We start from the raw sequence: 72,089 nt of genomic DNA, 5'->3' as shown, positions 1-72,089 counted from the left end.
AGTGTTGTGTATGTTTATTGCATTTGGTTGGAAAGATTTTCTGTAATGATCCTTGTGACAGCAGAGCTGAATGAATTTGTTCAAAAGGGTGCTTCTCTGCTTATTCAGTAGGTTATGGAGAGGCTGTGCCAGATTGTCCATAAAGGACAACAGTTTGTTTAGTGACCTCCTCTCCACCAGTCAGAAGAGTGCGGGTTGTAGCTGAGGACGGATGCTTGAATAGGCACATGGCCCATAATGAGAGACATGGCAATGCATCTTTGTGCTCATTGTGTTTGCTGGCCATACAAGTGTGTTACATCTGCTGATTATTACACAATGCACCTTTAGTAATGCTACTGTGAAATTGAATCAGGTATTTACAATTACTGCTTAGCATGGACTACATGCTGGAAGCCAGTTTGAGGACCATGGACAAGATTTGGTCCAGTACAATTTAAATACTTGCATATTTATTGGGGAAACAGCTAGAATGGGCCTTGGTCACTCTAAGTTTTGGAATAAATTGGTAAACTGGTTTGTTACCGCCACATGCACTGAGGTACAGTGAAAAACTTGTTCATGCAGACCAATTCATTAAAACCTTTGTTAAATAACGTAGGTTATGACCAAAGGAAAAAATGGCTGGAGTCGCTTAGCACTTTAGTGCAAGGGTGTTTATTAGGTAGGTCAAAAAGCAAACTTACAAAAATTAGCGGAAATAGTGAAAAGAGAACTGCCAATACTTACAAAAAGATATCTACCAGAAAACACAGTAACGCCAAAAATTTGTCCAGTGTGAACTCCTGACAGCCTTGATCTCCCTCTCCTACAGAGGGTGAAGAGCCCCGTTTGATTAGGTACCAACACATACCATCTTTAATTACCCACAAAGCTAACTTAAGACGACACATGAGTTAGTATAGCTTGGCTGCCTGGTGGTGTAGTGGCATCCACATCGTACTTTGAGGCCCAGGTTCGAATCCAGCCGGCTCCTTGTGTGCCTTCCCCCTGTGCTGGGTTAAGCACTGATCTAGCAACTCAACCTCATCAAAAAAGACAAATGCTAAGGAAAAAAAGGTTGCCTCCCAGTACACCACAAGGCACAGAGAGCAGCAACACAACACAATGTAGTTACAATCATATTACAAAATAAACAGAAGTATGACAGTAAGTACAGTATACAAACAATATATACACATTTACACATCACCATTACTAAAGACATGGAATATTCTGCCGTGTATATAAAGCAAGCCCGAGTGAATCAACTCGGTTTAGGGCCCAGTGTGAGAGTATACCGGGAAGAATTCGAAGTGCGTACACTCAGCACAATGACAGCAGAATGACAAGGCAATGTTTGTGTGTGTGTGTATAAGGAGTGCACTTACCGAGTTGCTCTCTGTCACACTCCTCATTGAGGTAGTACAAGGTAAAGCAATAACAAAGTACAGAATGAAGTGTAACAGCTATGGAGAGAGAGCAGTGTGGGTAGACAATGAGATGTATAATGAGTAGAGTGTAAGGTCAAGGGTCCACCTAATTATATTAGCGAACTGTTCCACTGTCTTTTAACTGTGATACTGGAGCTGTCCTTGAGCTGTGGTACATGTTTTCAAGCTTTTGTATCTTCTACCTGATGGGAGAGGGAAGAAGAGAGAGTGATTGGGGAGAGAGGGGTATTTGATTATGTTGGCTGTTTTACTGAGGCAGTGAGAAATACAGACAGAGTCCATGGCGTGGGGAGAGGAGGCAAGTTTTTGTGATTTGCTGAGCCATGCCCACAACATTTGACAGTTTCTTGTTGCCGTACCAAGCCAAATACGATGCTTCCTATTGTGCATCCAAAAAAAATTGGTGAGGGTCAAAGAGGACATGCCAATTTTCTTTAACCTCTTGAGGAAATAAAGGCGCTGGAGACTATTCTTATAACCATATAACCATATAATAATTACAGCATGGAAACAGGCCATCTGGGCCCTTCTAGTCCGTGCCGAACACTTACTCTCACCTAGTCCCACTGACCTGCACTCAGCCCGTAACCCTCCATTCCTTTCCTGTCCATATAGCTATCCGATTTAACTTTAAATGACAACATCGAACCTGCCTCAATCACTTCTGCTGGAAGCTCATTCCACACAGCTACCACACTCTGAGTAAAGAAGTTCCCCCTCATGTTACCCCTAAACTTTTGCCCTTTAACTCTCAACTCATATCCTCTTGTTTGAATCTCCCCCACTCTCAATGGAAAAAGCCTATCCACGTCAACTCTATCTATCCTCCTCATAATTTTAAATACCTCTATCAAGTCCCCCCTCAACCTTCTATACTCCAAAGAATAAAGACCCAACTTGTTCAACCTTTCTCTGTAACTTAGGTGTTGAAACCCAGGCAACATTCTAGTAAATCTTCTCTGTACGCTCTCTATTTTGTTGACATCTTTCCTATAATTCAGTGACCAAAACTGTACACAATACTCCAAATTTGGCCTTACCAATGCCTTGTACAATTTTAACATTACATCCCAACTCCTATACTCAGTGCTCTGATTTATAAAGGCCAGCATACCAAAAGCTTTCTTCACCACCCTATCCACATGAGATTCCACCTTCAGGGAACTATGCACCATTATTCCTAGATCCCTCTGTTCTACTGCATTCTTCAATGCCCTATCATTTACCATGTACATCCTATTTTGATTAGTCCTACCAAAATGTAGCACCTCACATTTATCAGCATTAAACTCCATTTGCCATCTTTCAGCCCACTCTTCTAACTGGCCTAAATCTCCCTGCAAGCTTTGAACATTCATGCAACATTCCTGGCAACATTGTCCCCGTGGTTGGACCATAAAGCTCTCAAGCCTCTTGATCACAGCTGCCCTGATATAAACTGGAGCATGTTCACCTTTTCTGAAGTTATCTATTGTTTTGCTGATACTGCAGGAAAGGCTGTTGCCGTGAAACCATTTAATGGGCTCTCTATCTCCTTCCTGTACTCCTATTCAGTTAGAATACGGCCCACTACAGTGATACCATGTGCAAATCTGTAGACAGAATTAGAGCAGAATTTGGCCACACAGTCATGAAAGTACAAGGATACTGGAGCAGGAGATGAGGACGTAGCCTCGTTAAGAATAAACATGACAGAGGCGTTGCTGCCTGTTCTTACAGATCACGGTCTGTTGGGGGGAAGTCAAGGATTCAGTTGTAAAGGGAGCTGCTGAGTTCCAAGTTTCAGAGTTTGGAGATGAGTTTACCTGAAATTACAGGATTGAAGGTGGAGCTGTATTCAATAAGCAACAGTCTAACATTAGGTGTCTTTACTGTCCAGATGTTCCAAAGATGATTGTATGGCCAGGGAGATGGTCTCTATTGTAGACCTGTTTTGGCAGTTGGTAAGTGCAGTGGATTGAGGTTGTCTGGGAGGCAAGAGTTAATGTGTGCAGTGATCAGCCTCTTAAAGCACTTCATACTAGTTGGAAGTCATTAAGAACATGTAACCTTGTTTTCCTTTGTACTGGGATGATAGTGATCTTCTTAATGAAGGAAGGAATCTCAGAGAATAAAGCAGGGGAGAGATTAAAAATACCTGCAAATAGTCCCACCTGCTGATGTGCACAGGATTTAAGAATACAGCCAGGAACACCATCCAGATCAGATGCTTTCCGTGTGCTCTCACAGTGGAAAACTGATCTTAGGACTGCAATGGGACTGTGGGTTCAGATACATTGAAGACTACTAGGGTGGGTGTGACATTCCAGTTCCTTTCACGGAATGCTTGAAACTCTTTGGGAATAGATGCACTGTTGCTGCCAATGTGGCTTGGCTTTGTTTTGTAGCATTTTATAGGAGTTAAGCCCTGGCACGACATGGACTCAGTTTTGAACAGGTATTGTCTCTTGACCACTCGGACAACCTTATGGAGGTTATATCTCAATTTCTTGTATAGGTCAGGGACACCTGATTTGCATGCCACAGACTTCAGACTTCAATCGGGAGTGCATCTCCTAGTTCACCCATTGTTTCCGGGTTTGGAACACTGTGTTGTCCACTTTGATACACAGTCCTCAACACACTTGTTGATATAGAGTGTGACGGTGGTGTCAAAGTCAGCAAGGCTGTCTGTTGAATCTTTAACATGTATCAATCTAGTTATTCAAAAATGTCACGTGGAATCCTATCACTTTTCTCAGACGAGCACTGTGTGACTTTCGGTACTGGGCTCTCATGGTTCATCTTCTGTTTTTGTGTGTAGGTGGAAGGAACACAGGCTGGTGATCTGATTTACCAAAGTATGGGTAGGGAGGTGCCTTTGGTACTTTATTGCAATGTTCAAGAGTTTTGAACCCCTGTGTCACAACCACGGACTCTGCTGCAAGGTCTACATGTCCCCCGCAGGCGGGCTGCACAGACATTTCAGCAATTGCACTTGTGAATATGCACGTGCCAGCTAATTACTGTTTCGTTATGGTGGTATTCAACTCCTTCCATTTCATTGCAGTCTTGTTGAGGCTTGAGTAAAGCACGGCAACGTTACGCTCCCTGAAAACCTTCGTCCTTGTCCGAGAAAGAAGACTACTGGTTCAAATGATGCTGGAAATGAGCAGTATTCTTTCATGTTTAGATATCTGGCTTTCAGCCACGGTGTTGGCATTTTACTTTCAGTTTGAGAGTTTTAGTTAACGGCCCTGTTGGCCTAGTGTTTATTGTTTTCCTTTCCCTTAAAATTCTGCAAAGTTTGCGTTAAAGTCTGTGAACTGTCGACCCGCTTCAGTGTCTCTCTCACCATACTTGGGCCCATAATGAACGTTCTGACACCCTGGTGGGCAGTAGAAACACTGACAGTAATTTGGTAATACACTTTTGAAGGTGACGTGGTTGAAGTCACTGACGACAATGAAGAGAACCACAAGCTATCCCATTTCGAAACTATTGACCACAGAGTAAAGTCATTGAGCAGTGACCTGGAGGTTACAGACAGTTGCCGAAATGAAATGAGTCTCTTTCAAAAAAAAGTGCTTCAATTATATTCATTGGCGTCCAGCACAACCAGGAACAGAAGGAGAGGGCAAGGCGAGGGCTCTCCCGTAGGGTAGGCCAAAGAACATGGGGAAATGAATCTGGATAAGGGAGGGGGCTTGCCCTCAAGAATCTTCTGGAAAGTATACATCCTTTACCTGTCCAAGAATGATGTCTCAGGAGGACCTCCAAAGATTCTCACCATTTGAATATTATCCAGCACAGTGTTAAGTTTTGTAGCATCAAAACATTATACTAATTCAAAGAGTGGCACAGGAATCCGAAGTGCGGGTCTAACTTCTGGTTTTCTTTAAGCAAGGTGCTTAAATATTATTGAAATATTAAATGCACAATACACAGCAAACATCGTGTTACATCACAGCAAGAGGAAGAAGAAGAGGAAAAAGACAGAAAAAGGAGAGGGTTTGTTGAGGTACGAATAATCTCCTAGCTGAGGCCAAACCACGAGTTAGGATTTGTATTGATGAGCTAGTCAGTGCCCAAATCCAGCTAAATCTTGCAACAAGCAGCCAGTTAACATCATGTCAGGGAAGTGTCTGTCAATGACCTTCTGGATCACGTGGAAATTTAGTTTCTTCTCCTTGACATTTACTGGCATTGAATGCATGTGCACACACTCACACATTCATATGCACTTGCACACCTACACGCACCCTCTAAACCTTTAATATTCTTGTGCTGTCCTTGTATATTTATCATCCTTGATTTCTCTGCCTTCAGTTTTAATTTACCCTTCCTTTCATTTAATTCTTGTTTTCCCACCTTCTGTCTCCCTGGATAGATCCCCATCCCCAGAAGAATTTAGTTTGAATTCTCCCCAAATGCACGGGCAAAATCCCTCCCCTCAGACCTTAGCAGTGATCCAGCTCCCAGTGTTCCAGGAACCTTCTGAGTTTAGAGACTCTGCGATTAATGTTCTTTATTATTTTACTTTTAAAAAGTTTGCAATATTTGTTCTTTTTTCACACACTGGGCATTGACAATCTTTATCATGTGGGGTTTTTTAATGGGGTTATTTGTTTTGTGGCTGTCTGCAAGAAGATAAATCTCAAGAGTGTATACAGTATAAATACTTTGATGATAAATGTACTTTGAACTTTGAACTCTGCATACTTTGTATGTTTTATGTTAATGCATTGGTGCCTGGATCTCATAAAATTACTCATGGTAAATGTGAATAAGAGGAAAGTCCTCATGGAAGGCATTATTTCAGTATTCAACACATTGCACAAGAAGTACACACAAGGTTAAGCTGATGAGTGCCCTAGAACAGTGTGATTTTTGCCATAAGCAATTAACTTTTAGACTATTTCTAAAAGGAAATCTTCAGTGATAATTGCTTCAAATTGTGAAAAGCATTTAAGTGAATAGATTATTTGTTTCAATAAAGGATCTAAAATTTAAAATATTAGGTGAAGTGAGCATAATGGACAAAAGAGCTACATCTAAGATTAGAACGTTTTCTAGCTCGCTGTATTTGGTTCTTCATTAATTATTCATTCCATATTCCTGATATGATGCATTGTTTTCCCAGAATGAGAGGATATGATCTCTGACCACATCACTGTCATTAACATTAATGTAACCGTTTTACTGATCTCCAGGCCAAAGTTATCCAGAATGCATCTAGTGTCATATTGTCATAATTATATATATTTCACCTCTCACCCTACATTTATAATCTCTAGTTCTAGTCTCACCAAACCTCAGTGGAAAATCCCCGCTTGCATTTACCCAATCCATACCCTTCCTAATTTTGTATAGCTCTGACAAATCATCCCCCCCACCGCCACCTATCCCATTCTCCTACACTCCAGGGAATACAGCACTAACCTATTTCACCTTTCTCTATAACTCAGGTCCCCAAATCCTGGCATTATCCTTGTAAATTTTCTCCCTACTCTCTCAATCTTTCCTTTAGGTAGGTGACCAGAACTGCACACAATTCACTGATGTTTTATACAATTTCAACAAAACATCCCAATTCCTGTTCTCAGTCCACTAATTTATGAAGGCCAATGCATCAAAAGCTCTCCTTACGACCCCATCTACCTGTGACGCCACTTCCAAGGAATTATAGATCTGTGTACCCTGATTCCTCTTTTCTACCGCACTCCTCGTTGTCCCAATTTTTGCTGCGTTTATTCTGCAGACTGAAGATTAATGAGAAACATTAAGCATTATTGCACAGGTGGCAATTATGTATCTGTGCAGGGAACAAGTTCTTGGCAGTACTGCTAGTTTTGGAATACACCTTCAGCATGGCAACCAAGGTGTTGTAAGAATGCTTATCTCTTTGGTGAACAGTGCATTCTGCATCCTGCCATCATTTCAATACTTTTGCCGTCATTAAATGGGGGAGTTTGTCCAGCATCTTCCAATCAGTACTTTAGTTGTCATTTACAGAGGGAATGTGACAGGACAACAAAACTCGGACCTAATGCCTTAATTGTGAAATATTTTAGCTCACTAAATTTCAGTATGCTAATTCTGATATAATCCAAATGTTGGAATGGGACTTCAGCTTGCATTTGCAGAACCATTAGCCTGGCATCTAGGCTACCAGCTAAACTACAATTCTCCATTTCCCAAATACTACTAACTCTATCATGGACAGCTGTACGAATTTGTAAATGAGCCAACTGAAACAGAGATATCTGCAATCAGTTCCTTGGCTCTGCTAATTGAGTGAGAGGTTGTTGTATGACTCCACTCAGCCAAATTTTCAATCTCCCTCCTGTATGCTGATTCATCACCACCTTTGATACGGCCCACAGCAGTAGTGCGTATGGTGTTGGAGCTGTGCTTGGCCACACAGTCGTAGGTGTAAAGCGAGTAGAGCGGGGGGCTGCATACCCATCCCTGTCATGCACCTGTACTGATGGAGATTGTGGAGGAGACGTTTTTGCTAATCCAAACTGACTGAGGTCTACAAGTGAGGAAATCCAGGATCTAATTGCATAAGCAGGTATTGAGGTTCAGGTCTTGTAGTTTACTGATGGGTTTTGAGGGGATGATGGTATTAAATGCTGAGCCTTAATCGATAAAGAGCATCTTGATGCACACACCTTTGCTGTCCAGATGTTCCAGGGTTGCGTGAAGAGCCAATGGGATGGCATCTGCTGTGGAACTGCTGCTCCAGTAGGAAAATTGGAGTGGATCCAAGTCACCTCTCAGGCAGGAGTTAATTTGTTTCATCACCAGCCTCTCAAAACACTTCTTCACTGTGGATGTAAGTGCAACTAAGCGATAGTCATTGAGAAAGGTGGCCAGACTCCATAGATGCTGTTACAGCTGACAATGCCTAATTAAACCAGTCCCTTCTTCCTACACAACATGCACTTCCTTCCAGTCTCTGCACATTCGTGGACTGACCTAAGAGCCTCAGCTCTATCATATTTCTCACACCACTGCCTCTGGCTGCACACTCCAGCTATCCACCGTTCTCTGTGTAATGAACTTGTCTTGCCCATCCACTTTGAATTAACCCCTTCCCACCTTACTCCCCTCTAGTATTAGACATTTCAACCCTAGGAAAAAGATGCCAGTGGCTCTCATAATCTTATAAACCTCTATCAGATCTCCCCTCAGCCTCTGAAGCTCCAGAGAGTACAACCCAACCCTGACAAACCTCTCCTTAAAGCACATGCCCACTAATCCAGGCAGCATCCTGGCAACCCAACCAAAGTGCTGGAGGAACTAAGCAGGTCAGGCATCATCAAAAGAGAAAATGAACAACTAACCCTTTATCAAGCATCAGTCCTGAAATGTTCTCCATAGATGCTGCCTGTCCTGCTGAGTTCCTCCTGCATTTTGTGTATCTTGTTCTGGATTTCCAGCACCTTCACCTTCTCGCTATAATGCAACTATTATGATTATGATCATGATCATGAAGACAAGTAGTCCTCTTTTATTGTCATTTAGTAATGCATGCATTAAGAAATGATACATTATTTCCTCCGGTGTGATATCACAAAACACAGGACAAACCAAGACTGGAAAAACTGACAAAACCACTTAATTATAACATATAGTTACAAACAGTGCAACAATACCATAGCTTGAAGAAGAAGTCCATGAGCACAGTAAAGTTCAAAGTTTCTCAAATGTCCCACATCTCACGCAGACGGGAGAAGGAAGAAAAACTCTCCCTGCCATGCCGACCACAATCCAACTCTGAGTCATCCGAAAACTTCGAGCTCTGATCAGCTCTCCGACACCGAGTACTGAGCGCCATCTCTGTCCAAATGATTCGACCTCCTTCTTGGTTGCCAACAGCAGGCACGGCCGGGGATTTTGAGGCCTACCCTCCGAAAGATTCCCGACAGCAGCGAACGGGCATTTCAGAAATTTCTCCAGATGCTCCTCTGTGCTTTCACATCCATTCTCCATCAGATCAGAATTGTCCATGGCCCTTATTTAACAGATACGACATCATTTTTCACCGGAGAGCTGCGCACACACAGGCGCGCTGCCATCTTCTCCTCCCGCCTTACAACAGAAATAAGATCCTCAGCAGAACTAAACTTTATTCTGTTCTCATATTACTCATTATACTAAAAAAAAGTTAACTCAAATTGAGTTAAGAGGTCTTCCTCTAATTAACAGTTTTCTTTGACCAGTCAGGGTTGTTAGCCCTGAGCTGAACCCCTGAACCTGGAGGACCGGTGGACCACTCTTAGTCTGGCCTCTACCCTTTGACCTGTTTGGCATGGGTGACCCTACCAACAGCCAAAGCATAAAGCCCTGACTCCAGCCAGCATAGCTCTCCAAGTCATTGAGGTACGCAACCATCCAAGGTTGTAGTCCTCTTGGAAGAACGTATCTGCTACAGGAGGAGCTTCCACGGCCCATGAAGGACAAGTTTCCTTCCTCCTGTGTTCAGTCAACTAAAAGCCATAGTATTTGCTGCAATGACACAGCCACTTGATTTACCTTTTACAAAAAGAAAATGTACAACCAATAGCCAATCTATTAAAATACTCCGATTCCTTTTCTAATAATCTTTCTCATGCGACTATCCCACATGGGAAGATCGCTTTAATTTGATGCTGTGTTATAGCACCACATAATCAGAATGTACTTTCTGCAGATCCACTTTTACAGTAGGTCTGTTCCATGAATATAATCAGTGATTTCCACCATTCACCAGCCTATTGCTTCATATTTGTAATAAACATGAATTAATTAATACTAAAACCTTGAGACACTGCTTTCTATGAAAGAGGGTCTCAAACTCTCACTGGAAATCACAAAATGATGGAATATATGATAGTGTGCATCAGCACCAAGGTAGTCAAGGGACAACTTGCCGGTATTTATGGTATAGGAGTTAGGTTGGATCCAAAGTTGTGAAAATGCCTGCTATAATTCAATCACCTACGAGAAATCCTCTTCAACTCTCAAAAACTCATTAAAATACCTCCTATCAGCATTTCCACTAGGAATAGTTATTGGAAAATAACATTTTTATGATCAGGTAAAAAGAAGACCCATGGGACATTGAAATCACATAAAACAAATTAATCTTATGGAACACATTAACTTCACACAATATGCATTTTCACAGAAATAGCCTGGAGCATTCAACTACATATTCTATGCAATTGAGTTTAAAGCCTTAAAACTGTTCACTGCAGACCAGGGCAAAATAAAACCTAAAACATTGATTGTAGCCATATAGAATTAAAATATGATCCTTTCATAAACATGCTGCAGTGAACAGCATACTATGAATGTCTAGTTACCTTAAAGTAAAATGTCTTGATCTTGGGCAAGTGGCAAGAACTTAAAATGTATTATAGCTGAATGGAGTTTATTGTATAAATTTTCTTTTGAGATTAATGGATAAGATTTTGCTATCAAAGGAATGGCATTTGCATTATTGATATTAATGGGGAAGGCAATTATAGAAGAAAGAGCAATTGTATGATCAATATTCAACAATTTTTGCTTGAGTTACACCTCACTGGGAATGTGCTGTTTGCCAGGAGCCTATGACAGATTATAGCTGACATGATTCAACCTGCCGCAGAAAGTTACACACTTTAGTTATATGAAAGTTATAAACTGAGAAATTTAATTGCCCATGGAGCCATGCTAAAATAACACAACACAGGGGATCTACACCGGTTGACCTAGATACCATTAGTGTGTGACTTCCAAGTGCATAGACCATGTAAAGACTCAAGTATCTAAGCAACCCCATTGGCAATTCTTTCCTCGTGATATGCATTAAGTAGGAATAATTTCAGGAGCCTTGTGCACTAGGTCAGACTTACCTCAGCTAATCCCTGTGTGTTAAAAGTCAAAGTGAAAAGCCAGTCAAGTTTATTGTCATCTGCACAAGTACATGTGTGCACAGGTGCAATGAAAATCTTGCTTGCAGTACCATCACAGGCATACGGCATCATATCAATAGCACATAAATGTAAAAACCTAAATTAAACAATGTTTTACAAGAAAACAAAGTGAGTGCAAAGTGGTCAAAGAGTTCATAGTGTTGTTAGTCTGTAGTGATTATGATTTTGCCTGTTAGTTCAAGAACCAATTGGTTGAAAGGAAGTAGCTGTACTTGAACCTGGTGGTTTTGGATTTCTGTATCTCCTGCCTAATGCTAATTCTGAAAAAATAGATGGTGGGGATTGCTGATGATAGATGTTGCCCTCTGGAGGTAGTGTCTCCTGTGGATAGTACCTATGGCGGGGAGGAATGTGCCCGTTCTGTATGGGCAAGAGCCCACAAGATGAGCAGCGGAATGAACCTACACTAGACATTATTGTGCAGTTTTGGAAACTCTAATGAGGGCACCATAGGATTGGGAGCAGACACACTGTTTCACTGACACTTCCACATTCTGGAGAAAACCCATGAGGTCACACATGCAATGGACATTGCAAAATCGGAGCACAGTTCAGCTACCTCTACCTCGAATCATCCAGAGCTCAGAAAGACGGCAGTCTTCATCTCTGCAGACAGGTCAGTTGGGGCTGCAAGTTGCAGCTCTTCCTGTAAAGGGTGATAGATCTCTGTCATATCTTAGTCTCTGGGTGCATTGCTGTTCTGACACCAGGAAGACAATGGGAGGATGGGTCACCCTAGCAATGGTCCTTCAGCATCCTCAAGGGAGGGTTAATTAACATTGCTTTGGGTTGCGCTGGAACCCAGCCAGGCAGCCTCCAGAGCATCCACTGATTTCAACCAAAAGGACCATGTCTGATCTGTAAAATTCTCAAATAACCAGAGGTACAGCAGTTGCAGATCCAATGAGTCCAACAAGTTCTGATCCAACTGTCTCCCTAACAAGTCTGGACGTAACTGAGAATCCTTATGCTGTACATAGGAGAGGTTGAGCACCACTTTCTCCTGCCCAGGCCTGCTTTTCTATGCATTCTTGCAGCCTGGTACACAGAAATTACTGAGTCAAATTCTCGGCAAATTTTGTATTACACAAGGTTAAACTGGTATGGTTCCAGCATGTACCCCTTATGCTCATGGAATTGAAAAGCTCATTGAGTTGTAAGATACTGATCATATTTAGCAATTTATTTTATGTTGCACCTCAAAAATGTGAAGCTTCTGAATTCTAGTAAAAAATATATGTATTATGTAGACCATCATTATTAGGAATTCTGGGATTTCCGTTCACCTGTATGGAAACCCTTAATTTGTAGTCAGTTTAGTCCTATCACCATTGCAATTGCAAAATCCGACTCAAAGTCTGAGAGTCTGTAATATAGTACTGAGAAGTTTCTCTTCATAATTCCTAGAGGTTAGAAAGAATAAAAAATGGTCTTTATGAAACATGTGAAGTTTTTGGAAGACTTATGCTGTCGTGACTGTGATCAAAGTCACTGGAGAGACACTGAAGCTGGAGCATTTGTAAGACTTTATTCTGCTCAACAAGCAGGAATCATACTGGAGACACTCTTGGATCGAGATTCTCTGACCCAACATCACATCATGTTTTATATATCAAGGAACAAAGGTAACAACAGGACATTTTCTATAGTTACAATGTATTCATTATGCTTCTTTTGAGTTACATATTATTTTCAAATGACTAGATTTTCACACCAACTCACCCAAAATGAGTGTTAATCAATGCAGTCTCTGAGTTGCTTTCATGCATATCCAGACATCTCAGATGAATGGGTGTTTCCTGGTTTGCAATTGACCCCAATCTGCAGCTCCAGAAAGACCATTGTTCTGAGCTGCATTTTAAATTCAATCTACAATCCATCTTCGGATCTGAAGACTAGTTGCTGTTGAAATTAATATTTGCTATATTTCATATTTCCAGAATACACCCTAACAGAAGTTAAGAAGCTAGAGAAACAAGAACTAACAATTATGATCTCAATTAACCTCAATAGAAGTAGGTGATTCCTACAGCATGGGTATTCCTTCTAACATCTGTTGGTATTATGCAAAAATTAAAGTGAATGTCTCCATCCATTACCTGAGATTATTAAAGTTCATATACCTTCAGTATTAATCAATAAGCTCCAAAACCTGGGCCTCTATGCCTCCCTCTGCAACTGGATCCTTGACTTCCTCTTTGGGAGACCACAGTCAGAATGGATCAAAAATAACATTTCCACCTCACTGATAACCAACACCGACACAGCTCAAGGATGTCTGCTTAACCCACTGATCTATTGTCTCTACACCCATAACTATGTGGCTAGGTACAGTTCAAATGCCATCTATAAATTTGCTGATGACACAATTATTGTTGGCAGAATTGCAGATGGTGATGTGGAGGCGTACTGGAGTCAGATAGATCAGCTGGTTGAGAGGTGTCACAACAACAACCTTCCACTCAACGTCAGTAATTGTTTGTGAACTTCAGGAAGGGGAAGTTGAGGAATATACACTAGTCTTCATCGAGGGATCAGCAGTGGAAAGTATGTTATTATGTGTGTGCATAATAAAGAAATTCAGTTTTGATGGTGAGCTGGTCACACACTCTCAGTGTTGAAAACAGCTGAATAATAAAATGTTCTAGTGTTTACTCCCGCCAAGGTTGTCCTTATTTAGAACAAACATAACATGGTGTCAGAAAGTTGTTGTGAGAACTAAACTCGGACGGTAAATGAATTCCACGTACAACTGATAAAGAGGTGCTGGCAATGGAAAGAAGCTGCTGTTCAGAGAACATGTTGTGTGACCGAATTCACTGAGAAATTCAGATGAGAGGCGAGAGTTCCTGTCAAGGTTAAGCTAAGTCCTTCCACACCTATGCAGTTTGCTGGCATTTAACGGATAACTAGAAAGGCTTCAAACATCAATTCAATATATATTTAGTGGGAAGTGTTGAAAAATTGAAAGTGTCTGTTTTTCTACATGACAAAGATGCTTTGGACATCTATAACAGCTTTCAAATTGATGAGACACTTTTTATATTGGACACTCATGACAAAATTTGAAGAATATTTTGTTGCAAGTAAAAACATCACATTTGAGAGATACAAGTATTTTTCCCCTGTGACCAGAAAAAAAGGTGTTATCTTTGACCAATACTTAGCTGATCTTTATACACTGAGTAAGTCTTATGAGTTTGGAGATTTGAGGAACTCACTGGTGAGAGTCAGAATTGTTTTCATATCCCAGATAATGGGCACAGAGAAAGATTGCTGCATGTTAAAAATTGACAGTGGAAAGGTCTGTGGATATGTGTAGGGCAGCAGAGACCACACGAGCACAAGCTAAGGAGCTGCACAGGACAGACACAACAGTGCATACTGTGAAAACAGAGGAGTAGTGCTCAAGGTCTTTCCCAAAGCAACAGTTAAGTAAAAAGGAAAGCTCAAACAGCAAATGCAACAAATGTGAAGATAGGCACATCCCAAAGACATGGCCTGCTTATGGAAAGTCCTGCAGTAATTGTGTGAAGAAGAATCATATTGCAAAGTTCTGCGAAGCTGGAGCTATCAAGAGAAAGGTGCACACAGTTGGTGAGGAAATAGAGGAAGACTTTGTGGATTCGCTACTGACTATTGGTGCTGGTAAGACAGAATGGATTGTCTCAGTGACTGTGAATGAGACAGTAATTCCATTCAAGCTGGAGCTCAGATGAATCTGCGATCCATGGATGATTACAAGACTTTCAAAGTAAAGAGCAAAATTTACCCAGTGAAGCAAAAAGTGACAGGCTATACTGGAGAGAATGTTCCAGTAAAAGGGGCTGCACGAGTGGTAGCACTTAAAGGCATATCTACTATTTGTAGAAAAGTGAGTACAGCCTAGGTCTGAGTGCATGTGAAAACTCAACCTGGTGAAAAGAGTTTTCATAGTGGCTTCACCAACCAAAGATGACCACGCAACGCTTATGGAAGAGTCCACAGATGTCTTTGAGGGTCTTGGATACTTACCTAATGTAACTCAAGAAACCCGTAACAGCATCCTTGAGAGCTCCGGAAAGGTCATGCAAGAAATGCACAAGAACTCCACCTTCCACAGACATCTATACCAGCTACACCAGCATGACAGTCAGAATGCCAGTGCTAAACAGAGTGATCACAATGACGAAGGCGCTACTCTTTCATTCATGCCATGCAGCTTTGGGTCAAAATCTCCCTCTGGATTTCCAGTTAAAGACTGGCAATCCAAAATATCTCCATGATCTTCTCTGAAGTACAAAAGGAAAAAGTAAAAAGGAATATACAGAGATCACACAGTCCCCAAGGTCGGAACAGTAGCAACAATTCATTACAAACCAACAGGAGAAGTTGCTATCTATGATATGCAGTCAACAGAGGAATTGAGACAAAATCAGTTGGAATTTGTGCGAAGATTCACTGATCACATGGATGCAGTCTTGGGGTTCCATTACGGGGTACGTGGAGTGAACTATGGTCACGTATCAAGAACAAGAAAAGAGATGAACAGATAAGGTCTTGGCAAAAGGATGTGAATCAGAGTTGACACAGAGTGCAAGCAATACAACTATGGAAACATATAACAGACCAAAAAGTATCATTAAACCACCTCGGAGACTGATTGAAAGTTGTCGAGTGAAAAGGGGACTGGCTACAGAATATAAATATCTTTATTGGAAAAGAATCTTCTTTCTTGCAGGTTTGTGGGGACATAGTATTGTGTTTGTTTTTCTTTAAAGGGGAAAAATGGGCAATCTGGGTGGTTCACCCAGAACTGGAAGTTTTGATGGTGAGCTGGTCACACACTCTCAGTGTTGAAAACAATCGAGTAATAAAATGTTCTAGCATTTACCTATGCCAAGATTGTCTTTACTAAGAGAAAGTGTGAGCAGTTTCAAGGGTGTCAACATCACTGAAGATCAATCCTGGGCCCAGCATATTGATGCAATTGCAAAGAATTTACAAAGACATTGGCTATATTTCATTAGGAGTCTGAGGAGATTTGGTATGTCACCAAAGACTCTCACAAATTACTACAGATGTACTGTGGAGAGCATTTTAACTGGTTGCATTACCTTCTGGTATAGAGGGCCCTATGTGGAGGATTGGAAAAAGCTGCAGAAAGTGCCAAGCTCAGCCAGCTCCACTGTGGTCACTAATCTCTCCATCACTGAAGGCATCTTCGAAAGATGATGCCTCAAAAAGGTGGTATTATCATTAATGACCCCCATTACTCAGGACAAGCCCTCGTCTGATTGCTACCTTCTAGGAGGAGGTACAGGAGCCAGAAGTGACACATTTAATGTTTTTGGTACAGCTTCTTCCCCTCCACTGTCATATTTCTGAATGGACAAAATATATATATATTTCTAATTGTGATCTATAGTTATTTTATTACGCATTGCAATGTACTGCGGCCGCAAAACAATAAATTTTGCAACATATGCCAATGATAACAAACCTGATTCTGATTCTGAATTCTCACTGACAATAAACGAGGAAAGTAAAAGCACAAATTTTAATTAACTTTTTTAGTATTTTTGCAGGGCACTAAATGAAATTTGGAATATATCCATGAAATTAAAGTAGGTTGAAATATCATTAATAAACCATAAAATATTGTTACTTTAAAATCTATTTTATTTTGAAGTGTTTATCTGAGAGATATACAATCCATCTCACTCAAGTTATTTTTAATAACAGTGGCTTTGCTATAATGAGTTTTGTTAATGCATCATTAAAAATTCCAAAGCTTTCTGCAGCAGAGCAATACATTCAAAGCAATTTACATCTTAATTCCATTGTCAAAGGCTGAAAACAATGTGATATATAGACAGACAGTAATAGCAACTCTGGGATTTTCATACACCTGTAAGGAAACCCTCAATTTGTTTTCTGTTTAGTTCTATTACCATTGCAACTACAAAATCTTGCATCAAAGCCTATGGGTCTGTCAATCAGAGTTGAGAAGATTTTCCATGCAGACAGCTTTGAAACTGTAGTTCTCTGAGCTAAATGATCAAACATTAAATGTTAAGGTCACCAAGAGAACCAAAGGGATGAAAGTTCAAAGTAAATTTATTATCAAAGTGCATATATGTCACCATATACTACCCTGGGATTCATTTTCTTTCAGCATACTCAATATAATAGAATAATAACTATGATAGAAACAATGAATGAGCAGTCCAACTTGGGTGTTCAACCAATGTGCAAGAGACAACAAACTGTGCGAATACAAAAAGAAAGATAGAATAATAAATTAGCAATAAATATCAAGAACATGAGATAAAGAGTCCCTGCGAATGACTCCATAGTTTGTGGGAATATCACAATGATGGAGCAAATGAAGCTAAATGAAGTTATCCCCTTCGTTTCAAGAGCCTCAAGGTTGAGGGCAAAAACTGTTCCTGACCCTGGTGGTGAGGGTCCTGGGGCTGCTGGTATCAGCAGTGAGAAGAGAGCATGTCCTGGGTGGTGGGGCTCCCTGATGATGGATGCTGCTTTCCTGCAACAACACTTCATGTAGATGTGCTCAGTGGTGGGGAGGGCTTTATCCATGATGGACTGGGCCATATTTCCTACTTTTTGTAGGATTTTCCATTCAAGGGCATTGGTGTTTCCATACCAGGCTGTGATGCAGCCAGTCAATATACTTTCCACTACACAATTATAGATGTTTGCAAAAGTTTTAGATGTCGTGCCAAATCTACGCAAAATCCTAAGGCAGTAGAGGCGCTGCTGTGTTTTTGTTGTATTTGTACTTACGTGCTAGGCTCAGGCCAGTTCCTCCAAAATAATAACACAGAGGAACTTAAAGTTGCTGGCCCTCTCCACTGACCCTCTGATGAGGACTACCTCATGGGCCTCTGGTTTCTTCTCCTGAAGTCAACAATTAGCTCCTTGTTTTTGCTGACATGGAGTAAGAAGTTGTTGTTGTGGCACCACTTAGCCAGATTTTCAATCTCCCCCCATATGCTGATTTGTCACAACCTTTGATTTAGCCGATGGCAGTGGTGACATCAGCAAATTTGAATGTGGCATTGGAGCTCAGCCACAGAGTCATGGGTGAATGGACTTTGAACCCATGAACACTACCTCACTGCATTACCAATTTAATTACACTTTGGGTAATTCAGTTTTTTCCCTATTATTATGTATTGCATTGTACTGCTTTCACAAATTCAACAAAATTCACAAAATATGCTGGTGATATTAAACCTGTTTTTGATCAGCGTAAAGTGAGTAGAGCTCCTGTGCTGGTGGAGATCGTGGAGAAGATGTTGTTGCCAATCCAAACTGAAATGATATGGAAGCTCAGCTTATTATCTGCTTAAAAACTTTGGTCCTTAAGTTTATATTTTCCTAAGAATCTTATTTCAAACTCAGATACTTTATCAGCACTGTGATCATTGGTAATAATTGTTAATCAGGAAATTTGACACAGAAATTTTATGATTGCCAAGTGGAATTTCATTCTCACTGCCACTGATATTGAAGATATTTTTAAAAATTATTATTTTACAGTTATCAGTGGAGACTCGTTCTTCTGGGGCACTGGTATGATTGAAGCAGGTAGTTAGTATATTCGGGAGAAGAATAAAGGAGTACGATAGAAAACCGGGAAAAAAACTGGCACAAAATTTTCATAGCAGTGAAGATACAAAATTACAGTGTCATAAAAATTACTAAGGCCCAACAATTAATATTAAATGAAGTAGACAGAACTCTTTTTTAACTTTTGGGTCATGAAATACAGCCCACTTCAAAATGTCAGGTGTCATTAGAAGAATAAATTAAACTGGAATCAATTACTTCTGAAATGGATCAAACAAAGAGGATGTGTAGTTTTTAATTTTTATTTGAATCAGCATTTTATAACTTGGTAGAGTATTTGACCAGTGGATATGAAGTTAAATGTAACGAGAACTTATCTCAAGCAGAATTTTCAGTACTCTTCATTTTATTGAGGTTTTCACTGATAAGATTTGCCCTGGAAGAAACCAAGAGTACAAGGTTGTGAAAAGCATAAACACTGAGAAATATCAGAAAGTATGAAGGGTATAAAGACCAGGCAGCATTAATTCAACACCTGCCACCCATTATGTTAATTTAAACTTTGAGAATCTAACCCAAACATACAATCTCAAAGACATATTCAGTAATGTTTTCCTCACTGACACTCCCTGACAAAGTTTGAATCAAACAAAATGTTTTACAGAAAACAGCACACACAAAATGCTGGAGGAACTCAGCAGGTCAGGCAGTATCTATGGAAAAGAGTAAGCAGTCAACGTTTCAGGCTGAAACTCTTCGGCAGGACAGGCTGAAATGTCGACTGTACTTTTTTCCATGGATGTTGCCTGGCCTGCTGAGTACCTCCAGCATTTTGTGTGTGTTGCATGGATTTCCAGTATCTGCAGATTTTCTCTTGTTTGTGATTGTTTTACAGGAAGTAAACTTTGATTGGTAATTATGTACTTTCTGTCCATAATTACCAGTCAAAACTTTACTGGTTGGCCAGCACCTGGGGAGAAACAAGAATAGTCTCGATCCGCTAAAGGTTCCAATTCTTTTTAAATTGTGTTCAAACACTTTACATAATTGTCAATCTTTTATGACCACCAGGTTATTAAATTCACTGTCATATAACTTCCTTGTCTGAATAGCCGAAAAAACAAATGTCTTTTACAGCATACGTTATTTGTTGTTTTATTGTAATCTACAGTCTTGTTTGCTCTAGAAGCTCAACTTAGAAACTGTCTTTAATACTTTGGCACTTGTGCACTATGGATAATAGCAGTTATGTGATTTATTTTCTTACAAGTTTCCTAATGAAGGTCAATATTAGTTCCTCAATGTGTTCCTTCTTCTGAAACTCAATTCCAGTCTGAACACTACCAATGATACACTTGAACTTTTCAAGGGCAGAAACCTGGCTGAGGGATCAACAAGAACCTCAAAATGACATGGTTAAAGTTCCAAAAACAGTTTTTATATACAGTTTTTAAGCACAAGATTTTTTGGTTCATTTTTCATGAAACGCAGTCTCTAGGTAATTTAAATTAGGGTAGGTATTTTCAAAATAATATAAACCTTGTTGTCAGATCTAGGAGCTTTGGCTTCGTTGAAGTGATTTCTTAGATACCAATGTATTCAATCTACATAATGAATGGAAAGTAGACTATAAGTGCACTTAATCAAATTAGACATCTGTGGAGAAGCTCAGGTATAAAAACATTGTTGCAAGATTTAGATCAATCAAACAAATAGAGAGACAATGAGATAATGCAATTAACCTTGACAAGACTATCTCCACTGATCCTTATTGTTTTTTCCCACATAAAACTTCAATTGAGTTGTCAGATAAAATCTTTCTTGAAAAAAAATGCTGATTGTTCCTGATGCTTTGTGCTGTCTCTTAATTTGTATTTAACCAGTAATTTGCTAACCAGTTACGTTAGCTTGACCAGCATGTTTTACAAACTAATCAAGTGGTAATCTGTATCTTCAAATATTAGATTTTTAAAGAACGCCTTTCTAATTGGACAGTGTGATTTAATAATTAAAAACATGAATATAATCTAGGTTCATATAGACACTTCAGCAGAATACACCTCTTTGGAATTTAGAGCAATATTTAGATTGATGAAGCGAAATTTGCTACTTTAGGTTCAGTTTAGCTTTTCCAAAACATGGGAATTGGAATGACATGGAAGGGTTACAAGACTGATGCCAAAAGGTGCAGGAAATGTGTTGAAAGAAAGCAGGCAGTAACCCAACTTCTATAGTCTTCATCAGATAACACTGGCAAGAAAAATAAGGAAACCTTCCACTACGCAGGTAGAAAAGGCCAACACATTTAAGGATGAATACCCAGGCAAGTTCAGCCAGTGTGGGTTGAGAGACCTGCTTAATGTACATGAAAAAAAATAGGTTTGAACAGATCTTTGACTCGAGCAATAATTTTGCATTCATAAGCAATTCCTAATTTTTAACATTTTTCAGGCCGATTTCACCCTAACAGCCTCTTGGGATTCAATTTCAATCCAAAGGCAATTAGTAGTAGAATGAGTGCCGTGGGTGATATGTGACCTTTGAAGCATAGAATCCACGACTTCTGCTGGTTCCACGATGACAAACTGGCCCAGTGCCGAGCACAAAGAGTGTATTGCTGTCAGAGAGAAATATCATCATGGCCTAATGCAGAGTGTCCACATGAAATTCTATGGAATACAGAATGTGCTTTCAAACCTGGGTGCAAAATGTCAATTAATTTTCTTGCATAATGGAAAGACTAACTATATCCCATTCTGTTTCTGATCTCAGTCCACAGCCTCCTCAACTGCCAAGAAGAGGTCACACTCATGTTGGAGGAGCAACACCTCATATTCCGTCTGGGTAGCCTCCAAATTGATAGCATGAACATTGATTCCTCTAACTTCCAGTAATTTCTTCCCCTTGCACCTTCTCTGTTTCCATTCCCTATTCTGACTCCCCTCTTACCCCTTCTCTTCTCCTCACCTGCCCAAAACCGCCTCCTACTTCCCTTTCTCCCATAGTCCATTGTTCCCTCCTATCAGATTCCTTCTTCTTCAGCCCTATACCTGTTTCACCTATCACCTCCCAGCTTCTTACTTCAGCCCATTCCCCCCACCCTCCCACCTGTTTCCACTTATTACCTGCTGGTTTGTACTCCTTCCCCTCTTCCCATGTTTTCATTCTGGCTTTTTTACAATCCTGATGAAGGGTCTCAGACCAAAACGTTGACTGTTCATACCCCACCATAGATGCTGCCTGACTTGCTGAGTTTCCCTAGTACTTTGTCTCTGTTCCTCAAAATTAGCAACATCGCAAAATCTCCTGTGTTTATAACCATATAACTGACCTTTCTATCGGCTTTTTATGAAATTTTGTTTTGTCGCATACACCTTCATTCAGTTAGTGGACACTGAAGGTGCATATTTAAAAATAAACATCATTTTGACATTTTTCAATAATCATCATATTCATGGTAAATCATCTTTGAATTCATACTAACATTAGGTGACCCATTAAGCATAATAAGTAGTTGAAAAGAATTATTAGAAGTATAAGAAATTCTCTGAATAGAAAGGAAACTGGTCCTTTGTAAATTCTTTCTAATACGTTAAATGTTTCACAGGAAGTTAAGGTCTTTGAACATGGAGGTCACTTTAATCATGTTCCCAAACAGATTTTCAAGATTTAAGATCTTATAATCGAGATGTTATGTGACAAAGTTAAAATACTCTGCTGCCCATAATGGAATTTCTAGTCAATATTTCTTGACTATTTTTGTAAAGCATCTAATCCTCCTCCCTAATGGGAATTTCAATAAATAGATAATTTGATATAATAATTTTAAAACTGAATATAATCCTCTGGAAATTTTCAATAATTCATACAATTTAATTTCTTCGCTCCAGAATATGTTGTATGAGGGAAGCAGGAAGATGCAGCTGTTATTGCCTTTGCCTCACACTTCTAGTGACTCTGGTTCAGTTATGACTTTGAAAGCTACTCTGCACATTCTTTCATGACTGTGTGGATTTTCTCTGGGTACTGCAGTTTTCTTCCTCATGCCAAGGATTCTGGTAGTTTAATTGGCTGGTGTAAATCATACCTCAGTCTAAGTAAAAAGATTGAGGATGAGTGAATGGCTGTGTCAGAGAAGATGAGGAGCTACCTGGACTCGATGGGATGAATCGTCTCCCTCTATGGAGTTGTAGGTATATGGTATGAATGCTTAAAGATGACAGTTTTCCCTCCGACTCTTGCAAAGTGTAGATTCTTACTTTTTTCATATTTTAAAATAATGACAGAATAAATTCCCATAAATTAACTTTTGAGAGGTAAAAAGGCGCAACCAATCCCAAAAAAAGTGGGGCAGCTGACTCTGACCTGAATGCTACAGGGTAATGGACCAATTCTCTCAATATTCACTTGCTCTATATGATTCTGAAATAGATTGAGTAATTATAAAACTTAGCTCTACAAAACAGAATTACAGCTACAAAATCAGAGCCGAAGGGCTTCAGATTATTCTGTAAAACATAAATTCTAATCACCTACGACAAAGGCATTTATTACATACAGTGACATAAGAACATCAGAAATAGGAGCCGGAGTTGGTCTGGCCCATCAAGTCTGCCCTGCCATTCAGTAAGATCATGGCTGATCTAGCCATGGACTCATCTCAACCCACCTGCCTCTGCCTCTACCTTTAATCCTCTGCTTTGCAAAAATAGATCTGACTGTGTCTTAACTATATCTCCACTGCTTCCCTGGGTAGACTAATCCACAGATTTGTTGTTCTCAGGGGAAAAGCACTCTCTCCTCATCTCTGTCCTAATTCTATTCCCCCAAATCTTGAAGCCTGGTTCTAGTTTCACTTACCAATTGAAACAACTTTCCTGCCTCTATCTTATCTATCCGTTGCATAATTTTATGCGTTGCTGGGAGATCTCCTCTCATTCTTCTGAATTCCGGTGTGTATGGTTTCAAGTGACACAATCTCTCCTCTTAAGTTAACCCTCTCATCACTGAAATCAACCTCATGAATTTATTCTGCACCACCTCCAAAGCCAGTTTCTTCCCACAGGTAAGGAGAACAGTACTCCAGATGTGGCTTCACCAGTACCCTGAATAGTTGCAGCATAACCTCCCTGCTGTAAAATTAAATCTCTCTGGCAATGAAAGCCACGCTCCTGTTGCTTTCTTGATAACCTGTTGCACCTGCAATTCATACACAAGCACTCCCCAAACCCTCTCCAGAGCAACATGCTGCAATCTTTCACCGTTTAAGTAGTAATCTGATCTTCCATTTTTCCTTCCAACGCGGATGATCTCGCACTGACCAATGTTGCATTCCATCTACCAGACCCTTCCCCACTAACTTGATCTACATTAAGACATGATAGCATAGCAGATAGCGTGACGCTATTACAGGTCAGCGTGTTGGACTTCAGAGATCAATCCCAGCATCACCTGTAAGGAATCTCTGTCTGTTTCCCCTGTAGAATGCATGGGTTTTCTCCAGGTCCCACGATCCAAAGACATATCAGATAGGTCACTTAGTCATTATAAGTGACTGCTTTGAATTGGTGGACTGGTTAGTATTCAAGGACTCGGCAGCTAACCTTGATGAGTATGCCTCAGCTGTCATGGACTTTATTTGGAAATGCACGGAGGACTGTGTGTCTCGCAAGATGATCCGGGTATTCCTAACCAGAAACCTTGGATGAATTATGAGGTCAAGTCCCTTTTAAAGGCTAGAGCAGCGGCTTTTAGGTCCGGGGATACCAGTCACTACACAGAATCCAGGCGTGAACTCCGGAAAGCCATTAAGGGCGACAAGAGGCAATATCAAGCCAAGTTGGAAGCCCAGGCTAACCAGAGGGATGCCAGTAGACTATGGCAGGGTCTAAATAAGATCACTGGGCGCAAAGAAAAGGCTGGGAATATCAATAACTGTGGCGCTTCTCTTCCTGACGAACTTAACGTATTCTACGCAAGATTCGAACAGAAGAGGAGCGTCCCACTCCCTCCGGATGAACCGGACCTGGTGGCATCGAGATTCATCGTCACCGAGGAGGACGTTAGAAGGGCCTTCCTGAAGATAAATCCAAGGAAGGCGACGGGCCCAGATGGCGTCCCGGGACGGGTTCTCCGGGCCTGTGCAAGTGAGCTAGCTGGAGTGTTTGCTGATATCTTCAGCTGCCCCTTGCTTCAGTCTAAGATCCCCTCGTGTTTTAAGAAGGCAACGATAATCCTAGTGCCGAAGAAGAGCAAGGTGGCATGCCTGCATGACTATCGACCAGTGGCTCTGACATCAATTGCTATGAAGTGCTTCGAGAGATTGGTTATGGCACACATCAACCACAGCCTACCGGTCAACCTCGACGCTTTGCAATTCGTCTACCGGAGCAACAGGTCAACGGCAAATGCCATCTCTCTCACCCTACATTCCTCCTCAGAACACCTGGAAAATAAAGACGCATATGTAAGGCTCCTATTCATTGACTACAGCTCTGCCTTTAATACCATCATTCCAAATAAACTGATTCCTAAGCTCCGGAACCTGGGCCTTGGCACTCAGATCTGCAGCTGGATCTTCAACTTCCTCACAGACAGGCCCCAGGCTGTGAAAATAGGGGACAAGCTCTCCTCTACAATCACTGTGAGCACCGGTGCCCCACAAGGCTGTGTACTCAGCCCCCTGCTGTACTCACTGTACACACATGATTGTGTAGCCAAGTTTCCATCAAACTCAATATATAAGTTTGCTGATGACACAACAATTGTCGGCTGTATCTCGGGTAATGATGAGTTTGAGTACAGAGAGGAAATTAAGAACCTGGTGGCATGGTGCGAAGACAATAACCTATCCCTCAACGTCAGCAAGACGAAGGAATTGGTTGTTGACTTCAGAAGGAGTAGCGGACCGCATGACTCCATTTACATCGGTGGTGCGCAAGTGAAACAGGTCAAAAGCTTTAAGTTCCTCGGGGTCAATATCACAAATGACCTGACTTGGTCTAACCTAGCAGAGTTCACTGCCAAGAAGGCCCACTAGCGCCTTTACTTCCTGAGAAAACTAAAGAAATTTGCCCTGTCCCCTAAAACCCTCAGTAATTTTTATAGCCGCACCGTAGAAAGCATTCTTCTAGGGTGCATCACAACCTGGTATGGAAGTTGTCCTGTCCAAGACCGAAAGAAGCTGCAGAAGATTGTGAACACAGCGCAGCACATCACACAAACCAATCTTCCGTCCTTGGACTCACTTTACACCGCACGCCGTCGGAGCAGTGCTGCCAGGATAATCAAGGACACGACCCACCCAGCCAACACACTTTTCGTCCCTCTTCCCTCCGGGAGAAGGCTCAGGAGCTTGAAGACTCGTACGGCCAGATTTGGGAACAGCTTCTTTCCAACTGTGATAAAACTGCTGAACGGATCCTGACCCAGATCTGGGCCGTACCCTACAAATATCCCGACCTGCCTCTCGGTTTTTTTGCACTACCTTACTTTCCATTTTTCTATTTTCTATTTATGATTTATAATTTAAATTTTTAATATTTACTAATTTTTACTATTTTTAATATTTAATGTTTGTAATCCAGGGAGAGGAAAGCGCAGAATCAAATATCACTGTGATGATCTTACAATCTAGTATCAATTGTTTGGTGACAATGAAGTATAAAGTAAAGTAAAGTAAATTGTCCCGTGTTTGGTTAGGGTTAATTTGGGATTGTCGGGGATTGCTTGGCGGGGTGACTTGAAGTCCTGGAAGGGCTTATTCTGTGCTGTATCTCTTAAAAATATATTATGTATAATATATATACACATAATACATATTTTAATATATGTATATATATACCTCCACATCTTCTGCACAGTTTGCTTTTCCACTCAGATTAGTGTCATTAGCCAATGGGGGAATGTCATTGCTTTGCTGTTCCTTGTGCGTGGGAGGGGGTAGTGGGGAGGTCTTTGGGGTCCTAACATATTTATTGTCATTCTTTGGGGCACTCTTCTGTTTTTGTGGATGTCTGCGAAGAACAAGAATTCCAGGATGTATATTGTATACATTTCTCTGATAGTAAATGAAACTATTGAAGTTTGGTTAATTCTTTGCCTGACATTTTTGGCAGCCATTAAATCATCCTTTCGTATGAAGTGATCAGCAAAACAAAAGAGTTGCCTCACAGATGGGGTGACTCAAAGCTCATTGATATTGTTATTGTGTTGACAAGTGGCAAGAATTGTTATCCTAGTTTTAGATTTCCTGGTTTCCTTGGTGAGGAAATCATTGCTTTGCCAGCTTCTCACTCTCCCTTCAAAAATATTCAAAGTATTAATTCCTTATACTCTGAAAAAGTTTTTTTAAAAAGCTACAACTTAGATAGCTAATGAACATCTTTAAAAATGCTTTTAAAATCCTTTAACAAAGTATATCATTAGGAATGGTCAGACTGTCAAATTTTGAGAACAACATCCACACTTTCACTGGAAGAAAGTGTAGGAACCCTTCGAATGATGCCACTCATTGTTACAATTAGATCTAAATGTAGATGTTATCGCATGTAAGTTCCTGCACATTATTGTTTGTTAGTCTCTGTTTATTTAGTTTCATAAAAAATTATTGTATTTCTTTATTTCCCTGTAATTGGCTGCAAGAAAATCAATCTCAATGTAACCAACAGTAATGCATACTGTACATCCTTTGATAATAAATTTACTTTGAGCTTTGAAATGACTGTATGAGTAGCAGAGTGGTTTTTTTAATGTTCAGTACATTCTTGTACAGTGTGAATGATACTTACATTGATCTGGTACTCCACATTGTATGTTGGAATGTGTTTTAAAAGATTTACAACTTATTACTACCATATTTCTCCTTCCCATTCTTGGCAAATTTTATTTGTGAGATGCTTCAAGTGGTGAAGTCTATATTATGCGGAGTTCTTGTTATTTAAAACCAAATCCAGGCCTAACAAAGCACTACAGGTAGGCAACAATATTCTGGAGCATTGCAGGTAGTACAACAAAGGCAAGGTCGGCCCTTATCTGTGACAAGCAAGGCCCTTGATTATACTGTATGTAACCCAGCTCGTTTGCCTTTGGCTTCACTCTATGTCACAGCATCAGGATTTTCTTTTCCTTCATCCTACCATCAGGACAAACACAGAGGCTGCTGCACAAAGGATGTCTTTGGATCTAGAGGTGTGACCCATGGACCAATCCAGGACCTGGTCAACCCTGGCTGGGCGACCTGGACAAGAGTGTTTGATGCTGAAAGACCCGAAACATCCTATGACCTCACTCATCCTGGGATGTATCTCAGCATCATAACCCAGTTCTTTTCCCTTTGGTTTCACTCTATTTCACAACATCAGAATTCCTTCTCCTTCATTCTCCTATCAGGGCCACTTCAGCAGTTGCTGAGCGAGCCTCAAGATAGCTATGGATCAGGAGGTGTGACCCGTGGACCATTGCTGCTGGGACACAAACCGGGGCCTGATCAACCCTGGCTGGGCTGCCTGGGTTGAAAGATCCAGAAACCTGATGAGCACAGATTACATCATTGGTGATGCATCACAGCGCATCCTATTTCAGTATCATAACGCAGTTCTTTTGCCTTTGGTTTCACTCTGTCTCACAGCATCAGGGTTACTTTCCAATCATTCTCCTTTCACTCATCTCAGCAGCTGCTGTTGTTTTGTAACTCCAAGACATTAAATTAATTCAATTGAGTCACAAGAGTCCAGGAATACGGATGTGATTCAAGTTTACTTTAAGCGAGGTGCGCACATGTTAGGTGGTAGCTGGATGATGTAGGCAATTCATGTATTTTTACACATAACCCATAATTAATCATTCAAACAGACAAGAATGCTTAATCAAGCTATGTATATATAGACAGGATCTGTCAGGTGTTATTGAAATACTAAATACGCAACAGCTGCCAAACAGTTAAACCTTTCTAACTTCGGCAAACCTGACTGCTCGCTTCCCAGTTACTCTTTATTTTGTCCTAAGACCCATAATAAAAGCTTTTTTACTTCCCTTCTCATTTTAATAAATTGTAGGCACTCAAAGCAGAACTGGTTTAGGTCCCAGCAGTTCCTACATCTTTCCATAATAGTTTCAGTGTTAATATGTTCTTGGCTTCTGCTATTATAGGATGAAAATAAAAGATAAGTTCTCAATTCAAAAACAGCTATGAAATCTACACACAACGTGATGAAATCTGCAGATGCTGGAAATTCAAGCAACACACACAAAATGCTGGTGGAACACAGCAGGTCAGGCGGCATCTATAGGAAGAGGTACAGTCGACGTTTTGGTCCGAGACCCTAAACATCGACTGTACCTCTTCCTATAGATGCTGCCTGACCTGCTGCATTCCACCAGCATTTTGTATGACATACACAAAACGGATTAGCTATTGCAAAGCACAGAATCTCATTTTATTTAAACAGGCTGGTTCTGTTTTGACCAGAATATTTGGCCTATATTCTTCTTAAAGAGAGATTTTAAAGATTATCCTCATTTATCACATGGACATTGAAAAATACAGTGAAATGTGTCCTGTGCATCAACTTGACTGGCCAGCGGATATGACCAAGGCATCTGATGATACCAAACGAGCTGTTTCTAGCACACCCTTAACCATTACCACTGAAACCTCAGACTAAGCTGTGGGTACTGAGCATGAACAGTTGTTTGGAAGCATATGACAGTTGCTTGCCTTCTTCAGCCAGTGGCTCTGTTCTCCACCCCTCCCCCAACAACCGTAAGGAAGTACAACATGTTTGACCATGAGCTTCTCGATCTCTATCTGGCTGTCTGCCATTTTCATTTTCTTCTCGAGGGTTGCCATTTCACAGTGCTCGTTGACCATAAATCCTTCGTGCGTGTGATGGTCAAATTATCAGACCCTTGGTCTGCATTTCAGCAATGCCACCTGGCCCACATATCCGAGTTCACAACCGATACACAGCATATCAAGGGGAAAAATAATGCCGTGTCTGATTGCCTCTCCTGGCCAGCCTTTGAGGCCATGCACTTAGGGGCTGGCTATGCCAGCATGACAGCTGACCAAGTTACAGACACAGAGATCCAGGCTTACCAAACAGCAGTCACAGGCTGACATCAAGTTCAGGGAAGCTGGTGTTTCACTCTTGTACGATGCCTCAACCAGTCGCCCCACCCCACCGTGCCTGCAAACTGGAGACGGATTGAGAGTCTCTTGCATCCGGGCAGAAGGCCTCACAGAAACTGTTTACGCTGAAGTTTGTTTGGCAGGGCCTCAGTAAGGACATTTTTGAATGGACTGCGGCCTGGGTGGAGATCCAGCGGGCAAAAATTAACCATCATGTTCAGGCGCCATTGGCACGTTCTGAGGTCCCTGAGCAACGGTTTGACCACGTCAGAGTGGATCTTGTCAGTCCTCTTCCCCTCTCCTGCGGTTTCATGCACCTTACCATGGTGGACCGCACCACCAGGTGGCCAGAGGTTGTCCCTCTAGCATCAACAACGGCCACAGACATGGCTCGAACATCCATCAGCACCTGGATTGCTCGGTTTGGCACCCTATCTGGTATTTCCTCTGACTGTGGTTCCCAGTTTATATTAGACCTCTGGGCTGTGATAGGCTGGAACCTCGGCATTAAGCTACATCACACCACGGCGTATCATCCGCAGCCCAAAGGCCTACGCAAGCAGTTTCACCACTCCTTAAAGGCTGCTCTGAGGGCTTCCCTGACTGATGAGTGTTGGCATGATCATCTCCCATGGGTCCTGCTGGGGCTCAGAACATCTACAAAAGAGGACCTGCATTCGCCTCTGGCTGGGTTCGTATATAGGCCAGGTGAATTCATTCCTGATGCCACGACCACCTGGTTGGCTTCTCAACCCTCCTCAGTAAGTTCAATTCCTTTTCATCTATTCAGGAAACATATTCCCGATGTTGGGGGAGTCCAGAACCAGAGATCACAGTTTAAGAATAAGGGGTAGACAATTTAGAACGGAGTTGATAAAAAACTTTTTCACACAGAGAGTTGTGGATCTGTGGAATGCTCTGCCTCAGAAGGCAGTGGAGGCCAATTCTCTGGATTCTTTCAAGAAAGAGTTAGATAGAGTTCTTAAAGATAGAGGAGTCAAGGGATATGGGGAGAAGGCAGGAACAGGGTACTGATTGTGGATGATCAGCCATGATCACAGTGAATGGCGGTGCTGGCTCGAAGGGCTGAATGGCCTACTCCTGCACCTATCGTCTAGTGTCTATTGTCTATTCCTATCTCCCATCATGACATATAGTATTCTTGGTTACCTGTTGACCTATATTCTGTCTCATTTGTTTTCATCCGCCACGATGCACACTAATATTCCTTTAGGCCTCCTTACAATGGCCTGTTCCATATTTTGGAATGGGGAGAAAAGACTTTCATTATATATAAGAGGGGTAAAACAGGACGTATTTTGGTACATCACCTTAAACCAACCCACTGAGATTTGGAGTATTCCGCTGCCATGCCCCGGCATCTCAAGGTGACCATGAGTGTGTCAACGCACCTCTGAACGAGCCAGAGGCACCGGCAGTTCCTGCACCCAAGGAACACAGGACCCGAGTGGGGCGGCTCACCTGAGCTCCAGGCAGGCTCACAATACTGGTTATAGTGAATTCTGGGGTGGGGGGGGCCTGTCTAGGGTAACATAAATGGCTGAAATGTACATAATTCACCACCACCAACAATGAGTTGGTGTTTCACTTTAAGAGGCTTGACTGGTATGATGATGTGATTACGTAAAGATTTTTTAGTGTGTTTAGCTTCTGGAGTTCAATAAAATGTGTTATGGGTTTCATCCAACATAAAATGCCTCACTTGGTTTTATCTGCGGAAGCCTACAAGGCACATGATGTCCCCTAAGGTTTCCTGGGAGGATTGGGTTGGGCTGCAAACTCCTGGTGAGACCAGGTCTATACAATTAGAAACTGAGGATTGGATACGAAGAGGATTTGCGATGGTTGTAGATGGGAAGCGTCATAGGAAGTCATTCCTGCCTGTGGCCATCAAACTTTACAACTCCTCCCTTGGAGGGTCATACACCCTGAGCCAATAGGCTGGTCCTGGACCTATTTCATTATTTACTGGCATAATTTACACATTACTATTTAACTATTTATAGTTCTATTACTATTTATTATTTATGGTGCAACTGTAACGAAAACCAATTTCCCCCGGGATCAATAAAGTATGACTATACTATAAATTCCCAAAGAGCGTATAGAGCCTACAGCCAGAGAGTGAGGAAAAATGGGGCAGAAACTGTGAGGAGAAGAGAGAAGGAGCCAAGGAGGAAAGCAGGTGAATGAGGGATCTTGAGTTGACAGGATGGAAGGACTATAGGAGGGGAAATCTGACAGAAGCAGATGGAGGAAAAGAGAGTGGGGTTACTGAGTGAGGGTAGGGCTGAAGGAAGCGGATGAGGTAAAAAGTATTGCAAGTGAAGTGTGCCACACTATGTGGGCATGATTGTGCCTCAACAGTCAGAGGATGTTTGTTTGTGTTCAGAACATATGTATGTGACCAAACACACATGCTCATTCCTTGTAGTAAAGTTGGGTCTCCATTTGTCTTGGATGTCTTTGCCACTGACACCTCTGTGTGGTAGTTACTGGGCAAAGGCTTAAAGCACTCATGGACAGAACCAGAACAGAAGCACATCACCCTTAATTCCAAGAGTAATTTGAAAAGATGCTACACTTCTTAATATTCCAAAATTACACTGAGTTAAGAATTGATGCAAAGTTTTCTTCTGCAAATGTATTGCAACTTGAAAAGGAAATGTAAACCAAGCACGAGAAGTTAAATTTAAAACTCAAAACTGTAATAAAAGGAATGAGATTAATATTCCTGCTTAGCAGAAGCATTCTTCTAATTGCTTGTTTCATTCTTTAACTAGACATGAAGAAGTACAAATTGATTTTTGATACAGATTCCATTCTTTTTCCAAATACGGGTTTTTCAACTTTGTAGAAAGTGTTCTGAGAACGTATTTTATTGAATTTTGGGGTTTTCTTTCCATTAATCTAAAGTAATTTTCATAGCTACAATAAATATAGCTGTCATGGTAAGTCAATTAAATAATATTAAACTGTCAACATTGTTTGTTATAATGAGCTTTTGCTTGTCAATTATACGAATTATTCAGTTGTTAGGCTTTAAACTGTGACTGGATATCACATTGCAGTAGCAAAGTGGTTGAAGTGTATTAAGTTAAACAAGTATAGGATGCATGAAAATTATACCATATTATTATGTGATCACCTGTTCAGGACAAGTGATAGAGTGGTTGTAACTAAGTGCATTTCTTAAATTAATAAGATAACCCTCTTGGTCTTTCTTGTACCGTCTTTCTCCTTCTCAAATGAGAAAGCAACTGTACGGATAAAAGAGCCAAAGGCCCAAATGTAATTTACTTTCTTTTGATCATTGAAATCAGTCTGTTTTCTCCTACCAGCTTCATATTCACAACAAATATGTCATTAAATTCAAATAGACAATCCTAAACACAGTATGATTAATCACTTAACTCTGTGCTGGGAGTCTGAATGAAACTCAAAACAAATAATAAAAGATATTTCATCTCTAATACTAATCTCTGAGCTCCCGCAGGGCATCTTACATCAACACCACAACAGCAACATCTGTGGCCATTCTGATCGGTGGGATATCTTCAAATTTTATCTGTAGTTTTACAGATATAAGGGAACTTATTCTTGCAATTGCTGGCTCCATTTATTATTTTAAAAAATGGTGTGTAGAAGTAATAGACTCTAGGTTTCCTTTTAAATCTTGTTCTTTAGGTGGAGATGAACTTGTCCAAAAACATCCATACCTGACAAAAAATAGCTTTAGAAGAAATAACAGTTTCAGAAAATCAGATTTCACAGTAACTAACATCTCAGACCAAACTTCCAGATGGAATCCACAAGTAACTTTTAATACAGTCTGCTCGTTTTCAGGAAATACATTTTTAATGAATGTGGTATTGCAGTAATAGATATTTTCATACTGTTTTGCCAATGTAACTTCGATTATGGTTACAATCTTACCACAGACCGTTTTCAAAACTTTATCCATTCCCGCTGGACACACAAGGCCCGGCTCGGAAACAAATGTGATAAGGATGTGATCAGGCTGGCTCATTTTCAGAGAGCTGAAAAAAATCCGTGCTCATCCAGAACAGGATATCTGACAAGTAGGCAATCTAGAAAGAGTGGTGCAGATAAGTGAGGCATGGTTAGATTAACGCAGCGTCAACTTACAGTGTACTTGAGACAAATAGGATGGATGTATTTATGAAGTAATGCAGTAAGGGAAAATGGCATGTAAGGAGAGGCTAATAAGATGAGATTCAATCCAGTATGAGGAGGCCCCTATAGAATTCAAACACTAGTGCAGAGCAGCTGAACCAGATGGCCCTCATCCTGTGCTGCAAATCTTATGTGATATTTATCTTTCTCTTATTTGGAATTAATCAAATTCAAGTGAACTTTGGAATTTGTTTTGTTTGACATTGTTGCTTTACAGCAAATTTGCCTTGTATAACAACAATTACACCACTGAATACACAATAATTTAACTTGTAAAATAATCATTGTAGCTCAAATAAAAGATAGTTTAAAGATATGTCTTTGATTAGATTAGATTATGAGGGCACACAGTCCTCTTTTATTGTCATTTAGTAATGCATGCATTAAGAAATGATGCAATATTCCTCCTGTGTGATATCACAAAACACAAGACAGACCAAGACTGAAAAACTAACAAAAACCACATAATTATAACATATAGTTACAACAGTGCAACAATACCATAACTTGATGAAGAACAGGCCATGGCAAAGTAAAAAAGTTCAAAGTCATCTCACGCAGACGGGAGAAGGAAGAAAACTCTCCCTGCTATGCCCGACCACAGTCCGACTCTGAGTCGTCCGAAAACTTTGAGCTCCGATCAGCCCTCTGACACCGAGTACCAAGCACCATCTCTGCCAAACGCTTCGACCCCAGCCTCAGTCGCCAGCAGCAGGCAAAGCCGAGGATTTTGGGGCCTTCCCTCCGGAGATTCTCGATCGCACAGTAGCAGCGGCAGCGAACCGGGCATTTCAGAAATTTCTCCAGATGTTCCTCTGCTTCTCACGTCTGTCTCCAGCAAATCAGAATTGTGCACGGCATCTTACTTACAAACATGATATCATTTCACCGGAGAGGCTACGCGCACTGCGTCGCGCCGCCATCTTCTCCTCCCGAGTAAAACTTTGTAGGGTTGAATATTTTGTAATTTGCGGTTTTCATGAAATTAACTAAAGGAGCAATGTAATATTACTTAAAAAAAAAAATAATAAATAATATTGAAAGCATCAGTTGGAGAGTCCTTGAATGAGACCATAGGATGTGGAATCAGTTCATTGTTGGGATGAGTGAAGTTCTCCACTCTGGCTGAGGGGTAACAGCTGTTCCTGAGCTTGGTGGAGCGGGTCCTAAGGTTCCCTGCAACAACTGATTTGTTTTCCAAAGCTCCAGTTTCCACCCTCATCCCAATTACTGTATGTTTATCTGGTAAGTTATTTGGCTGTTGTGTATGTGTAGGTGGCTGGCAGAGTTAATAGAGATGCAAGAGGAAAAATAAGATTGGGGCTGAAGGGACGGTTTCCTTACTATATAACTGCTGCAACTTTATTGATGATGAAAAACTATTACAAAATTCACCATGAAATTTGCTTTAAAAGTTCACTTTGATCGAGGAGTATTTAGTTGTATATATTGACTTACTGTCGATTACACCACTGGCATTTAGGGCAGCAATGAAGGGCCTCCATCTCTTGTGGTATTCAGGGCTTCCTACATCATGTCAGAAGCTTCCTCTCAGTGTTCACTCCTGCCAGTCACACAAGTCCCGAATGGACTTGGATATAGAAGGATCGTTCTTCGCTGTTTCCATAACAATTTTGTTTTACCGGTCAGAGTTGTTAGCCCTGAGCTGAGCCCCCGAACCAGTGGGCCATTCTTAGTCTGGCCTCTACCCTTTGACCTGTTTGGCATGGGTGGCCCTCCCAACAGCCAAAGCATAAAGCCCTGACTCCAGCCAACATAGCTCTCCGGGTCACTGAGGGACGCAAGCCTCCAAACCCAAGGACAAAGTTGTGGTCCTCTTGGACGATTTAGCTATTTATGTTAAGTGGTAAAAAGTATTAGTATTAGTCTGTGGTGGCCAGTGCTATCATGTTTGCTGTTGTGTGCTGGGGCAGCAGGCTGAGGGTAGCAGGCACCAACAGAATCAACAAACTCATTCGTAAGGCCAGTGATGTTGTGGGGATGGAACTGGACTCTCTGACGGTGGTGTCTGAAAAGAGGATGCTGTCTAAGTTGCATGCCATCTTGGACAATGTCTCCCATCCACTACATAATGTACTGGTTGGGCACAGGAGTACATTCAGCCAGAGACTCGTTCCACCAAGATGCAGCACAGAGCGTCCTAGGACGTCATTCCTGCCTGTGGCCATCAAACTTTACAACTCCTCCCTTGGAGGGTCAGACACCCTGAGCCAATAGGCTGGTCCTGGATTTATTTCATAATTTACTGGCATAATTTACATATTACTATTAAACTATTTATGGTTCTATTACTATTTATTATTTATGGTGCAACTGCAACGAAAACCAATTTCCCCCGGGATCAATAAAGTATGACTATGACTATGACTATGACTAGTAACGCTGGCAAAAATGCAAATACTAATGCTATGGATATGCAAGGTTTTCCTGCAGCTTTCTACTGTTTGCATGGGCCATCGGACTTCGGATGCAGCATTACACTGAGTGAGCTGCCCTGTAATAAGGCTTTGGTTAAATCTGGGTTTGCTAGGCTGCACAGCTCGAAGGGCCAAAAGGGCATATTCCACGCTGTATCTCAATAAATAACATTTTATTTTATGATAGCACACAGATCCCCACAAACATGAAGTGAACATCAGCAGCAAATGAAAACAAGATCAGCATGAATATGTAGCTTCACTCATTTATGCAGAACAGGTAACAGCACTGACTTCATGCAAACGACAGGAGATGAATCAAATAAATAAAACGTAGTACTATCGAGAGCACAAATTTCTGGGAAACAGTAAACAGCAATATTCATTGGTCAGTTCAAGATTCATGCGCAACTAATTTTTCCCATCAGAATTCGTGACTCCTGGGCAGAATTAGGGCAGTGAAGTGTGCAGTTTTGAAACTACAATCCTCCAAAGAAGGTGATTGGAGATTCACTGGTTTGTCAAGTAAGCTGTAGGAAGGAAAAATGCAACAAAAATTAAACTTGGAAGTCTGAACATAAAACAACATAATAGTGAGATACTGTATATATTGTTGGATCCCTCGTGAATTTCTGATTAGAGTTCTTCCAGGAGTCAGAAATAACGAGCAAACTGAATAAAGATCTGAGAAACGATGCCAAGAGAGGAATTAATGTGAAGGGGTTTAAGACAAAGGAATAAAAGTAGTAAAAGATAGCACTTCTGAAAAATATATCACTTTTATAGGTAAGGTAAAGAAAATTCCTTAGATAGGAATGCATTAGTTAATAGGCTACATACTTGACACAATTGCATCATGCAGGTAATGTGCTAATACGTAGCCAATGAAAAATGAGAAAGGTGATAAACTGTTAGTGAAACTCCTCTTTTACCGGTGACTCTAGAGATGTGGCTTGTTAGCCCCTCGCGGTGATAAAACCACCTTTTTCAGACTCCGTACGTCTAGGGTTAATGGGACTTGGGTCCCACCAAAACCGGGAAGTTGGGACGTCTCACCCACCTGAACCCTGATCTGTAGTAATACTGTGGAAATACTGCCCATATGCAATTAGCCGTCGGCAAGAAATAACAGATTGTACACCGCATACAAATATAAAGGTGTATTTACAAATGTCAGCTTTATCGAACAGTTAATAGGAAAAGAAAAAGAAAAATAGTAAAAAGGGCCCATTACAGTTAACCCAGTCCGAACGTGCACATAAGTTGAAGCTCATCTTGAAGCTGTCTTTAACCCACGTGCTGGACCCACAGTCTGTGTGAAAGCACACACCACTTTCCAATTGCCGCTTGAAATCCATCTTGAACAAACAGGGTTCCGCTCGGGAGTACTGGTCCTTCCTCCTCGATAATTCATCTGCACAAAGCATCTTCAGCCATCTTCCCTCCTGTCTTCTCCCAGCTCCTGCCAAGAAGACCTCGACCCACACTAGTGTCTGCCACCAAAACCTCTCCGCCCAGCGCTCTCTAGAACCTTCTCCCAATTCCACCATTCCGAATGGCTGACACAACGTTCCTAAGTTGAACAACATAGCCCCTTATCTTTAGCTCAAACCCAAGCAGGCTGAAACCAGAACAAACTGCTCTTATGGAACTGCTAAAATGAAATGCCTACAGCATTGCAGTAAAAATCTTGCCCAGGGCATTACACTAGCTTAACTGCTATACCACTTTCTGCCGGTGAGTGTTAAAAATTCACGAGTTTGTTAAAAAGTATGAACATAAAAAGTATTATTAAAAAACAGTGTTTTCCAACAATATCTTATCAGGTGGCCATATCTGTAAATCAACTCTCAAATGAAATAAAACCCCCAAAAAACTGCTGGAAAATCTTGAGTAGCTCAGGGAGTGAGCTAGCTGGTGACAGGAATTTGGTGGTTGGGATTTTGAGGGCAGGGTAAACAACAGAGGTAATATTCTAAACTGAATACAAATGCATGGAGCAGTAACTGGTTGTGATTCCACCTTCCACTGCTCAAAAGAAAGCTAGTTGATCATTTAAGTACATTAATCATTTATAAGCAGCCGCCTTAACAGTGGTTTCTGGATTCTTGAGCTCTCGAACTATCATCAGCGAAATGCTGGAAAGAGCAGACAGGCGATATACGGGAGCTCAAGAGGTGAATATGTAATCCCACAATAAATAATTCAGCTTCACAGCTGCTCTCTCGATGTCCTCTGTGGAAGCGCTTCTTCAAAGGAGCTGCGCTCACTCTTTCAGAAAGTTTTGAGGAAGTTCTGGGCAGCTAATGCTTACCTCTTGTTTAGTATCTCCATTTTTGGACTGACCAACCTCATTATTGCTGTTAGAATATTGACCCAGGAAGTAGAAACTGGGTAAATATGAAAGCCCAAATCTCACTGCAAATCACTGGTGTCATCACCAGTAACAGTTCTGCCATCTTTTGGAACTGCTGCTCAGACATTGCTGGTGACCATAGCTCTCAATCTGTGCCTCAGAAGATGATAAAGTTACCTCCCTTGCTCCTGAAGGTCCTGCAGGTAATTCATGACCCAAAGAATAGATCGCAACTTCTTCATGATGAAAGATCCTAGCCCGAAACGCTGATTGCTTATTCCTTTCTATAGTTGCTGCCTGACCTGCTGAGTTCCTCCGGCATTTTGTGCGTGTTACTCTGGATTTCCAGCATCTTCAGAATCTCTTGTGTGTATGACATGCAAACTTTAATGATATCTGCCTTTCCTGTCTCTCTGCTGTCTACAGTACCCCCTTTGACTGTAGGGATAGATGAATTGAGACACAAGTAATTCATATTTTACGGTGAACACGAGGTAAAATGAATAAAATATGTCAGTAACAACAATTTCCTGTCATGATACAATCTGAAATCCTACTGCCATGACTTAATATCAAAAAGAATGATCTCCTTTGAAATGTTGGTTTTTTCTTTCTAAGTCTTTGGAGACGTCACAATTAATAATATGTACAAATTAAATATAATAGGTCCAATTACAATAATACCATATAATTCTTTTCACCAGACTTCAAAAGTTGAGAAGCTGAGCTATTTTCAGTCTGCATTCTGTGCTACATTAAGTTTCATTTGCTCTTGTAGGAACTGTTTCATGTTTTCCACCAAACACATCAGCTGTCTCATGGTTTGCCACTTGTCACGTTCAAGTTTTCAACCACAAACATCTCTGCAAAAAAATTAAAATAAAACTATTTGATATGATTTGTAAGAAACTTCTTATATCGGCAAGACATGATTTTACAAAAGCTGGTTGTTCACAAAATGGAGAGCTGACTGCATTAGTTTACAAGGCCAGTTAACTGAAATCAGCTTTTTGTCAGTAGAATAGAAGTTAATCTCCTGTAAATGGTTAGTCGATAAAATGCTGTCTTAAAACTTGGCAATCCAACGTTAATATACATCTCTCCCTTTATTGTAGACAGAAAACTAATTCTTCCCTACAGAATTCTTGCTGACTTAATTCTAACTATTTATGTGTGTTTCATATTGATTTATTCAAAAATAGTGTGAGACAAAGTGGTGATTATCAATTAGCCTGTTACCCTAAGATCTCTACTGTGTCTTCTAATGGATATTCACGCTTTCTGTGTATCTGTAGCTGGAATTTTTCCCACACAGTAGGAGAGGGAATGCTTATATATCATATTTCAAGCCATAATTTAGATTATCAGGGAAATGAAAGGGCAAAAAAGCTGAAGAAAATTTTTAAAAATGTTTTAAATAAAATGTCTCAATATTTTAGTATTTTTTTAGAAAATATACCTTTTCATAGCTTAATAAGAAATATCCTACACCAGCTTCCATTGTGTTTTAACCTCATTCATAAGACTATAAGGCAAATTTCACAAATTCAACATCCTTTGGCCAAAGAAATTTCTCCGCATCTCTGTTTTGAAAGGGCGCCCTTCTATCCTGAGGCTGTGCTAAGCAAGTAAAATAAAGGACCCTTGCTGTACACTTTACAAAGATCATGAAGTGTTTATAGGATGGTTGCTGGATTATTTCTTGTGGATGCTAGTACCTTGGTGGTGAATTTAATGCCACAGGCAGCTGTGGAGGCCAGGTTGCTGGGTGTATTTAAGGCAGAGATTGATAGGTTCTTGATTGGACACGGCATCAAAGGTTATGGAGAGAAAGCCGGGAACTGGGGTTGGGGAGGAGACTGTAAAAAAGGATCAGCCACGAATGAATGGCGAAACAGACTTGAAGGGCCAGATGGCCTAATTCTGCTCCTATGTCTTATGGTCTTATGGTCTAATGCCCAATCTAAAGGCCATTCCGTACTGGAGTTTGAAAGTCTGCATGATGAAACTGGAAATGGAGTACTTCTATTATTTGAAACTTTGACAAGGGGTTCCCAGGCATGGATATTCGGGTGGGGTTTTCTCAGGGAACTGGGCATGACTTTGCGAATGAAGGTGCCAAGCAGAACAAGTGAAATTGCCTGAAAAGCAAAGGGTGGGGTGTTAGTGGTGGAAGGTAGGATGGGGGACAAACAGAGTTTCAATTACCAGAGAGAAAAATCGTGCACCTGCTGCAACCATGTCAGACACTACCTCAGACACGGACAGCATCGTCTGTCGGTGCCTGCTTCAAATTCAGCCAGTTCCAAATTCTCACTGAGATCTTAGTGACTATGGTGCCTATTTTTTTTTTTATTTTATCAGACTTCTCCTAGAACACTGCTGAAGACCAAAGCAATGACTTAGGGCTGCAGAGCAGTGGTGCATTTCAGGAGAGTGCAGTGGATGTGAAGACTGTCTCACCACACTGGCTTCTACCAAAGGCAAGCAGGTGGAGGAAGCCAGATTGTTTGCTTTGATTGCAGGCATTTTGAAGTCTCACATAAATCTTTTTTTTTTTAACAGAAATCATCAGTTTTCAAGAACTCAAAGGGATTCTGCTCTCTCAGTGAATAGAAACTATGAGCTGCAAATCCAGCAGATGAAATGCTACTAGCCTGGAAGTAATCACAAGGTAGTCCTCTGCACTTTGAACTTGGCAGCCAGTAAGATGGTGGCTGCTGAAACACTGATAATCTTGATGCTCACTCTCTTGTCTACCTATGGAACCCTCAAAGAATCATAGCCTAGATTGGTTGGAGGAAATTCCCAATGCTTCATGCACTTATCATCTACCTTTCCTTAAGAGGTGCATTGTGCCTTTAAGTAGCACTTCAAAGTTCAAAGTTCGAGGTACATATTATCAAAACATTATACAGTATACAGCCTGAGATTTGTCTTCTTACAGGCAGCCACAGGACAACGAAACACCATAGAACCTGTTTAAAGGAAACCCACACACAACAAGACCATCAAACACGCGCAAAAAGAACATATCACGCAAACAAAAAGTGATAAACAACACACAGAACATTGAACATCAAACCGCAGAATCCCCAAAAGTGTGTCCACAGCGATAGGCCGCCAAGGTCCAGAAGCTGATGGCCACCGAGTCTCTCGGTTCTGCGGCTGCAGGCCACAGCCGCAGATCCAGTTCTGCGCCGAAGCGCCTCGGTCAAATCACTCAAATTGTAAAGCGCGCTCAGCGCCGAGGACTTTAAACATCAAACCACCAGCCGAAAGCGAGCCCACACCCACGAGCCATAGAGGTGATCGAGCCTTGCAGCGTGGGATCCAAGACTCCTGCAGTTTTCACCGGCAGCAGCCGGGAGACCAGTCAAACACAGGCAGGCGGCACTGAACACCCGCTCGTTTTCACCTACCACTCAAAAAGTAATCAGGTCCACTGCTTTTGCACAAGGTACATAACGTACAACGTACATAACAACTATCATTTCCCATAATTGCTCAGTAGATCTGTTCAAAACAGAGGGAAAAAGTGTTAATGCCTCCGTTTGCCCTGTGGCTGTAGTCAATTTGGTTAGCAGCTACAGAATACCAATGTGAACTGTACAACTAAACATTTGCCAGAAATCTAGCTATTATATAACCTTGTTTATTTTGGATGTTAATTGAACAGCTGCTGAGTTGTTCAATAGTGTGCTGTAGTAGTTACTCATCTGGCAGTACTCCATTGTGATGGCCTGGTCATTTCAGAAACTTGGAGCAAGAGGCACAAAGATTCAAAGTACACTTATTATCAAAGTACATATGCAGTGTACAACTCTGAGATTTGTCTTCTCCAGACAGCCACGAAACAAAAACCACGGACCCCATTCAAAGAAAAACATCAACCCCAACCCCCAGGACCCACAGAAAAACGAACAAATCTTACAAGCAGCAACAAGAAAGAATGAGCAAAAATACAGAATATAAAAACACGAAATCCAAAGAGTCCATTCGAACTACCGTCCGATCCACAAACCTCAGACCCAGAATTTCAGTACCATCCTCCGACGGCATCGAGGGAGAGAGAGACCATTCGAACGCAGAGACCTTCCCTCAGGGGCAACGAGCGAGAGGGAGAGAGAGACCATCACACACAGGCACCTTTCTCTGGCAGCAGCAAGCAAGAGGCCGGTAGACATTCCTGAACACTCGGTCATCTTCTGCACTCGGCTTGATAGTTCAATCTTCCTCGATGTTTTAATGGGCGGGATCGGTGAAAAATGGAGTCGATCATGAGCTTGCACCCCGCCTCTAAGCTTCTTGGCCTCAAGGCCGCTTGCCTCCTAGAACTTTCTCAGAGACAGCAAAGCGCCTCATCACTCAATTGGTCCGAAAACTGTATATCACAGACTCCACCAGTACCAGAGCCACATTTAAAAGAAAAAGAGGGCGTAAAAGAAATGGGAAAAAACAGTTTCATGGACCTTCTGGAAGGTGTCATCCAAGGTAGCATGGTTTGCTGGTGCCATCTTGACCAAGTATGCCAATCGTCAAAGAGCCAGTCTTCTGCGACACCACATCTAACCTGTTCTTCTCTGATGAACATTGAATTGGTGGCTCAGATTCGCCAAGACTGTCAATGCTGAGAGTTGTTGCATTCTGTGGAAAGATGTTTTGCAGAGATCAAGGTTATAATGACTTACTGTTTCCTCGATAAAGATCAATCCAATTGAAAAAAGCTGGTAGTCCAAGAACAGGTTATTCATCAGTACAGGTGCCCACAGAATATCTCCGGTACTTTTCTCATCAATCCTTCGGAGAGGTCATAACACTTGGCATGGGAGTATTAATTTCATTTACTTTTATTTCAGTGATTGCAGGGTCTCAACCCGAAACATCAATCATTCCTTTGACTCCATAGATGCTGTTCAACCCATTGAGTTCCTCCAGCAATTTGTGCACTGCCTTGGATTCCAGCATCTGCAGTCTCATTTGTCTCCCTCTTCCCATAATTTCTTTATGACATAGGAGGAAACCATAGTGTATTCAATATTTCTGTAATACTTGCATAATATTTTAAATATATTGTTTGATTAAGCGATCTTTGTTTACAGAATTCATTATGGGTTATATGTAAAAAGTACGTGAATGGCATCCGTCATTATGTCACCGTGTCATATGTGAGCGTCTCACTGAAAAAAAGAACTATGTAGACAAGACATATCCCAGCCCCTGTGTTTCTCTTTCATTTAGTTTCTGGAGTTACAAAACATAATGGAGACCATTCAGCCCATTGATTCTATGCCAGCTCTCAGGACACTCTTATTAATATATTCCCTCCACTTATTTCTCTCTGACCTATTCTTTATCACATGTGCTCATCAGTACCCCCCACCCTCACCCGATTCGCCATGACCAAGGCCAACTTACAGCAAACCATCCACTCCCCTGCTACCTCTCTGTTATCCATGGTCGCCAGTACTCTGATAGGGCTTTGATACAATAAGTGTGACATACGAGCAGAAGCATTCCTCTGCTGCCCAGCAAAGCATCACAAACTGTGATCAAATGAGGTCAATCCTGTTGGGAGGCATGCAGATCCAGCTTTTGCACTTTTTTCCGGCTGTTCAAACATCTTTCTCTGGCCAGTTTCACAATTATTGACTGGAGCTAATTTGGTGCTCCTACTAAAAGCAGCGCTGTTTTAAGCAAATCAAAAATAAGTGAAATCTAACTTCTGGGATTCTCGCAGAAATGGATTTGCTTCAATCAAATATGCAGTTTCATGAAGAGCATATTTAAGAGAGGAAGTCATCAGTAATTTCCTTTCTTGCTTCTGTAACAGAACCATTTACTGCCAGGATAGTCCTCAAGCCTAAATAGTTCTCCTTATTTGTGATTAACAATTGCCAAATTTTTGCTGTGACTTTTAATTTCTATTAGAAACACTTGTAATATTCTTGCACTGTGCTGTAGAAACCTGAGTCTCTTGGGGAAAGGGAACCTGTGTTCCTTGGGCATGCGTGGGAAAACTCAGAATGTTTTATGGATGGAATGACTGAGGGAAAACTTAATCAGAAGTACGAATCCACATCGTTTCCTCCACTGTTTAATCAAGGTTAGAAATTCCACATAAGGCTACCCCTTAACATAGCCAACATGCTGTAGTTTACAGGAATGAAGGGGGATCTCATTGAAACCTATCAAATATTGAAAGGTCCAGATAGAGTGGACATGCCGATAATGTTTGTTATAGTCGGGGAGTCCAGGGCCAAAGGGCACAGACCCAGAGTAGGATGAGTTCTCTTTAGAACGGAGATGAGGAGGAATTTTTTTGCCCAGAAGGTGGTGAATCTGTGGAATTCATTGTCACAGATGGCTATGGAGGCCAAGTCATTGTTGTTGTGTTTTTAATATTTCAGTATTTGAGTAATATTGTAAATATATTGTTTGATTAAGCATTCATTGTGCTTCACATAATGCATTGCGGGTTATCCGTAAACGTACGTAATGGCATACATCATCGCGCCACCTTGTGAAACATGCGTGACTCGCTTAAAATAAAAAATGTCCACGAGTCACCTCCTGGGCTTCCATCTGTTTATTGCAAATTGTCTTTTATATTTTGGAGTTACAAAGCATAACAATTATATATGTTTAAAGTGGAGGTTGATAGGTTCTTGATTAGTAGCGGTGTCAAAGGTTACAGGGAGAGGACAGGAGGATGGAGTTAGGAGGGAAAATAAATCAGCCATGATGGAATGGCGGAACAGACTCAATGGGCTGAATGGCCTAATTCTGCTCCTATGCCTTATGTTTATGTCTTATGTTTGTTCTCAGCACATCCTTGGGTGTGTAAACACAAACGATGCATTTCAATTCACTATAAGTTTTGATGTATGTATGATAAATAAATGAAACTGAATCACTGAATATTTAGACCAACCTGTGTGTAACAATACAGTCTCCTTCCCTAAATGGTCTATCTGGTTTGCAATCAGAAGTTTGGTAACCCAAATATCTGGAATCCTCTATTTCTGGTCCTTTGTTCATCTCCTAATTTCCTTTGGTAGCTGCTTGGGTCCTCAAGTTCTGGAAGTTACTGCCTCAAATCCTTTCACCTCGTCCTGTGGATCCTCCTTAAAACCCATCTTTTGACAAAGCCTTTAGCCACTGGTGGACTTGAATTTGGAAATCCCACGTGCAGGCATTGGGCCTTCAACTACACCGGCAGACTCTGGCCGACGGGCCTTGATCCTTGGCATCGACTGAGGACCTGTCAAACGCCAGTCCTCGCTGATGATGGGGCTCCGAACACCAGGGTTCAAACTCTGCTCTCACTGATTCATGAACCCAAGGGGTTATCGGAGCCATTCCTCCTGCCCGCAGGGAACTCTGACCCTGCAACCCACCAACAACGTGCTGGCCCTGAGGGCAGGGGGACCCCCGGCCTTCATCCATGCTGCTCATGCAGTCTGACATCTGGCTAGACATCGTCCATCCAGGCCTGGCTCACAGATGTCCCCCACCCACGTCACTAGCCTTCGAGAATGGAGCAGAGACTTCACCCTGTCCTCTAATTCCCCCACGTTCCTGTTTCTTAACCCTAGCCTGACCTCTAACTCCCCTCCACTACATATTAAAATTTATTTGGTACTTTTGAAAGAAAAGATGTTAACACCAAAAACGTAAGCAAAATCAAGATCATTCTACTTTGAATTAATACGGATTACGTAGCAGACATGAAGGAAAAGAATATTCTCTAAGGTTAATTGCGGCTTTTGTGGCTTCTTAAATGCAAAGCAGCCTTGCATGTTGTGTCTCTTTAAAATATTCATGGAAAGACTTACTACAGGCTTAACTTTGTTGAATTGTATCTTAGAAAGGATGTGCTGAAACTGGAGAAAGTTCAAAGGAGGTTCATGAAAATGATTCCAGGATTGAATGGCTTGTCATGTCAACAGTGTTTGAGGGCTCCAGGCCTGCATTCTCTAGAATTCAGAAGAATGAGTGGTGACCTCATTGAAACCTATCGAATGGTGAAAGGCCTTGATAGAGTGGATGTGAAGAGCATGATTCCTATGGTGGGAGAGACTAAGACCAGAGGACACAGCCTCAGAATGCAGGGGCGTCCTTTTAGAACAGAGATGAGGAGGAATTTCTTTAGACAGAGAGCAGTGAATCTGTGGAATTTGTTGCCACAGGCAGCTATGGACGCCAAGTCTTTATGTATATTTAAGACAGAGGTTGACAGATTCATGATTAATCAGGGCATGAAGGGATATTGGAAAAAGGCAGGAGATTGGGGCTGAGAGGAAAATTGAATCAGCCATAATGAAATGGCAGAGGAGACTCGATGGGCCAAATAGCCTAATTCTGCTCCTATATTTTATGTTCTTATGGTACGCATTTTCACTGTCTTTTTATTTGGCAAGGATTCTTGCTGCCCTGATATTACAAGGAAAACTTTATAATTATACCAGCAGAGACTAAACTGCTGAGAGCACTTATCAGGAAATGTGTGTGGCCCGCACTGTATTCAATGATTAATTTTATCAAATAGAAAATCAGTGTATCAGCGAGTTCCCAATTTGTAATCCTAGCAGGGGAAGTTCTGCTAGAAGCATGATTTTGTAAAATTACCCTTATCCATAGTTGGTTTTTATCACTTAGTCAGACATTATTTTGAAAAACTTAAATGTTGAAGAAAAATAAACGGGTGGTTGAAATACTTTCATTTGTTATAGCTAAGACCATAAGACATAGGAGCAGAATTAGGCCATTTGGCGCATCGAGTCTCCTCCGCCATTTCATCATGGCTGATCCAATTTTCCTCTCAGCCCCAATCTCCTGCCTTTTCCCTCTATCCCTTCATGTCCTGACTAATCATGAATCGAACAACCTCTGACTTAAATATACATAAAGACTTGGCTTCCACAGTTACCTGTGGCTACGAATTCCACAGATTTACCAATCTCTTGCTAAAGAAATTCCTCCTCATCTCCAGTCTGAAAGGCCGCCCCTCTGTTCTGAGGCTGTGTCCTTTGGTTTAGATTTCCACATAGGATACATCCCCCTCATATCCACACGATCAAGGCCTTTAATCATTCAATAGGTTTCAATGAGGTCATCCCTCATTCTTCTGAATTCTAATGAATGCAGACCCAGAGTTATCAAATACTCTTGATATGACAAAACATTCATCCTGGAATCATTTTCGTGAACCTTCTTTGAACCTTCTCCAGCTTCAGCACATCCTTTCTAAGATAAGGGGCCCAAAACTGCTCACAATACTCTAAGTGAAGCCTCACTTGTGTTGTATAAAGTCTCAACATTACAGCCTTGATTTCATATTCTAGTCTTATTGAAATGAATGCCAACTTTGCATTTAACTTCCTCACCACAGCTCAACCTGCAAACTAACCTTCAGGGAATCCTGCACAAGGACTCCCAAGACTCTTTGCACCTCAGTTTTTTTGTATTTTCTCTTCATTTAGAAAATAGTCAACCCTTTCATTTCTTCTACCAAAGTGTATGACGTACACTTTCTGACACTCTATTCCATCTGCCATTTCTGTGCCCATTCTCCTAATCTAAGTTTTTCTATAGCCTCGTTACTTCCTCAAAACTACCTGCCCATCCACCTATCTTCATATCAAGTGCAAACTTTTCAACAAAGCCATCAATTCCATCATCCATATCGCTGACTTACAGCGTGAAAAGAATTGGTCCCAAACAGACCCCTGTGGAACACCACTAGTTACCAGCAGCCAGCCAGAAAAGGCTCCCTTCATTCCCACTCTTTGCCCCCTTCCTATGAGTCACTGTGTTATCCATGCAGAATCTTTTCTGTAAAATCATGGGGCTCATAACTTGTTAAGCAGCCTCATGTGTGGCAGCTTGTCAGAGGCTTTCTGAAAATCCAACTACACATCACTGATTCTCCTCTGTTTGTCCTGCTTGTTACTTCCTCAAAGAATTCCAACAGATTTTTCAGGCAAGAATTTCCCTTGAGGAAATCATGCTGTCAGTGGTCTATTTTATCATGTGCCTCCAAGTACCCTGAGAACTCATCCTTAATAATCAAATCTAATATCTTCCCAACCACTGAGGTCAGATCAACTGGCCTATAGTTTCCTTTCTTCTGCCTCTTTCCCTTCTTGAAGAGAGAAGTGACATTTGCAATTTTCTAGTCCTCCGGAACCATTTCAGAATCTAGATTCTTGAAAGATGGTTACTAATGCCTTCACAATGTCTTCAGCCACCTCTTTCAGAACTCTGGGGCGTACACCATCTGGTGCAGATGATTTATCCACCCTCAGACCTTTCAGTTTCCCAAGAACCTTCTCTCTAGTTATGGTAACTTCACACACTTCATTCCCCACGACACCTGGAACTTCCAACATACTGCTAGTTTCTTCCACAGTGAAGACTGATGCAAAATACCTATTCAGTTCATCTGCCATTTTGTTGTCCCCCATTACTACCCCTCCAGCATCATTTTCTAGTGGTCCAATATCCACTCTCACCTCTCTTTACACTTTATGTATCAGAAGAAACTTTTGGTATCCTCCTTATTATTATTGGCTAGCTTACTTTCGTATTCCACCTTTACCTTCTTAATCACCTTTTTAGTTACCTTCTGTTGGTTTTTAAAAGCTTCCCAATCCTCTAACTTCCCACTTAGTTTTGCTTTAATATATGCCCTCCTTGTGGCTTTTATATTGACTTTGACCTCTTGTTAGCCATGGTTGTTGTCATCTTGCCTTTAGAATACCTCTTCCTCTTTGGGATGTATATATCCTGTGCCTTCCAAATTGCTTCCAGAAATTCCAGACATCGCTGCTTTGCCATCATCCCTGCCAGTGTTCTTTTGCAATCAATTCTGGCCAACTCCTCTCTCATTCCTCTGTACTTCCCTTTATTCCACTGTAATACAGATACATCTGATTTAGCTTCTCCTTCTCAAATTTCAGGGTGAATTTGACCATATTATAATCACTTTTCCCTAAGGGTCTTTTACCTTAAGCTCGCTAATCAATTCTGGTTCATTGCACAACACCCAATCTAGAACAGCTGATCCTCTTGTGGGCTCAGCCACGAGCTGCTCTAAAAAGCCATCTCAATGGCACTCTAGAAATTCCCCCTCCTGTAATCCAGCACTGACCTGATTTTCCCAACCTACCTGTATATTGAAGCCCCTAATGACTATTGTAACATTGCCCTCTTGGCATACATTTTCTATCTCCTATTGTAATTTGTAGACCACATCTTTACTACTATTTGGATGTCTGTATACAACTCCTATCAGGATCTTTTTACCTTTGCAGTTCCTTAGCCCTATCCACAACAATTCAACACCTTCTGACTCTATGTCATCTTTTTCTAATAATTTGACTTCATTTTTTTACCAACAGCACAACCCCTCTGCCTTCCTGCCTATCCTTTCAATACAATGTGTATCCTAGGACATTAAGCTCCCAGCTATAATCTTTCAGCCATGATTCAGTGAGGCCTACAACATTATACCTGTCAATCTGCAAATGTGCTGCAAGTTCATCCACCTTATTCTATATACAGCCACATTCAAACACAACACCTTCAGTCCTGTATCCAACCTTTTCAATTTTGTCTGCCTTTTACTTTGCAACTCACCCTGTTGACCGCAATTTTGCCTTAACACCAGCCTCTCCTCACTATGCATCACCTCTGTTTGTAAACCAGCTACCTCATCTTTAGCACTATTATCTACCTTTCCTACGATACTTCTTGCATTGAAATATATGCAGCTCAGAATGCTAGCTGTACCATACTCAACCTTTTGATTCCTAACTTTGTCTGAAGTCTTACTAACATCTACCTCTGCAACCTGCAGTGGATGTAGTGTATATGGATTTCAGTAAGGTATTTGATAAGGTTCCCCATGAGAGGCTCATTCAGAAAATAAGGAGGCATGGGATCCAAGGAGACCTTGCTTTGTGGATCCAGAATTGCCCTGCCCACAGAAGGCAAAGGGTGCTTGTAGATAGTTCATATTCGGCATGGAAATCAGTGACCAGTGGTGTTCCACAGGGATCTGTTCTGGGACCCCTCCTCTTTGTGATTTTTATAAATGACCTGGATGTAAAAGTAGAAGGGTAGGTTAGTAAGTTTGCTGATGACACAAAGGTTGGGGGTGTTGTGGATAGTTTGGATGGTTGTCAGAGGTTACAGCAAGACATCGATAGGATGCAGAACTGGGCTGAGAAGTGGCAGATGGAGTTCAACCCAGATAAGTGTGAAGTGGTTCATTTGTTAGGTCAAACATGAAGACAGAATATAATATTAATATTAATATTATGGTAAGACTAAACTTCCAATGTCCAAATTGGTCTCTGGTCAAAGCTCTATCACTGCATTACTTCAATACTGCATCTTGATGCACCACAGCTTTATTAAAAATCAATGGTGATACCCTGTATTAAAGACTACAGTTTTTCATGTGGGTTTATGAGTAATAAATTCAGCAACATGAAATTTGGTCTTTTTTTTACTGGTGGGGGTGGAGGAGTCATTGCTTTGCTGTTGATTGTGCGTGGGTGGGGGGAGCTGGGAGGGGGCTTTGGGGTTCTAACATTTTAACTGTCATTCATTCTTCACTATTTTCATGGATGTCTGTGAAGAAAAAGAATTTCAGGATGTATATTGTATACATTTCTCTGACATTAAATGCACCTATTGAACCCATTTGGTCTGAATTCACTGCACAACCGGATTAGCAAATTGGTAACGTAGAATGCTTTTGTAACTGTCCTGAAGCTACATTAAAATTAAAAAGACAGGACAATTCCACAACATTATTGGAAGTATAGAACAGGAATAAAATCAGAATCAGAATGTTTAGTATCACTGGCATATGTCATGAAATTTGTTAACTTTGGCAGCAGCAGTAAAAATGCAATACATGATGATATGGAAAAAAGCTGTGACGTACAGTAAGTATATATGTATGTTAAATAGTTAAATTAAAATATGTAGTGCAAAAATATAAATTTTTAAAAAAGCAGTGAGGTAGTGTTCATGGGCTCTATGTCCATTTAGGAATCGGATGGCAGAGGGGAAGGAGCTCTTCCTGAATCACTGAATGTGTGCCTTCGGGCTTCACCGGTAACAATGAGAAGAGGGCACGTCCTAGGTGGTGGAGGTCCTTAATGATAGATGCCATCTTTCTGAGGCACTGCTCCTTGAAGATGTCTTCGATACTGTGGAGGCTAGTACCCACGATGGAGGAGACTAATTTAACAACTCTCTGCAGCTTACATCGATCATGTGCTGTAGCCCCACCTCCCTCGTACTAGATGGTGATGCAGCCAGTTAGAATGCCCTCCGTGGGGCATCTGTAGAGGTTTTCATGTATATAACACTGAAGTTCAAAGTAAATTTGTTATCAAAGTATGTATGTGTTGCCATATACTACCTTGATATTCATCTTCTTGCTGTAGTCATTATACACCAGAAATGACTAGTTCAAGGACCTTTCCTCTATTTTGTTAATTAAGCATCCTGACCACCATCTTCTGGTAACATGCATGAAAATAAGTGAAGTGAAGATTTCTGCCCTGGAATTATTTCAGAATTAGTAATTTAAAAAAATAACAAGTTACGCTATAATAAATTAAAGTCACCGATTATGCTTTACAATATCACAAAGCATTCAGAGGACCTTTCCAATTTTGCTTTATACATCAAAATAATTATAGTGTACTTTTTACTCACTAGTGTCTGCAAAGATCCATAAAATTATATATTGGGATTTTTCATTAATAATTAATCATTAACCTTCTCCTGGTATACACTCTGTCTTTATGCAACGCCGTTGAGTAGTATTCTTAATAATTACTGTATTGCTAATAATCAAAGGTAATACCATATAAGCTGCTTCCTCGAATTGGTGGTGTTTTGATTATGCATCGGAGAAAGTTCATGCAATGACTCGTTTACCATTTCGACAGGAATATTAACAAGACAAAATTATATTTGTTATACGTGATAAATATATACAAAGAAAATTCTGGGAAGGAATGTTTATTGATATCCTTATATTATTGGGTACATATCAATATTAAATATTTAAATCTTTTTGACAAAACAAATTATAAAAACTGCCAATTTGAGGTACAGAAGTTAAATCTCTGATGTTTTGCAAACGTCATAACATCAAGGTGCAAAATGCAGCTATGGATATAATTTAAATTTGTTAATGAAGGTGACAGCGACCGTGGAGAATATCAGCAAGTAGCCAATTTGACAGGGTTTGGCTTTGCTAACCTCCTTCTCCATAGCTATAGCCACACGTCAACACAATTAGAAGATAACCTTCTGTGTATGCTCGGTACCCAGATCACAACAGTAACCTTTTAGCCAACATTTTCAAATTAATCTTCAAACCAGCAACATTTAAATGATTGTGTTCATACTTCTGAAGCCACCATGAAAAAAGAATTATTTCTGTATGGAAGCAATGGTAAATTCATTCATAACACACTGTGTTTCAATCGTAAAGATATACAGCAAAGAAAACTAAATTATACTATCAATGACCTCTCAGTTGTGCAATATTGTTATAACAGAAAATACTCAATTTATACCCTTTTTCAAAATATTGTACTTGTTTTCCACTGTATCCATATTCTCATTGTGTGTGATATCCAAAGGGGCTTCCTGCTTTTTCAGCTTCAGTTCTTCAATTTCAATCTTCAGTTCATTTAATTGTTCATGGAGATGTTTACTCTTCTCCGTGTACTCAGTTCTCTAAGTGTTTGATGAGAAGAAATCTGTAATAACGCATCTTTCTAGAGCAGTTGCTCCACACTGCAAACAGCTGCAAACAATGTAATTGAACATATAACAGGTATATAATTGACAATGAAATCAAAACAGAAGCAAACAACACACACACACACACATTATCAACAGTACACACTGTGTGTACCATAAAATGCTGAAAATACTTGACAGGCCAAGATACCCCTGGAAGGAAAACCAAGCTAACTTTTCAACTTTCATTGGGCCATTTTGCCATCTCGAATGATCAGCCCGGGCTCCATTGGAGTACTCCTGCAGAGCTGTCAACTCCAAAGACCAAGGTCACATCTGGTGAAAAGCCACAGGGGAACATTGATCAACCAAGGATTGAAACTTGAAGATTGATCAGACGCCTAATGGGGTCAAAGCCCTGGGTCTGCAAGTCTGAAGACCACTGGGAAAGTGGGAAGCCCGCTGTCAGCAAGTCCACTGGAGGTTGGAGGGGCCAGAGGTCCAGAGGCCTGTCCTGGGTTTGGAGGTGTGTTTATGTGTGTGTTGTGTGTGCATGTGTGTGTTGTGTGTTGGCCAACACTTGCGGGCTGCCCCCAGCATGTCATGAGGTTGTGTTGGTTGTTCAATCAAACTCTGCATAATTGGAAATCATACCCCAGTGATCTAAGCTGACACCCACAGTTTCACTGAGGGAATGGTCCAAAGGTGAGGAGTATTCTTTTGGATGGTATGCTGTCTGCTCCATCAGGAAAATGTATAAAAGATCCTATATGATGCTTCTGTTATATCGCTGAAAGAACGGATTATCTCATCATTACTGCATTATTATTTGTGGGGCTTTGATTTACTCAAATTATCTGTCTCATTTCCTATTTAGTATAATGACCAAACTTCAAAGGAACTTAACTGAAGTTCCAAAGTGCTTGAGTAAGGAACAGTTGGCTGGAGGAACTTAGGGGGTCACGCAGCATTTGTGTGAGAAAAGGAATGACTGGTGTTTAACATTAACAGCTTCCAAAGAGCCATAGTATCATGAGGTTTTTACACTTCTGTGGCTTGCTATTGAGCTTTGGGCTCCTGGGTTTCTTGAGCATCTGTATTCACTAATTGTTACAGCCGCTAAGCTCAGGTGCTTTATGCGTTGCTCTTGTCGGTTTTGATTGTGACCAGCTCGTGTTTCCCACATTCTGTGATTATTTAAAGGGGACTCTCGAGGTGTTGTGTAAGTGGAGTCCTTCTGTGTGTTCGTGGAGAATGATTTGTCTCAGGGAGTCGCGGACGGTCGTGCTGCCAATGCTCTGCTGGTATTGCTATGCCTAGCTGCTTGTTTCCTTCTCAACGTGGGGAGTCCACTCTTCCTCCACTCTTGGGCTGAGTGGTCACCAAACCTCACCGTGTCAGAGTCTGCGGCCATTCACTCCTGGGCTGAGTCGGTGCCGGCGACCACTGCGACAGAGAGAATCTGCTGTACCTGCGCGCTTGGGTCCAGCGCTGCAAGCCCGTACCCTGGCATAAAGATTTATAAGAAAATGCAACAAAAAAAAGCAAGAGCTTTCAATATTCTTTAAACCTACCTCCACCCCCCTCCGCTGACTTCCTATTTTTCTAGCTCACTAAATGGTGTCATATTACAAGGCCAACACAATGTTAAGAGAATGCTCATACTATTCCAATGCCAACCTATCTTATGCATTGTTGTCAGTTAACTTAAACTGCGGTTCTCCAAGCATAAAGGCCAACACCTAATTAGCATTCGGGTCTCATTAGTAATATTAGCATATATCCCCAAAGTGTCTTCTGACCTCAAGTACATATATAAAAAAGAGGCCGAACTGAGCACTTTCCAAATCCAGAATTGATAACTTCACAATTCCTAACAATGCAATTCTCTTACTGCAAAGGACTTTTCATTTATTAATGTATGATGATACTTATCACCACAGGTTCCAAGTCACACATACTCGTGCCATTGGTAGAATTGGTATCTAGTTATCTATCCTTGCTTCCAAGTTGCTTCTAAACAAGATGAACAATTGCACTAAAGCACAGAACATAGAAACATCGTAGAAAACCTACAGCACAATACAGGCCCTTCGGCCCACAATGCTGTGCCGAACATGTACTTACCTTAGAAATTACCTTGGGTTACCCATAGCCCTCTATTTTTCTAAGCTCCATGTACCTATCCAGGAGCCTCTTAAAAGACCCTATTGAATCCGATTATTATGGGATCCTGGACATTTCAGTGCTCATCCATTAATTCACTCTCCTGACAATCTGTCTGCTTCCTAACCAGATTAATTTATGCCTTCAATTCCATAAGCTTTAATGTGGGTAAAACTCTCATGACAGACTTTCTCAAATGACTTCTGGAAGGCTGTTTAAATAATATCACTATGCATTCGACTGCTCACTACTTGGGTTAACTCTTCAAAAATATCAATCAGGTTCATCAAGCTTGAATGACCCTTTACAAATTCTGACGGGTTCTCTCTGATAAGCCGCAAATGTAATGCCTTTAATGGCTGTAACCAAATGATTTCCAAAAACAGATGGCTGCAAAATCGTCAATGTTTCTGACTGCTCTTACCAAGCTTTCTTAAATAGCACTGTGACATGCAACATTTTCTAATCAGCAGGCTTGACTAGTGAATCAAGAGAACTTTTTCAAATTATAGACAGTCCATGTGCAATATTTTCATGTATCTTTTTAAAACCTTATTCCAAAATGCAAACTATTTGGTCCTAGGAATTCGCCTCTCTTCAGAACTAGAATCACTTAATTGCCAGTAGATTGCCAGAATTGATTGTGGCTCGGTGCCAAGCATAAAACACGGGACAATACCATAACAGACACACAATACCAACTAATAATTCACAAAAAAAAAGTGCAGACAGCCATGAGCTATCGACAATTAGCAGAATACTCAAGTGCACAAATGTCTATAATCAAACTTAAATTAATGTGAACATATGAACAGACTAAATAATTATCAGCAGAACAAGGAGAGCGGGAAAGACCATCGAATAGATGTCGCGCAGGGGCAGTTAGGGAACTTTGTTGAGAAGCTGGATAGCTACAGGAATGAAGCTTCAGAGATGATGTGCAGCACTCACAACACACTGGAGGAACTCAGCAGGTCGGGCAGCATCCGTGGAAACGATCAGTCGACATTTCGGGCCGGAACCCTTCATCAGGACTGAAGAGGGAAGGGGCAGAGGCCCTATCAGGAAGGTGGGGGGAGGGTGGGAATGAGAAGGCTGGTAGGTTCCAGGTGAAAAACCAGTAAGGGGAAAGATAAAGGGGTGGGGGAGGGGAAGCATGGAGGTGATAGGCAGGAAAGGCGAAGAAGGAATAGGGGAAAACACAATGGGTAGTAGAAGGAGGCGGAACCAAGAGGGAGATGGTAGGCAGCTGGGGAAGGGGGCAGAGTGAGATAGGGATAGGGGAAGGGAGGGGGAGGGAATGACCGGAAGTTGGAGAATTCTATGTTCATACCAAGGGGCTGGAGACTACCTAGACGGATATGAGGTGTTGCTCCTCCAACCTGAGTTTAGCCTCATCATGGTAGTAGAGGAGGCCATGTATGGACATATCCGAATGGGAATGGGAAGCAGAGTTGAAGTGGGAGTTAGAGATGATGTGTAGTCCTGGTGGTGATGGACTTGTAGCACCTCCCTGATGGGAATTTGGTGGGTGGGTGACTGCTAGGATGGGTGGAGTCAGCAGAAATTTATCCAACTCTTTTGTTCCCTCGAGCCATGAACAGGTCTCTTAATGTCAGTAGCTGACAGCAGATGAAGCCAATGATCTTCTCCATTGAGTGGACCACTCATTGCAACCTGGACCAGTGCATTACTTTCCACATAAATGTTATTTTGTTTAATTTTGGTGAGCCCATCCCAAATTCAATTTTAAAATCACTGGAATGGAGCCCATGTTCATTCCAGCCATGATCCACTTCTAAAGTAATTGCAAAACTATTGGTGATTTTTCATCTCTTGTAACTCTCTTTTCATACTTTTTTTTTTAGCTCTGACCAAATTTTGTTGCCTTTTGTTATTTTCTGCAGTTTAGTTTTTTTTTTATCAAAGTCCATAAAGTTTTGTACCGTATTTTCTTCTCACCTTGAGCTTCTTCCTTACATTTTGGGTCATCCATAGGTAAGGTTGCGGTCAAGTGGTCCTCTTGCTCCTTTGACATTTAAATATACTCTGTAGCATAAATCCTTTTGTTTAAAAAATCCACACTAGTCTTATTTTACCCATAAACAGATTTCACAGTTTGCTGCAGACTGTCTATCTCATAGCATGAAAGCCAGTGTCAGCAATATCTAGAGTTACTGTGGTTTCTTCTCTGCAAAAGCTCTATTGAACTTGACTATATTATGAAGCAATAAATCCTCTTGGGCTGCTGGGGTGTTATCTAAATTTTCCCTCATTATTCAGTAGAGTTTCTGAAATGGTCTGTCCCCTTTGTGCTCTTGTTGAGCTCAGTAATCAGTCGTTTTATTGTACACTGGACAGCAGTTCCAGTTCACATTGTAATATTGCTTTTTAGTCAAGCATCCATTTCTAGAACCTAATTTATATCTATTTTTCACATTAGAATTGTGATATATTCAATAAAATAATGTTCAGACAAAACTAACAGAATAGTTATATACAAATAAAATAGCCACACAGAATCCTGTATAGGAGCCAGCAGCTTCACAGATGTGAAAGAAAATGGTTTTGTATGATCATGTACAGATATGAAGGGCAGATGAAGCTGATGAGAAATTAAATCCAGGTCTAATTGCTTATCTTAGTTAGGGAATAAGACTTGTTCATTTTGTAAACTCAGAATGCTAGAGTAAATCAGCCAATCAGATGTCAAACCAATCAAAAACTAATAACATTCAAGGTTTAGCAATCCTGTGCCATAGAAATTTTCTGCTCGTTTCTCTTTTACTGCATTTATGATTCAATCAGATTATAATATTAGCCAGTCAATTTTTTTGATTATATGTCCACGGCTCACTAATCAATATTACAGATTGATTAACATTCAGAACAGTGACTTGCAGAAGAAACAAATGCTCTGGATCAAGGAGAATTTGTGCATTCACTAGACACAGACTTCCAGAAGGCATTTGATAATTTGCTGCAACAAAGGTTATTCCAGAAAATAAAAGACTGTGCTGTGGGAGGCAATATACAGGTTTCTTTTGATTTGCTGTCCAAAAAGAAGTGGCGTAGGTAAACATGGATCTTTTGCTGGCTGGCAATATACATGTGGTGTGCCACATGGATTGGTTCTGGGGCCTGACATTTCGCAATTCAGACAAAGATGCTAAAGGTATAATTACCAAATTCGCTGACACAGAAAATTAAATTGTGGAGGGCAAAGGGAGAAAGATGCTAAGAAAGTTAGCAAAGATCTGGTAAATGGAGTATAAAATGGGAAAATGTGAAAAGGTCTATTTTGGCAAGAATTATAAAGAAGCATTACCTAAATGGCGAGAGATGGAAGGATCTGTATATTCTAATGCTTTATCTGCAAAAGGTTAGATTACAAGTACAGCAACTAATTAAGAAAGTTAACAATATTGAACACAAATGTCTACCTCACTTACGCTCCAGCTAGATGAAGCATCAGCGAGACCAATCTGAAATACTGTGTACAGTAATAGTCTACTTATTTAACAATGGATGTGAATGCACTCGAAGCAGTTCAGAAATGGTTTCGTAAACTAATACCTGGAATGAACGAGGAAAAGCTAAACCAGTAGGATTTGCATCCACTGAAGTGTGGGAGTGGGAACTTAATTGAAACATATACAGTACAGTAAATAACTGAATAGTCCTGGTAGAGTGGATATGAAGAGAGTGCTTCTGCATGTATGACACTCTCCAACCAAGAATTACTGTTTTAAAATAAGGGATTCCCCCCTCCAAACTTGGCTGGTCACTTGTCCACTCTACCCATGTAATCCATCACCACCTGACTGTGGTACCAAGGACTGCTACCTCTGACGCCCACCTAATGCCCCCCGACCCACAAGTAACCTGCCTTTTCTCCTACCTGACAAACCTGAAAACAACACCTAAAAAGAACCCTTGTATCTCAGTTTAAGGGCTATATCCACTCCTTGGCCAAGTGTCCAGCTTATACTACCATTTTGGACTTATATGGGAACAAACCCAGATAAAGTACTCAGTTAGGTTGACCTACCACCACAGAGCCCAAACCAGCCTGGAGCAGAATACAGATCTGTCCCAACTCTGACAAACTCTCTCAGCTCTGGTCAAGTGTCTGGGCTCCAAATGATATGATTCTGCAAACATTTGCTGACTACACTAAAAAGCACTACTTCATTAAAATAGACCCCTGAAATGGGATCTCAAACATTTCAAGTCCTCCTTCAATTAAAATTCTTTCTGGTCTGTGGAATCCAACAGAAAGCGTTTCATTTCAGTTAAAAGCTGTTCATAAAAAGATACCCTTGAGGAAAATGGTGAAAACTATTATGGCAATGTTTTAGGAAGCAGGTATTACTGGACAAGAGTGTTGTGATGATTATTGAATTAAAACCTGCCCGATTAATGAAACAGGGTCATCAAATGGGTCCCTCTATACCACAAATGTTGCATATGGGGAACACGATATGCGGCACTGTGCAATAATCTTATGCACACGTATAGATCAAGGGTGCCTAAAACTGAAGTAATTTTATGTATTGCACTGTACAGCTACATATATGAGTGATGATAAACCTGATTCTGATAGGGGTCTCCATTGTGGACTGGGAGTATGAAGGGGGCAGTGAGAGTGGAATTATGGTTGGGAAAAGTGGAAGGGAGAGGGGAGGGAGTGGGAATCAGCAGAGAGACATTCTGTGATGATCAATAAACCAATTGATTGAAATCAAATGACCTTGCCTGGTGTCTCAGGACTGGTACCTGTGCCAACCTCCCCCACCCCTCCCTCCCGCCGCCACTCCACCCTCGCCATTCCCAACATCCTTTGCTCCCGCCAGATTTACAAACTCGCTCTCTGCTCCATGTTGACAAATACAGTATTGTGCAAAAGTCTTAGGCACAAGACTTTTGCACAGTACTGTATATTATACCTGACAAGTGCTGACTACATTTTCATTTTAAGCCAGCTTCCTTTGCTCCAACCACCTACCTAACATCCTATATTCCAAATGATGAAGTGAAGTCCGCTTTAATCACTAACATTTTACATCCGTGGAAAAGAATTTCACGAGTAATTGGCAGAAATGCCGTCATGTACTGTTAATCTTCAAATAATGCCTCCTCTCTTGGTAGAATAACCTTCAATTAATAACCTTAGATAGCAATTATCCTAAAGGGATCACAAGACAAACACTTGCTGCTCCCATATTAATGGCACAGCCTTCGTTAAGGTGAAGTGCTGAGATACTGTATTCCGCTTTTGGCATTCAGTGTCGTGACAGGAAATATCCTTCATCCCTCTCCCAACAATTTGTAACAACCTCCTTCGCTGAAAAGCCCCTTTTATTGCAGCAAAACGCCTTGCTCATTTTTCATGCCAGCTCTCCTTCAGGAAATTGCCAAAAACTGTCAAATCAATTTTGTGCTGTGACCCAGGTATTAGAAGTGAAAGAAAGGTTTGCTAGGTACTGAGGTCTGCCAGCTTCACTATTTCAACCACAAGCAGGGGCTGAAATTTAATTTTCATTCATATCATCAAATGCTAATTCAACTTTGTCCATAAACTAATTACCTCTTGCCAGGACAGGTGTTTCATCAGATTTTGGATTTCTGATTTCTTCGGAGACAATTTGAGTTTCAATACATTTTATTAAATAAAAGGTGCGGCAGGTCACCTCTAGATCTGATGACTGAGTTACAATGAATGGAAGGATGAAATATAATGTGTTCTTGGCATGTAAATTAGATTAGCTAGTTTAAAAACGTAAGAAATAGGAGCAGGAGTTGGCCATTTGGCCCATCGAGCCTGCTCTACCATTCAATAAGATCATTGTATATCTGGCCGTGGATTCATCTTCACCCACCTGTCTTCTCACCATAAACCTTAATTACTCTGCTATGCAAAAATCTATCTAACTGTGTCTTAAATATATTTAATGAAGTAGTCTCTGCAAATTCTCCGGGCAGAGAATTCCACAGATTCACTGTTCTCTAGGAAAAGCAGTTTCTCCTCATTCCCAAATCTTGAGGTTATGTCCCCGAGTTCCAGTCTCACTTACCAGTGAACACAAGTTTCCAGCCTCTATCTTATCTATCCCTTTCACAATTTTATATGTGTCTATAAGATCTCCTCTCATTCTTCTGAATTCCAGCAAATATAGTCCCGGGGTGGAGATAATGTCTCTACCAAAGTAGGTGTAAGAGGCTCCTTCCTCCACTAGCCTGCAGATTACCCTTGGGAGAGGTGTTGCACCTGCTTAGCCCCCGATCAGGGTCACATGGATCCACAAGAGCAGGTGGAGGATGGCTGTATGAGCAGCTGGTGCATATCGCAAGTCCTCGTTATGCGACAACAGATGATCTCTGCAGAGTATTGATAATGGCTGGGATCACCTGTCTTATAAAGACACGGACCAGAAGAAGGCAATGGCAAACCACTTGTGTAGAAAAATTTGCCAAGAACAATAAAGGTCAAAGACCACGAGCATCTACGTCATACGACACGACACATAATGATGATGATAATAGTCCCAGATGATTTAATCTCTTCTCATCGGCTAACCCCGCTCATCTTCAGAATTAATTGTGTGTACTTCCTCTGCACTGCCTCCAAAGTCAGTATCCTTTCCTCAAATAAGCAGACTAGAACTACATGCGGTACTCCAGGTGTGGCCTCAACAGTATCTTGTACAGTTGCAGCATAATCTCCTTGCTCTTAAATTCAATCCCTCTAGCAAGGGCGGCCAGCATTCCATTTGCCTTCTTGATAACATATTGCACCTACGAAACAACCTTTCGCGATTCATGCACAAGCACTCCCAAACCCCTCCACACAGCAGCTTGCTACAATCTCTCAACTTTTAATAACATTACAGTGGCCAAGGCAATAAACCAAGAAATATCTGAGGCAAATAAGAAGGGAATAGTTGCTGGCATGGGGAACTTTCCCTTGCTCATGATCTGGGTGAATCCAGTTGGTTGAGACAGTCTTGAGGAGGACTTCATAGAATGCGTCTGTGGTTATTGTTATTTAATTAGGAAGATGAGATAGGGTCAAAACTTACCAGGATATTACAGTAGTTCCATGTCAAATTGTTGGCAATTGCACACCGCTGCAATCAGATTGTTATTCGGTCAGAAACTCGGAAATCCTGAATTTGCTGGCCAGATAACAGCCTGTGATTTCTGGGCTGCCGTCCGAGTTCAAATGCTCGTGTAGTCCACTGTGGAGTTTGGACTAACTTCAGCTTCCCAATTATTTGATTACATACACAGATGTAGGGGAAAACCACTTGCAGAACCTAGACCAATTTTAAATCTGAGATCTGAATGTAAATCTATTCACTGGATTGGAAAGGAGTGCTATGAGTGAGAAAAGATTTGCACAATTTTGATTCTTTTGTAAATTGGTTGTTTGTCAGTCTTTGCTTATGTATCATTTTTTAATAAGTTCTACTCTGTTTATTTTTCTATAAATGGCTGCAAGAAAATGAATTTCCTGGAGGTATATGGTGTGTATACTTTGATAATAAATTTACTTTGACTTTGAAGAAGGTACAAGAAAAGTCACATTTTGTTTTAATTAGATTTTTCCTTTATATATGTTCATGCTTTATTAAATGTTATTTTTTAATATTATACATTCACAACCTGATAATTGGCAAAATCAGTCAGAGTTTTCATGGCTGGGAATTATTTATTGTGACAGCATTGGGTTTGCTGACTCGAAGTTCCAAATTCAAATGAAGACTTTCAAGTTGTCTGTTGCAGGAACGAAAGTTGGAGAAATGGATTCTGGTTATTCCATGCTTACTCTATTCCTTATAAGCCTGGTCTGCTTTCAACATTGTACGCCTTTTCTTTGAAGGTCGTGAGTTCGAGCCCCAGCCGAGGCAACGTGTTGTGTCCTTGAGCAAGGTACTTAATCACAGATTGCTCTGCGACGACACCGGTGCCAAGCTGGATGGTGCTAATGCCCTTCCCTTGGACAACATTGGTGTCGTGGAGAGGGGAGGCTTGCAGCATGGGCAACTGCTGGTCTTCCATACAACCTTGCCCAGGCCTGCACCCTGGAGAGTGAAGACTTTCCAGGCGCAGATCCATGATCTCTCCCACTTGAGTGTCTTCACAAGCATGTTATATCTCCTCAGATATCACAAACAGTCCAAAAGCATTTTTGGGAAACATAGATCTCAGCTAGCTACCATTAATGCTGTAGAGCTAACTTCAGAGTACATAAAACTCTTCCACCTATAAACCCATCAGTTATTGTTATGCTGCATGATATTATCCATCTGGTTCTACATGCTTCCTTGAACTAAGAAACTTACGAGCCAGTTTTTCTGTTTGACACAACCCATTGTCTAATTCTCCACTCTTGAGCAATAATAGAACAGATTCAGTGACTCTTTACGAACAGAGCATCTTCAAAATACAGAGCCTATTTGCAAAACTGTTCTATACAGGGTCTTTTCTTTAACTTCAAACTGCTTTCCATCTACATTTCAAGAACTGAAGAATGACTTCCATTTACAACTAAGAGTCAAACAAAGCAATATAGTTGAAAGTTTACTCCTGACTGTTTGTGACCTTTCAAAGGGCAGCTGCTATTTAGAAAGCAAGTTTAGCAAACGTGACATAAAAGCAAATATCTCTCACATTAGCTCCCATTGTCCATCCTACACCCACCCGCCTCCTGTACCCACGCCATCATCACGCACAAGAAGACACAACTCCTAAGAAGATTGAGGCAACCAAGGCTCCCAACACCTCCCCCCTGATCAAATCTTAGCTGCATTTCACAGGGGCACCATTGAGAGCATCCTGACAAGTTGCATCTCCATCTGGTATGGGAGCAGTCGAGCATTGGTCCCGAAGTCCCTACAAAGGACTGTGAGAACAGCTGAGAGGATCATAGGGGCCCCTCTATCATCCATTGGGGACATTTATCGGGAGCGCTGTGTATGCAGAGTCCTTAGTATTATTAGGGATCCCTCCCACCCATCCATCAAGCATCCTCTTTGACTTTCTACTATCAGACAGGAGATTATGATGCATAAATACAGGAAAAGTTAGAATGAGAAGCTGTTTCATCCCCCTGGTCATTAGGTTTCTGAACTCCCTGCCACATTATATTTGAAGTGTCACTGGTTAATCTGTTTTGGACCTTGCAATATTTAATATTAATACACTTTAATTTGTTATTCTTGCATTATTCATCTGTAGATTTTTTACTTACCTTTGTAAGTTATCATGTGCCATATCTGTTCTGTGTACTACTATGCTTTACACCCTGGTTCGAAGAAACGTTGTCTCATTTCTATATACATTTTATGGTTATATATATTGCCTATAAGAAAGTAATCACCTCCTTGAAAGTTTTCATGTTTATTGTTTTAGAACATTGAATCACAGTGGATTTAATTTGGCTTTTTTGACACTGATAAACAGAAAAAGATTCTTTCGTGTCGAAGTGAAAACAGGTCTCTACAGAGTACTCTAAATTAATTACAAATTTACAAAATAATTGATTGCATAAGTATTCACCCTCTTCAAGTCAGTATTTAGTAGATGGACCTTTGACACCAATTACAGCCTTGAGTCTGTGTAGATAGGTCTCTATCAGCTTTGGACATCTGGATACTGCAATTTTCACCATTCTTCTTTACAAAACTGCTCAAGCTCAGTCAGATTGCATGGGGATCATGAGTGAAAAGCCTTCGAGGTCTGGACTCTGACCTGGCCACTCCAGGACATTAACTATGTTGTTCTTAAGCCATTCATGTGTAGCTTTGGCTTCATGATTGGGGTCATTGTCTTGCTGGAAAACAAATCTTCTCCCAAGTCACAGTTCTCTTGCAGACTGCATCAGGTTTTCCCTGTATCTTGATGCATTCATTTTACCCTCTACCTTCGCAAGCCTTCCAGGACCTGCTGCAGCGAAGCATGCCCGCAGCATGATGCAGCCACCAACATGCTTCACAGTAGGGATGGTGTGTTTTTGGATGTGTGGTGTTTAGCTTACGCCAAATATAGCATTTTGTCTAATGGCCACGAAGCTCACTTTTGGTTTCATCAGACCATAGAACCTTCATCCAGCTGAATTCAGAGTCTCCCACATGCCTTCCAGCAAACTCTAGCTTGAATTTCATGTGAGTTTTTTTTCCAATAATGACTTTATCTTTGCCACTCTCCCATAAATCTGTAACTAGTGAAGCACCCAGGCAACAGTTGCTGTATGTGCATTCTCTCCTATCACAGCCACTGAAGTTCATAACTTCTCCAGAATTGTCATAGGTCATAGGTCTCTTGGTGGCCTCCCTCACGAATCCCCTTCTCGCATTGTTGCTCAGTTTTTGAGGAAGGCCTGATTTACAGCTGTGTCATATTCTTTCCATTTCTTAATGATTGACTTAACTGCACTCCAAGGGATATTCATGTATCCATCTCGTGACTTGTGCTTTTCAATAATCCTTTTACGGAGTTGCTTGGGGCATTCTTTTGTCTTCATGGTGTAGTTTTTGCCAGGATACTGACTCGCCAGCAGTTGAAACTTCCAGGTACAGGTGTAACAATTGCCACACCTTGACAACACGTGGTGATCTCTATTTAACTAATTTATGTGACTTCTAAAACCAATTGGCTGCACTGGTGATCATTTGGTGTGTTATATTTGGGGTGAATACTTAAGCAGTCAATTATTTAGTGTTTTATATTTGTAATTAATTTAGATCTCTTTGTAGAGATCTATTTTCACTTTGACACGAAATAATCTTTTTTCAGTTGTTCAGTGTCAAAAAAAAGCCAAATTAAAGCTTTCAACTTCATACTTCAAAGGGGGTTGAATACTTTTTATAGACACTGTAACTTCCCATTCCTCAGTGTATCCTTTTGTCATCTTTTACGATTGCCTTATTAACCTAAGTATTCTCCATATTTGTATCTAGATAATTTGTTTTCTCCAACTCTCTTCAGCAACTTCCTTCTACCCAGTAGGAGGCATTTTCATCTTTCCTTCCAAAATGCAATGACAGAATTAATTTGCCACTTGCACAGCCACTCTGCACACACCAATAGCATCCTGGATTTTGTTGAATTCTTCGATAACTACACACAAATAGGTATCAACTATTAATTTGTAGTTACTTCAAATTTCAGAGTTCAGACCACTAGCATAAATTGTAAACAACTGCGGGCTCAACACCAAGCCCTGTGAAACTTTCCTCTTTTTCCCAGTCTAGGTAGATAAGAACGTAAGAAACTCAGGGCAGGTGTAGACCACTTGACCCATCAAGCCTGGCCTACCATTCAGTATTCAGTACCATTCTGCTCCCGGCAACGCCTTCTCTTCTGTGCCAGTTTTCCATAGCCTTCAATTCCCTGATCTTTTACAAAAATTAGCTTCTCTTTAAATGCCTCCGGCGATCTAACCTCCATAACCCTCCTGAGTACTGAATTCCAAAGGTTCACCATCGTCTGCAAGTAGTTGTTTCTACACTTGAGGTACTGATCCTGTGGATAGTCAGAGGCTTTTTCCCAGGGTTGAAATGGCTAACACGAAAGGGCACGGTTTTAAGATGCTTGGAAGTTTGTACAGAGGAGATGTTAGGGGTAAATTTTTTATGCAGAGAGTGGTGAGTGCGTGGAATGGGCTGCCAGTGACGGTGGTGGGGGCAGATACAATAGGGTCTTTAAAGAGACTTCTGGATAGGTACATGGGGCTTAGAAAAATAGAGGGCTAAGGGTAACCCTAGGTAATTTCTAAAGTGTTCGGCACAGCACTGTGGGCTGAAGGGCCTGTATTGTGCTGTAGGTTTTCTATGTTTCCATGTTTTTTTTTAATAGCCACTCAAAATTCTGTAATGACATTCCTTTCCTTTGTCCAAGGTTCTCCACTCTGTTGGAAAAGTCTTGAAAACTATCCTGTCATACCCCTCAGCATCTTATATCTTTCAACACCATCGCCCTTCCTTCTTCTAAACACCAAAGAATATAAATCTAATTTCTTTGGTCACTTGTGATAGCACAACCTTCTTCTCCCAGGAATTACCCTAGTAGCCCACGAATTAGCCTGCTATCTGTGTTTTCTCTAGAATCTGCTACTTATTTCCAATGCCACCATAGATATCATTCTACTGTAAGGGGTTTCTTCTTTTATGTTACTGCTAAGGCTAATAAAATGGCTTCTTTGTTATGTTATAATAAAAATGGCTTCTCTGTGATGCTAACTGCTGAGACAGTGGTTCTCTCTAGCAGCTTGTTTGGGTTATAATTACTGATAACGAGAATTGTATTCATTTGCTAACCAATTAGGATAGATGTTATTCTTTCTTGTGTGTCTGTAAGCTATTGTTTTCGCAGGCTTCGGGCAGAAGGCACGATGGGGACAGAGAGAGGAGACGCGATGCTGTAAGCTAGGCGACGGAACGGACCCCATGCGGGAGTCCGAGGTCCAGGGTCTTCGGCGAGGAGAGGAGACGAGGACAGACTCGCGGGGAGCGTTTGGTCGATCACCGAGGGTGGTCCCATTCGAGGGTCGGCGGAGTTCAGAGGACATCGACTGGAGGAAGGGGGATCGGGTTCTGTAAGAGCTCCAACGATGTGTGCACAGACTGGTTAATAATAATGGTGCCTTTTTCTTTTAATAGTTAAACAGTTCTTATTTTGTTCCTTTACTACCTACATAGTCAAAGTATGAGTTATAAAGTGTAATCATTTAATCGCATATGGTGTACTGTCTGTTATTTGGCGAGGTGGGGTACATCACACAGCATCCACACCAACTTGATTACCCAGTTTGGTGGGGCCGAAGGCTGCTGCCCCTAGACGAAAGCGAGCTGAGCGAGCCTGAGGCCTACCAGGGAGCTACACTACTATCACCAAAGACCTTGAAGCCATATTTGAAATACCCATCTATTTCATCTTACCCTTTTCAAAGGCTCAAAAGTGCAATTTAATGTCAGAGAAATGTATACAATATACATCCTGAAATGCTGAAATTCACTCCTTGAATCCATAAAATGTAACATTGTCAAACTAGAAAGGATTTCAGTTTGAAGTCTACATTGAATATACCATGGTACCTTCTTCTGGGGTTCAGAAAATTAGTCAGTAAGCAGAGGTTTTAAGTGAATGAAAATATAGTTGATGTAGACCCTTTATCAGGACTGGAGAGGAAGGGGGAAATGTCAGATAAAGAAGGTGGGGTGAAGGGAAGAAGAACAAGCTGGAAGGTGTTAGGTGAAGCCTGGTAGATGGGGGAAGAGGGTATGAAGTAAAATCTGGGAGGTGATAGGTAGAGGATGCAGAGGCCCTCACCTACATCTCCTCCATTTCCTGGGCATCCATGCTTCCCCCATCTTCCTGCCGCCTTAACAGAGGTAGAGTTCCTCTTGTCCCCACCCACCACCCCATGAACCTCCACATCCAACACCTCATTCTCCACAACTTCTGTCATCGTCCCCTCTCACCCACCTTCTCATCCTTCCCCCGTCGTCCAAAACATTGACTGCTTATTCGTTTCCATGGATGCGGCCTGACCTGCTGAGCTCCTCCAGCATTTTGTGTGTGGTGCTCTGGATGTCCAGCATCTGCAGAATCTCCTGTGTTCACATTTTAAGAAAAATCAATTGCAAAACATGAATGCAGCTTTATCTTCCTCATTATGGGTAATGCCTTCTTCGCGGGCAACTTCCAAGAGTGTGAAGGGCTATACGTGAGGTATCCTGAGGCTCATTGGGTGCCAATTGTTATGACTCAGTGTTAGCTGGGTATGTGAATTACAAGGAAGATCCCAGAGTCCGCAGAAAGACAAAAATTGCGGGGAGTTGGTGTAGACTGAGTATAACGTGGGGAAAAGAAAGTGTTAAAAACATGGGTTATTACCTTTAATTTTACCACAGTGAAAATGGCTGGAGTCACTTAGCACTTTAGTGCAAAGGTGTGTCAAAAAACCAAACTTACTAAAATAAGTGAAAATTGTGACAAAAATGACAATATTTGCAAAAAGGTATCTACAAGAAACACAATAATAGATCCGTACTAATTCTTGTTCAATGGGAACTCCTATCTCTCCACCATGCTGAGAGCGAGGAGCTCCTTTTATAGGCACGAGGACATACCAGCTTTTATTACCAATAAAGTTAATTTAAGACTGCACATGAATTAGAATATGATGCACCCCACAACGTAATTACAATCATATTACAAAATGAACAGAAGTATTTACACTAAATACATTATACAAACAACAGATACACATTTACATATCCCTATTACTAAAGAAATTGAGTATTCCACTGCGTATGGCGGGAAAGGCACCATAAAGACAACCCGAATATATCAGCTCGGTTTAGGATCCAGTGCACGCTATGGAGCTGCCGGGAGACAATAGTGTGAAACAGCAGAATGCTCAATACAATCGCACACTTACAGCTAAGTACAAATAGAGAATGAAATTAAGTTAGACTTTGGTGTCTGACTCTGAATGAATGTAGCAATGCCAGGGAAAAACAATGGGTTATATACCAGGGAAGACATTGAAGAGTGTACACTCACCTCAATGACAAGGCAATGTGTGAATGTGTGTGTTTACCGAGTGCTCTCCGTCACAGAGGAAGATTACTCACATTGGTAAGAGCAATAGAAAATAGAGTATTTTCTAAATGGTAAGACTGTAACTAGAAAATACAAAGGGAGATCCTGATGTGTCAGTTAACGAAATGTAGTAAGTTAACATTCAGGTATTTCAAGCAGTTCGGAGCACAAGTTGTATTTCAATTATTACTCCAAGACAATTAGAGTAAGAAAGTCTGCAGATTTGGTCACAATAGCAAAGGGAGGATGTACTTGCTTTGAAAGTAAGCCCAAAACATTGACTGTTTGTTCTTTTCCATAGTTGCTGCCTGACCTGCTGAGTTCCTCCAGCATTTTGTGTGTGCTGCTTTGGATTTCCGGACACTCTCATGTTTTATCACTTCCCTCCCCCATTCTCTTCTTTCTTGATGGATGGTGCCTGTCCAGAAGCAAAGCAGCAGGTAAGACATCTCAGAAGCAACAGGAAGTGAGGGAAGCGTTGATCAGACAAAATACAGCTGAGCTGGGGATGCTGCAAGGATGGAATACTTATGACAGACAGAGAAGGAAGTGTAGGCAAAATAGCTATGGCGATCTTCTTCTTGGAGACGGTGCAAAAGAAATTCAGCTGAATGATTCCAGGAATGAAGGAATTAAGTCAAAGATAGAATGAAGATGCAATAGTTTTCCTCCTTGGACGAGGGAAAGTTTGAGATATAGGTGTACATGATCATAACTGGTTTAGATAGGGTAAGTAGAGTGTAGCTTTACCCATTATTATATATAAGGCGTCAATCTAGTGATCTGAAGGTCACTAGTTCGAGCCTCACCTGAGGGAGCGTGTTGGGTCCTTAAGCAAGGCCCTTAACCACACATTGCTCTGCGACAACACTGGTGCCAAGCTGTATCGGCCCTAGTGTCCTTCCCTTGGACAACGTCGGTGGCATGGAGAAGGGAGACTTGCAGCACGGGCAACTGCCAGTCTTTCATACAACCTTGCCCAGGCCTGCACCCTGGAAACCTTCCAAGGCGCAAATCCATGGTCTCACGAGACTAACAGATGCTTATAAAATGAAATATATTATATGGTTCTTTAGGATTGTTACAACCGGGGTGGTAATGGGGACAAGCTCTCACTACCTATTAGATGTTCCCGATGGCATCTGCCTCAAATGCCCTCTGATAACTAAGTTCAGCTCCTGGCCTTCACGTGTGGCTTAGCTACTAAGCCTGGTAGAACTGTTCCTACTGACAGGAGAAGGGGCAAAGGCAGGTTACTGGCACCTTAAATCCAGTCGCTTTGGGCAGATGGGCCATCAGCTGTGGATGGCAACTCATCTAGGAGAAGGAAAACTCTGATCTCAAACCTCTGCTGCCTTGTTGCTACACCCACTCACGGGGAAGACTTCGGGAGTAAACCCCAAGGGGAAAAGTCTGGAGCTG

This window comes from Mobula birostris, chromosome 31 (genome assembly GCF_030028105.1).
Source record: "Mobula birostris isolate sMobBir1 chromosome 31, sMobBir1.hap1, whole genome shotgun sequence".
Lineage (NCBI taxonomy): Eukaryota > Metazoa > Chordata > Chondrichthyes > Myliobatiformes > Myliobatidae > Mobula > Mobula birostris.
Note: the sequence above shows the minus strand (reverse complement) of the source record.